The sequence below is a fragment of the Eutrigla gurnardus genome (genome assembly GCF_963514095.1).
Source record: "Eutrigla gurnardus genome assembly, chromosome: 1".
NCBI lineage: Eukaryota > Metazoa > Chordata > Actinopteri > Perciformes > Triglidae > Eutrigla > Eutrigla gurnardus.
Genome location: NC_139915.1, coordinates 26,451,589 through 26,512,536, shown reverse-complemented (window position 1 = coordinate 26,512,536; position 60,948 = coordinate 26,451,589). Strand labels below are relative to the sequence as shown.

Here is a 60,948-nt window from a genome sequence, read left to right as displayed (position 1 = left end):
GTAACATAGTTACCAACACATACCGTACCTGCTGCAGCAGAGGGTTTCTAAGCTAACATCCAGAGTCGACATGGGAGAAAAGCTTACAAGTGAATTGCTTGAGGTCACCATAGACCAGTGGTCTGGGCGAGGTCACCATAGACCAGTGGTCTGGGCGAGGTCACCATAGACTAGTGGTCTGGGTGAGGTCACCATACCAGTGCAGTGAGTGATGTCATCTTCAACATTTGCAATGATTGAGGTCTCAATAGAGCATGTGATGCTTCCCATGAAAGGCATCTCATCTTTGGAAGATGTGACAGATGCCACCACGCAGCACTAAGCGAGTGCTCCTGTGAAGCCCACCGAGATGTTTGGTCCAGCTGACAAAAGGTAAGGATTTTTTTTGACAACTGACAGCAGCAGAGAGAACAGTTTTAGACTTTGACAGCATGATGCGATCGCCTTCGGGAGCTCGTGGCAGAATCTGGTCGGTTAGAGTGAATGCCCATAGTCAGCTGATGGAGAGGAAGCCAGAAGTCAACAGGTATTTAACAAAAATGAGACATCGTTGCCTCAGAGCCATAGCATCTTTAATTCAACATGAGGTGGAGGTCAGCTGATTTGTTCATCCACCAATTATTTCCTCTGATTTAGACATCAGCACCGAACGCTCACATCACTACCAGTCCCTCTGGACCATTTTGTTTTGAAGGTTTTCTTCAGCGATTGAGGCTGCTCTATTTCGAGAGGCTGTTTTCAGTAACGGGTCTGTGCCTGCAGTAACGTCCCTGTAGCAAATATTCAGAAACGAATATCTGCCGAGTTCACAAACCATCTTTCACACACTTATGTTCACACCTAAAGTGAGTCTCCTTTTCACCTCACCCAAAAGCACGGGGAGTCCCCACAATGTTAGTGTGAGCAGCAGCCGTCCACTGACCAGCTGGGGCCACACGGGGCCCTTTAGGGTCAAAACAAGATGCGACACTGGGTTTGTCTGGGTGAGAGAGGACCAATAAGTTGCCTTCCTAAACTGGTATAACACCAGACCACATTACTTTTTTACGTGGCGTATCTTGTCCTTTCATCTCCTCTTTTATTTCAGTGAGTTCAATGTGTGTGTGTGTGTGTGTATATGCACGTCTCCTCTCCACTGTATCTTCACTGCGGTGTCACAGAGGGCTCCCTAAATCTGGCTGACCACAGCTGCTCACCACGCCACACTCTCTACATGCACACACACTTTCATCTGCAGCTTAGCAGCTTATCTCTGGTCGGGGCGAACCTCAGCGAGTCCGCCTCTTGGCAACGTGATACGCCTTCCTTGCACGAAACGTGGATCTATTTGTGTAAGCGAGGCGGTGTAACCCGCAGAAGTGGTATCATCGTTACAAAATGATTTCTATCCCCGACACAGCTTACCAGGTCATTATGAACCGCTGCTTTACACGTATGGACTGTCGAGAGCATCCACATCAGAGGTGTAAAGCAGCCTACGTTGTTACAATTATAGCAGCAGATTTACTTCTTAAGTGTGAAAGTATTATATGTTTCTTACAATAGTATTTTAAATATATGGTATGGAATGTATGGAAAAACAAATCCCTCTTCGGCTAATTGCAGATATTATTATTGACCATTAAGATACATTTAGTGTCAACCAGTTGTTTCCTTCTGGGGTTTAAATGTCTGCAGTCTACAACAGAGAAATCCGAAATGCAGGACCCCTTAAAAATATGATTATGAGAGATTTGCACACGGTCCATTTATAGGCATTAGATTCACTTTTAAGGTCACAAGATTGCTTGTGCTTATCCCAGAGATTTCATTTTTTCAAAGACATGAGAGCAAGTATAGTCCCGGCTTGAGTTTTACCATTGCATACAAATTACAAACAATAAATAAACTGCTCTCAAGCATTGAGTCTATTAAAAAGCAGGGGAAGTCCTGCAAACTTGTGCTGGATCAGATAAATAAGGCTAGTCATCTTATTCAGCTTCACAAAGTTTTACTTTTTATTTATCAGGACGTCTTTGCATAGTTAGTGTCTTACAGCTGGATATTCCTGATATAAAGCTGTTAAATCAATGTTATGGATGATTTTAAAATGAATTTATTGTCTTTATCCTGGTGCACAATTTTCATCAAAGGTTTTTTATTAAAGTTGTTCAAAGTTAAATGATTTACAGATTGCACAAGAGAGCATCGCTCTAGAAAGAAGCATTGTTTCATAAGCACTTTGCAAATATTTGCGCAGCATGAAACCGCTTTGCTATATTTGCCATAATTAACGACGTGACCATGGTGACTTTTACATCCTAGAAAACACACAAGTTGGAGCGATGGTCCTCATTTGATCTACTAAGGTGAAGGTACTTCATGAGATTCTCAAACCACAAACTTTCTTTACTTGATGTTTTCTTTCTGACTCGCAGGATTCCTGATGTTGAATTGGTGACATTGTTGTTGTGTGAAATGCAGATTTGTGTGCTGGATTCTCTTTGTCCTCTGCAGTGATCTTTGAAAAAAAAAAAAGAAACTCAAAAAACTTCTTGCCTTGCATCTTCATTGCGAGTCTCTCATGCCGTATAGCCAAAGGGGACATTTTCTACTGTATCCTCCTGCATCCTTTTTTCTCTGTAGCTTGGCATGAGACTTTTTTCTTTTTTAACATTTTCTTCATTTTTTTTTTACTTTGACTTTGATCTGCGCTCCTTTCAACTCTTCACATATGTTGGTAATAGCCTTGGTGTTCATGGAGATTTTCTTCTCCAGTGCAGAGTAACGGCTGGATAATGCATTCACGCCTTTTGAAACGACAGCGCTGGAGACACTGTCCTTCCTCTCATCTGTAAGTCCGTCTCTGCTGTTCAATCTCTTTGCTTTCGGGAGTCCTCGTAAGTGTGTGAGGTGAAAGAGTGAGGGGCTGTAGAATGTGTTTTACCAGATCGAGCTGAAGTTTGCTTTGGATTTGTGGAGAAAGATGTTCCACACTTCATTACTGTATTTTGAACACTTCAGTAGACCGTTCTCTTTGCTGGAAGTTCAGACCTTATTCTCCTTATCCTCCTCATACCTTAACATATCATGTGGTGCATGAGATTTGCAGAGGAAGATGTTAACTGTTGCTCAAGAACTGCAGTTTCATTAAAGAAAAACAGGGAACCCTAACATACTGTAGTGTAACCTTAAGTAGAGCGGGCCAAAGGGGTCGAAAACACTGAGTTTCATTTAAAGCTGCCAAATGGGATTTATGCAGTGACGGGAAAAATAATCACATACTACACTCACGCAGGATTTAGATTAATCCCATTTGCTTTGAAATCACATCTAACTAAAAAGCAATGAATGAAAATCGCTCATCTGATCTACTTCACACTTGGCAGGTGTAAAGCTGGGGAGCCGAGGAAGCAATTTCTTTTTCTGCATTTGTTGCAGTTTGTGTTCAATATTAATACACTTTGAATATAACAAGTGAGCGGTGCTCTGTGTAATCTGGTGACTGCAGTTCACTTTACAACAGCTCTTCCTTCCCTGGAGTCAACACGAGCTGAGAGCAAACCGGAAGCAGAATCGAGGTGCGAACGTGTTTAAGACACCACTTGGGTGTGTTTTCCCCCCGTGAGTCAGATGGTATTTCCCCGGTGTATGACTTGATTTAAATTTATAAATACTTTAATAACTGGAGTGGTAATATGAAAGCTGGTGACTAATATTTTACCAACCGGCAGTGGTAGAAGAAGTATGCCTATTCAAAACTTTCTGAAGTAAAACTATGACGATGTCATTACTAGATGCATGATTAATAATGCATTATATTTGATTCGTTATATGTAGTTATTCAAATCAGCATCTACCATGAAACCAGTAACATTTCTCTGTCAGTAAATGTAGTACTACAATGTGTTCCTCTGATGTAGAAGTACACAGTAAGCCGTACACAGTTTAATTGCATATTTTGGGGGGCCTTCTGTAAGTCGTTTTGGGGTACAATGAGTTAGAAGTTTTGGTTTTGGTTTAGCCCAGGTAAAGTCTAACCCTGGTGTTTATGTGAACCAGAGAGGATTATTGAAGTTTGAGAGCATCTCAGAGTTTCTCTGCAGCTCTGAGGTCGATGTGAGTCCAACGCCACAAGCTTTGAGAGGACAAAAGATCTGTAGGTGTTGAGGCATTCCTTAATTCTCCATAAAGTGAACAAAGGTCAGTAGTAACACGGGAAGTTACCGTCCGAGCACAGGGCACGTGTTCATTTATAGATCAGCACTACCCACAGCAGTTAGAGTGAGCAATTACTGTGAGAATCATCCTCCAGAGGGCTGAATGCCGTTCACTGAAGAAAATAAAGAGCAGCAGTGAGGGGAGTAATGCTCTCCTAGAGACAGCACAGAGGTATTTAATGCTACAATATGAACATTGTAATTAATTAATAACTCCACGAGCGCCTAAGAGGATATATCGTTTATATCATGGTACAAACTGTGTGGTGTAATTATACGTAACAAGTTAATCAAGGTGGAGGAGTTTAACACAGTAGGATTTTACTGTATATAGATTTGATTGTAGTTTGAAATGCGATTCCAATCCGATCGCTACAGATGTGTCTCTGTCCTGCCACTCGAATAGGATTTCAGAGTATAAGAGAACTGGATCCAGCGTTGGAGAGGGGCCCCCATTCATTCTCCTGAAAGTTGCTCAGTGGCACATGAGGCCAACAAAGGTCAACTTCCTGGGTGTAAATTTAGCCTCATCTGCAGAATCCAACTTCAACCTCCTCCTCGGCTTCGGGCGTGTTCACATGAACAGCACAAAAATAACTATTTATTAGGACATAATGAATTAAATAAGTAATGAAAGAATTATCTGCTGATTTACAGATACGCTTGTTCCTGCGAGCCACCAGAAACAGTGACAGGCTTTGAAGCCAAATATCATGTGGCCAAACCGTAAAAATGACTTCTGGATTTAACATTTTTATTTTGAAATGGTTGCGTTTCTAACTTCTACACAGCCCACCCTTGGGTCCCCGGCAATACTAGCACCCGGTGTGAAGCAGAGCAAATTCAACGATTCTTGAAATATGCAACGGACAATCACAGGCTCTGTGCTTTATGGTTACATGTCATTTTATGCAGAGAATAATAGCCACATCTATGGCTTTTCAATATTTAGAGCCAGCATCTTGGTCACTGTCGTGGAAAAAATGCAACATTATTCAGGACTATAATGGGATAAACCTTTCCTGTGCATGTGTACCGTGTTGTATTTGTGTTGTTGGGAGACGGGTTACAGGGAATGGCCTCTTTGTGCAGAAATAAACCCTATCGCTGTGTTGCCACTGGCAAAAAAAAAGAAAAAAGGAAGCAATGATATTGACTTAAATATAGGGAAATGAGAAGCTGCCATAATATGTTCTGTGTGCTTTGTTTCCAGCAGATAGGCAGAGGGCTTTGAAGTGTGGATTGGCACAGCAGGGTGCAAGCTTCTGTAAAGGCAAGATGCTAAACACTGAGGATGAGAAGGACATGAGGTAGTCTATTACCAATACAGGAGCAAAGAGAAAAAAAAAGGCAAATCCAATGATAATGTACATCTGTTCCAGTGAATTTATGAGCTTTGAACATTTTTTCATGTGGGATAAGTGGATCCTTTTTCTTACAGAATCTCAGGACTTCAAAGTAGATTTGCTTTGGATAATGCAAATGATCAGAATATGCAGGTTGCTGCCTACTCAAGAGCGTGGAAAAAAGCGAGGGGATGGGAAGAATTAAAGCTAATTGGCATGGCGGTCTTTTATGTGTGGAAAGAAGGGCAAAAATAAAACACTTCAATTATCGTCAAGTTCATTCAATTAGGAAACAAGCTGACAAAGTGCTAAAGTTCAGTGTGCCCGGCCTTCCAGCTGATTGCATTAAATGTCACTTTTCATTGTCAACATTTCCCACGTTATATCTGATGAAATTATAATTAGCAGGATTAAACCCACCCTATAATCATTATGCTGGCTTTGGCGAAAGAAGCTGCTTCTGAAGCTGTGGCGGATGAAGTTATTCATCTTTTTGGTCCTTTTTGATCTTCACGAATGGTGAGTATCTTTAATTTCATGCCCTCTAAATATGTGTAAACATTTAAAAAGAAATCACTCATAGCTGGAGTCAATTTATTAAGTGACTCAACATGCACCACAAGTAAAAGAAATAGCAAATTGTTTTGCTTAATGTTTTTGTTTTTTATGATCCCTCAGAATAATGACAGGCAACTGAACCACAAAAGCACCATTTTTTGTCCAGGAGAGATTTTTCATCTTGCTGTGTCATCAAACAGCAGGGAGAAGCAAAGCAAAAGCATTTGTTATTTGTAAAATGTCATGGTCCTTTTAAGATAAAAAGCTAAACATGCTTCAAATAAACTGAATAGAATAAAAAGACAAACATTTCCAAGTCGAGTACTTTTAGGTCGATTGAAGACAGAAGTTTCATGTGTTTGTGTGATCTTTTTACTGAAACCAGAGAAAATGTGACCACTTCCTCGTAGACTGTTTCTCCACAACTTGATTGCACTTCCTTTTTCATTCAAGGCTATTATTTCTTCTGGTCAACAAATCCCTTAAAAAGACCAAACCAGCAACAAATTGACCCCCACCCAAAAAAAAAAAAAAAAAAAAAATCCAAAAGACTCCAAAGCCTGGTGTAGCTTATTCCTCTCTGCTGTTGAGCTCCATTGTTGTTGCAGAAACTATCAATCCCACATACACAGTGACCTGCTGCTGTAAATACAAACTAGGGCATCATATATGTACTACTCTGCTGCTAAAAATAGTTGCCATCAAATGTACTTTACTCATGTTTGATTAATGTAGGCTGAAAACTACAGTTGCCTGTTGTTTTAGGGAATTACGAAGGGAATTATGAGATCGTGAGCAATTCGGTTGCCTCTCAACATGGCGATGCCTGAGCCTGTGGCCTGTTGCTAATGGCGCTAACAGTACAAACTGGGGCAAATGTGCCGAGAGAGTTAACAGTGTTAACAACTGGTCACAACGGCATTACGTAACCGCCGCATTTGAGTAGTGAGCGATGGTCGTAAGTTAGTCAGTGGGGCACGATCACACACGTAAAGCACACATGATCCTAGCTATGTCAAGAAAGCAAAGAGAAGCTAAAATCACAACACACACAGAGGGAGAGCAACTTTATTCTCTGCTCAGGTATATTGCTCCTTTAAGGATTTACCTCTTCAGTAGCAATAAATGCAGTGAGAACCACAGACAGGCGAGGGAAGTGGGAGTGTTGGGAGATGGTTTGGCCTTTTTATCGAGTTTGTTCACTATAAGAAGAAAAATGTATTGGTAATTTGCGAGCATCACGTTTTGGCATGCGTTACATAATAAAGGAACATGTTGACCCACTGTCTTATAAGCACTTTTAGAAAACATTGATGGATGTTTTTGGTTTGCTGTTTTACATTCACTTGAAACCTGAAACTTTAGGACAACACCCTTCAACTTACACTCACTGTAAGAAGGTTGTCACCAAAAACGAGCTTCTCACCACTGCAATGTAAAAGGTAGTGCACTGTCCTTTAACCAGTCGTCCATTCACGTCATTCTGCAAAGAGCGAAATTCAACTTTTCCAAAAATCAGCTCTCCAAACATCTAGAGCCCGGCTCCAGACTTCTGGAGATAGCAAAAGAATAAAACAAGGCTCCAGAAAGTTGCATTGGTTTTTAGTAGATCATTGGAGCTCTTTCTTTTTGCAACATCAAAGGCAGCCGTGGCTCTTTGATGTGGCAGCATGCTGTTTAAGGTACAGAGTGAATGGAGAGATGTCAAGCTGCAAGGTGCCTCTGTAGTTTACGTTGAGTGCTGCAGAGAGCTGCAGATGAAAGGAGCAAACAGAGTTTGATAATGAATGTCCAACAAGTAGGACCCATCTCAGACAGCGCGCGCTCAGCGGGGCGCCCGCGCTAACCTTGAGCGCAGCACCCCGAACCCCTCGCAGACGCTGGAGACCAGACTCCTTCAACTCGGCCGCCCTTGAAAAAAAGGGGGCTCTCAGAAGTGAGCTTTAATCTTCCCGTCAATTAAATACTGATTGACACCCACACACACGTGGTCATGCACGGTGTGTGATGCCATCCAACTTCCCCTGTTGGATACCTCTCCTTGTGGTTTGGGGAAGCCTTTTCTAATTAAACACTCACCCTTCCAAAGTATGAGTTGGTATGAGACTTGAACATTGGTGGACATAGCGATCTTTTCGCTGTTAGCGTATCCGTTAATGAAAAGAGGCAATCCACCTTTATTTGTCACCTCCCTGCCTCAGAGGAAGGTGAGATAATTCAGCTTTCTTATTTGGCAACATTGGAAGAGTTATCACATTTTTGTTGCATCATTTTTTTTTATCTATAACTGATTCAATAAAATGATATCTTGAAGGTGTTGCATTGCATTGCAATTACTATGTCAACTCTACCATTGTGCAATGGAGATCACTGAAATTGATATGAATATACATTTTGAAAAACAATGAATATGGAATTCATAGGTATCTTATACTGTGCCTCTTATAATTAACCATTTGAAAGGGTTGAGTAAGATTGGTTATTTAAAAACAGAAGGGGGACAGAATCCATAGTATAAAAATACTTCAGCAGTCAAATTAATGCCTTCCAAAGTGAGTCTTTTTAGCAAATTAATTTTATCATGGTTATGCATTCTTTTTTGAATATTTGCAGAAGCAAAAATAAATAATTATTTCTGAACACGAGCATACTGTATTATTTTATAACATCTTGCATGGCGATTTAGTTCACAATTCATAGACTCTGTGTCTCTGGCAAACCAATCAGTACACATTCTGTACATCAGCGCACCTGGCCCAACACTGAGCTCACCACATGTGCTTTTGATATTGGCACAGAAAGAATGCACGGCGATGAAACGACTTGAATCAAAGTATTCCATCTCAGCTATGAGAGAGAGGTGGACCTATGCCATTATTTACTGACGCACAATTTAAAACTGACCATGGTGGACGAGGTTATTTAGTGCCACAGTTTCAATGAACAAACTCCATATGCAGCAAGACTTTACTTTTCATGCCCGTTAAACTGCAAGAGGAGGAGTGCATCTTCCAGGCCAAAATGTATCAGCACGCCTTAAAATGAGCTGATCGTCTCTAAAGCTATTCAGAGGAACACAAAGACCCAGGGTCTACACGTTGAATCTGTCTTGAGAGGAAAACCCAACACAACCTTAAACAGCAGATGATTGATGCCTATTAATGAGTCGATCTTCAATCAAGGCTGAGCACAACAATTATCTGGCACTACAGCTAAACATTGCTTTGCTCCAAAAACAATGGTACCTGGATATGTGATGTATAGAAGTCTGACCCCTCTCAACCATGCTTTTTTTCCCAAGATCTCTTCATTAATCTCTCATAAATAATGCAAGAGGTTATATGTTCAAACGACTGAAGTAGAGACACGCATTTCCAATTGCACAAGGGGATAAGAATTATTTTGCAACAAGACGATAGAAATACGCAGGGATGTGTTTGGGGACGAGATCTGTTTTCTCTTTATTGACAATTTCGTACCTTCTTTCTTATACAGCCAAACTAGCCTGGACCCCCTACTGTGATTTAGATGGCAGAGCTCCACGTTCGAGCTTCACATAGGATACCTGACAGAGAGCACTCTGCGTTGCACTCCCCTTGGTGCAGTCGCCCTGTTTCTTATACGAGAGGAAGAAGAAGAAGAGGAAGATAGAAGAAACTCACTTTGGAAAGTTTTATTCCAGTCTGTCTTTCATTTCTCCTGTCTTTGTGTGTTTGAGGATTTCTCCCCCCGAGGACACAGTCAAGAAAGACAATAAATTAATCATGGCACTCAGGAGGGGGCTATAATAACGGTGATGACAAATCATCCAACTGTCCAAAAAAATTCATCCTTGCACTTATTTTATCTTGACATCAAAGAATGTGAGGGGTAAGAGGCAATCACAATATGCGTTCCAGGGTGGAGTTTTATATGCGCATCTTGAAGTTCACATCAGATACACAGCATGCTGGCTAGACTGCAGGTTCCCACTGGCTACAATATTATAACTGTTATAAAGCTGTAGAATTGTCTCCGTGCAAAGATTATCACATTGTATTTCCAACAAACCATTAGAAGCCAGTCATACCAGCTTGTAATCATCAAAGGATTTCAAATTAAACCGCTGAAATGAACACAACATGCACAAAGAGAAGCTACAGAGAGGATAATGGGAAGAAGTCGCCTCTGAGATATGAAAAAGAAATGTGACAAAAAGGGGAATAAAGAAATGTGTCAAAAGGCAAGAAGAAAAAAAAGTCCCAGCCTCTTGAGCAAAACCAGCTTGGTTTATCATTGCAATAGTTCCACCAGGTGGTTGCATGAGCACATTACAACCAGTAGGGACCAGGTGGACCTGCAGAATTCCCCTCCGGTACAGTACTGGTGGCTTTTCCTGTTAAGGTATCAAATTAACCATTTCTATTTAATAGCTTCTGCTTCTTAAAAAACGATTCCTCTTTATGGTCTCCCTACGTGCAGTACACTGCACTGGCGCTGGAAACCACTGGCAAGAGGATGTGGTAATGGTATCATATCCCAGTGAATAGGCGGCATTGGCAAACTATACTTAACCTGTGAAACACAGTTTTTCTTGTATTTTGAATAATATATATATATATATAAAAAAACAAGCAAATTAACTTTTAAGTTGCAAGCATTGTGATGGATGTATTACATGTCATATCATTTGACTGGCAAGGTTCAGTTTTCATTTCATAGGAGGGACTTGGGCAGCAGAGTTAGTTTCGTTTTCAGCTGTGGAATGAGGAAGAGGCTGGTCTATAGCATTGTAGCGCCTCTGTCTAGATGACAGATGCTCTCTGCTGCCGAGACTCTAACGTGAGTGATCATATTTTAATGGCATTATTAAGAGTTGTGTGATGATTGTGTAACATTTAAATACACAAGAATGGTCAATGTGTATGAATTAACATAAAAAAAAGTCATACTGTTACTCCATGGTATGTGTGTGAAACTAGTGATGACTGATAGTAACATGATGACATGTGGGCGTTCACTGTAACAGCACTGGAAGCAGCAGGCGTACAAGCTGGACGTCCCTGAGTATGGACGCTGAGGCGCAACCAGAATGTCTGTCCAGGACATTGTGCTGAGACGACGGACAGAGATCCTGGATGCACTCTGCAGCAGCGGGTCAGCGGAGCATCTGGAGCAGGTCCTCGACATATTGCTGTCCCAGGGTCAGCTCGTGTGGGAGGACTACCAGAACATCCAGGTGCCAGGCAGGGCATTGTATACCAACGGCAGACAGTTGCTCGACCTGGTTTACACAAAGGGCGTTGACACATGTGGGTTCTTCCTCGCTGCCCTCAAACAGGTCCTGCCTGAAGCGCAGGGAGTTGGCCTCTCGTTTTTTTCAGGATGCTGTTTGAACCTAGAGGTAAAAGAGGAATACCAGAGCACATCTACTCAGACTCTTCTAACTCACAGACCAAGCCTAGTCAGCAAGCTGCAAGGCTGCATTGACGGTGCACTAAAAGCTCTTGTCACATCTGGACACCTTACGTCTGCAGACTGTGATGACGTGCGTCTACCGATACACACCCCCTCTCAGCAGGTAGGCTACTGTAAATGTCCCAGGTTTTATTCACATTATTATACTAGCAGCTTGACAACGTCCTTTTTTATTGGCAATTTAGGATATTATACAGGAGTATTAGTGTTGCTCAATTTTTTTTGCAGTAGCACCAAATATATTTTGGTAAAATACCTTTGTTCTCATTCTAAAGAAATACATTGAAATGTGCTCATTTATACCTTCTTTTAAAGACGAAATAGCCTGTTAGCTTAGCTTAGCACAAACACTGGGGAACAGTTGGCATCTCATCAATAATGAATCCGTTGCCGCTCGTGTCAATCAGGCAAGGCGTCTGCTTGACCATGTCAGGTCAAAAGGAGTGTCAGCGGCGGAGGTTGTTCTGCAGTACATTCAGCAAAAACAGGAATCGGGATCGCCACTGGACCTGACTCCTTCCAAAGGTATGTCATTATTATAATCATGCTGTCAGCACTGTTGCCTCACAGCAAAAAGGTCCCGGGTTCGTACCCCGGTCCGTCCCAGGTCCTTTCTGTGTTAAGTTTGCATGTTCTCTCCGTGCTTGTGTGGGTTTCCTCCGGGTGCTCAGGTTTCCTCCCATTATAAAAAACATGTGTCTTAGGAATCGGGTCAGGCTGGCCCATGGGGCGCGCTCAGTCGCAGCGGCTCAGGACTACCCTCCATCTGACCATCGAAATATCGTTGTACAATTTATAATGACAATAACAGCACCTTTCTTTATATACAGTATTTATCAGTGTCATGTGCTGTAGTTTATTTGTGTATGTGCTTTCTTTCACAGAGGTCTTAAAGTATCAGAAGAAGCTCAGCAGTTCTGTGTCTGCTCAGTCCTGCTTTCTCAGCACTTATGGAGGGACCGGCCACATGTCTCTGGATGACATCTACACTGAAGGCCAGCTGGAACTAGCTCAACAGTGCAGCGATGTCTGTGGACCTTTGGGCCTGGAGGACATAGTCGGTGCAGTGGGGACGGTGAACGAGCAGGCCGACACAGTGCTAGTTTCTGGGGATGCGGGATGCGGGAAAAGCACTTTGCTGCAGAGGCTGCACCTGCTTTGGGCTCGGGGGACGGCCCTCCAGGACTTTCTCCTTCTGTTCCCGTTCAGCTGTCGCAACCTGAACTCAGAGCACAAGGAACTGTCTTTCCAAGAATTGCTGTTTCAGCACTGCTGCTGGCCGGACAGAGAGCAGGAAGAGATTTTCCAGTTCATCCTGGACCACCCGCATCTCATCCTCTTCACTTTCGATGGCCTGGACGAGCTCAAGCAAAGCTTTTCAGATGAGCACCGCCTCTGCTGCCCCACCCAGCGTGCACCTGTTCACGTACTGCTGTTCAACTTAATCCAGGGTTCTCTAATGAAGGGCGTGTGGAAGGTGGTGACTAGTCGCCCAGAGGCGGTGGGCCCTGCGTTGAAGAAGCACCTCCGCAAAGAAGTCATCCTGAAAGGCTTTTCCCCAAGTGGGATTGACTGTTTCGTGAGGAAGCATCACCGTGATCCAACTGTGGCTACTAAGGTTTTGGAGTCCCTGCAGACAAACACAGCTTTACTTGGACTGTGTCATAGTCCGGTACTCTGCTGGATTGTCTCCCAGTGCCACACGGAGCTGCTAGGCTGCGGAGAAGGCAGCCCACAAACGATCACAGACGTTTACCTCATGATCTTGCAGCACTTTTTCCAGCACCAAAGCTCCCCAAAAAGCACCACGGGGTCGGGGTGGCTTCAGGAGCACCTATGCACAGTCCTGCATCTAGGGCTGCTTGCATTTGAGAGGTTAGGAACCAGCTGCTACATCTTCTCAGATACAGACCTGGAGACGTGTGGTGTAACTGAGAAGGATATCTGCACAGGCTTTCTCATACAAAGCAAAGATATGTCCTCCACCCACAGTAAACGCTTTGAATTCCTCCATGTGATTATGCAATGTTTCTTTGCTGCTCTGTACATTGTCTTGTCAAATAACACCGATCGTTCAGTTATCGCCAAGTTGTTTGAGCCACAGAGCATGAGAGAGGCAGGTCTGAGTAGCAGCATGTGCTTCGGGGTCTGCTTGCCCTCCACTGACCAAAAAGAGCGGGCTTCAGAGGGGGACGTTACATCAGCCGAAACGCCGAATCTACAAATCACAGCCACATTTGTGTCCGGTCTACTGTCCCAGCGCCATCAAAGCCTGTGGCTCCACTGCTGCCCTAGGGCTGTGATGGAGAAGAGAGTCAGACAGGTGAGGAGATGCCTGTCTAAAGGCATGCAGAAACACTTCAAGTCCATCCCGAAACCAGTGGAGGGTGAGAAGAAGAGCATGCACGCAATGCCGGCCTTCGTCTGGCTCATCAAATGCATCTATGAGATGCAGGAGAGCCGGATTGCTAAAGACGCCGTCAGCAAGCTGGAGGTGGACCACCTGAAGCTGACCTACTGTAACATTGGTCCTGTAGAGTGCACCGCACTGGCCTATGTACTCCAGCATTTAAGGATTCCCGTAGGCATCCAGCTCGACAACAACTCTGTAGGCGATGTTGGAGTGGAGCAGCTTCTCCCCTGCATGCACATTTGTAATTCACTGTAGTAAGTATGAAAATGTTAATTTCGTCCTTACATCTCTTTATTATGCTTCCATAATAGCATTTACTATCAGGCAAAAAATACATGTTATGCTTAATTTTCCTATATCTTTCCATTATCAGCCTCAGAAATAACAACATTTCCGATGAGGGAATCCGCAAACTACTCGCCAAAGTTATTCAGTGCGACAATTTCCGGAAAATTTCGTAAGTCAGCATTGTCAAAATGATTAATAACAATATTATGAAGTAATTAATTAGCTTTAATCAATTCCCCCCTGTAATCAGTTTGTTTGTCTCTAGGCTATTCAACAACAACCTAACTGATGGTTGCACGCAGCACTTTTCCCATCTTCTGAAGACCAAGCAGGATTTCCTTTCTCTAAGGTCAGCACATACAATATTTTCAGCAGCACTCGTCAGATGCGACACTGGAATGGAACTATAATGATACTGAGTGTGTGTGTCGTGTAAAATTAAAAAGCAAATAAACTGTCTTTATTTTCTTTCAGGCTTGGCAACAATAATCTAACAGAGGAGGGAGCTAAGCAGCTGGCAGAGGGACTGAAATACAACCATTCACTGGAGTATTTAGGGTAAAAAAAAAATGTCCTGCAAAATCTTATTTGTGGTGCATTTTAACGTAATAATCTTTCTTTGTGTTCTCAGGCTTTGGGGGAACAAGATAGGCGATGCAGGAGCAGAGGCCCTTGCCAACGCCCTAGAGAGAAGCACCACTCTGGTGTGGCTTAGGTAACATTTCCTCTGAATATCGAAACCCCAGATTTAAGAAGAGTGTATTGCAAATGTAAAGCTGTCCCAATATTGTGTAGTTGTACAATAATCACAGTTGTATGCATATAGCAGTTTTACAATTTGTTTCTGTAAGTAGCCAAATGTATATTTGCACCGTTTAGCAATACACCATCCCACAGCTGTAGAGAGTTCCATCACATAATTATAATTTTCTGCAATGGCAGCCTGGTAGGCAACGGTGTGGGGAGCGTGGGAGCGTGTGCTCTCGCCAACATCATCAAGAACAGTCCTTCACTGGAAGAGCTTTGGTAAGCTGAGGCAACAAGTTATAGTTGTATTGACACACAATCTTTGTATCAACAGGATTTGACATTTGAACACCAATTGTACAGTAGTGCTTAAACTGCTCCACCTTCTCTCCGCCTTCTTATTTCCTGTAAAAGGTTGACAGAGAATTGCATAACCAGAACAGGAGTGGAATGTCTGATGCAAGCCCTAGAACACAATACTCATGTGAAATCAGTATGGTGTGTAACTGTCCTACTCTTTCTTCTGTGATTAGTACATGTGCTTGGTGGCTGTTTGCACTGTGGATTTGTGGCGTAGTATGGCAACACGTGGTGTTTCAGTATTTGCTTCCATTTCCGAACTGACATTGTGATTGCTTGATTTTATGCCCTTTTTTCATACTACAGGTTGATAAACAATGACCTCAGTTCAGAAGAGGTAGAGGAGATGACACAACGGGAATCGAGACTGATCTTCTGATTTCGTATAAAGTTGGCCAAGGACTGTGAATTGCTTTTAAGAAGAGTTTCTATTTATTGAAGGGCATATTTTATATTAAAATGTGATATGTAAAATGTGTTATTGCTCAAATGTATCTCTGTATTTCTGTTTAACGATCAAAATCCAGCTTTTCTGGGTTTATCCAAATACACAAAATATGTCCACCGTTTCCTGTGTTCCTTTTTGTAGGCGTAGGCGGTGATAGCATCAGATAAAACCACCACGGCTATTACTACTACTACTAGTACTATTACTAATCATATAAAAGTATTACAGTTTCTTTTCTATAAACAAGCAGTTTGTGTAGCTAAACTGCCTGTAGTCAGTGATGGAAACACAATTTGTATCCATTCCAGTTACTTAATAAAAGTTTTGATGTATTTCAATTGTATGTTTTTATACATCCTCTTCACTATATATAAGAGGGAAATATTGTATGTTTTATGGTTTCTAGTTTCAGATTAAAATTTTCATCCAAAACATCCCCTTAGAATATATGACATCGCAAAAGTGTATAAAACAGTGGTAAATATCTCTACTTCAACCAGCTGCAACATTGATATGCATATGAACGCTTAATTCATTATAACCCAAAAATATAGGACATTATACTGTATGTATAACATCCAAAGGTCAATTCTGCATATTGAATATGCATATATTCTGCACTTTTATTCTAAATGCATTTAGCTGATAATAATTAACCTGTCAAAGAGTCATTGTATTAATGATTCAGCTTTACTTCTTTTATTTAAGAAAATATTATACAGTGAATACTTCTTCCACCACTGCCTCACTGGAGAGCATCATCTTCCCTGAGAGCTACACTTCAACCTAACTATGTGTTCTGCCATTCATGGGAAAACCCCACAGAGTGGGACTTTGTCACAAACGTAACGAACAACCAATCAGCGCTTGAAAACGAAGCGAGTAACCAATGCCTGCCAGGGAGCACGTGACGTCACGCATTAAGTTTCGTTAGGTCGTCTCTCCTGTAAATAATATATCTCATAGCTGTAGCGATCGATACACTGTTATTTCCCATATTTCCCATGGAGAGCAGATTTATATAGATGCTGATAGCTTACTATAGAGGGTGGCAGTCCTCTGCCAGCCGGCTTGCTGTCGCTCAGCTCGCTAGGCTAACTTTAGCGTGATACTACTCTGGTTTGTACGTTAGCATTAGCTAGCCATTTAGCTAATCAGAGGTTATTACGGGAGGAATATCGCTGTGTTTTCAGAGGCCTGTGTCTAATTAAGATGGACATTTGAAATGACAGTCACCCGCAGTGTCTAGCGGAACTGACGCGTATCAAAGGTAAGGTGTCCACGTCGTTAACATTGGACGTGTATTACTATTTGGTGCTTTTTTTTTTTTAGCTGACGGCACGTTAGCTTCTTCTTCTCTCTCTAAAAGGGCCTGTGATTGACAGCTTTTGCCTGGTGATGACACTGCTGCTCCGGTTGTTAGGGAAAATGCTCACGAAAACGAGTCATCGTGATGCCGACACCGGAATAAAACAAAACTGTAATCAACCCTGTAGTTGTCACCTCAATGTACACGCGAAATAAATGTCAGATCGGCTCATCCGCTAAATCAGTGCTGAGTTTTCTACCGGTTTTTTAGCCCCTCTACGTTGCTCGCCAGAACACTAGTGCCTATTATTGTTGATATGTTGTCACGCTGGCAACATTTATTGAACATAACGATATAATAACCAAGTTAGCGTTGCTGTCAAGCTTGAAAACGGATGACGGATGTAGTGTGCTCTTTGACTGTGCCGGGTGGTTGCTCATCATATGTGAGGTGTCATCGGGGGAAAACCAGTATCTTGAGTCTTTGTCCTGGGTATTATTATAAGTCAGCAGCCTGTGCTCACCGTCTATTTTTAGAATATTGAAATCGGTAGATAAGAGTATTTTCACACGAGGTCCTTTTAAAAAACCGGTGCCAAAAAATGACAGGGAAGTGGAGAGAGGGAGAGTACACAACTTAGATCATCATACGCCATCAGGTTTCTGACAGATAAACCGCAACATGGATTCGATCTTTGTAAAGAGCAAAGTAGTAGTGGTAGTTTTTATATTTCAATATGGTTAATTTGTTAATTTACAACAGATTCAATATTCAAAGGTTTTATTATCATATAAAGGAACGTGTTTCCCTATACAATTAAATTCTTCGCTTGCTGTCCACAGAATGCCAAATAATTTAAAGTATAAAAATAGATAAATAGTACAAAAACAAGTCATTATTAAAGGCAGCATGTGAGACATAAGTAAAACAACAATAAAACAGTGCAATTGTAATTTATTTCTTCATGCCCAAGTCTGTGGAATATAGAATTTTAATTGATCAAATAAAAAAATATTAAAACTAACTTTAACTCATAATCCCACTTTTATTTGTCTTTTCCTTTCATTTTTAATTTTTTAAAAAGTGGTAATTTGTTATTTTTTCCTAAAGGTCCAGCTTGCCTTGATGTTGGACCTCCTGCCTAGAATGCAGCCATGAGCTCTGCCTTGTGGAGCCAGGAGAAGCCCAGTGGGGGCTTCAGGGAGGACTGGCGCTTCTACATGGTCATAAAGGAGTGTACGGTGGAGAAGCCTCCCCAGAAGACCCTGAGGATCCCCCGTGGCAGTCTCGGTCAGGCCTGCCAGGAGCGCAACAGCCTTGGGCGAACGCTGCCCCCATGCAAGGGTAAAAAAAGCCTCCGCATCCTGGACCAGACCAACGTGGTGCTGAGTCTGGATGAGCGGGACGTCCTGGAGCTGGATGAGAAGCTGGCCGAGCTGCTGTTCCCCATCACCAACTGTGAGGAGCGGTATGCCCTGCTGTGCAACAAGTTGCGGCTGGAGCGCGTCCGTGACATTGACTGTGGTTCGAAGGTGCGCGTCCAGCTGCGCTCAGGGGATGAGCCTCTGCCTGGTGTGGTTCGCTTCAAGGGTTCGCTGCTCCCTGACCGAGCCCTCTCTGGAATCTGGTTCGGAGTGGAGTTGCTGGTGAGAACTTGTGTGTCTTTTCTTTCTTTTCTTTTTTAGAGAGGGTGTTGTGGTTATTCTGTGTTTCCTCTGTATTTGAAGTGCCAGAGAGCTTTACTACAGTAGAAATAATACTTCCAACATTGGCGACATTGTTTAAGTTGCACAACACAAATCAGAAAATGTCCCCCTTACGGAAATGTACTGTACAGAGTCTGGTTTCTCTTGTAATAACATGGCAAAAAAAAGCAAACCCAACAGTTTTGAATCATATCAAAACTACAACTTAAAAACAATGGATAGGGATGTAGAACCAAAAGCAGAATTACAACCACGCACCGCTGCGACTACAAATTTTTATAGGAAGCTGTTTTTAATGGCAGGAGTCTTGTTGTTGTTTCACCTGTCACCTGTTCACCTTTAAATCAGTTAAGACTGATTGCATAGGTGTCTGTGTGGCTTGTGGAAATTCCTTTCAGTCTCTTATCCGATATATAAAAGAAGCAGCCATGAACTGGTTCGCTATGGTGCTCTGCAACAAGGTGGTTTTTGCAATTTCTAAATGTTAATGCTTCAAGATGCACCAGACCTAATGGTCCAGGAAATTAAAACACTACATGGACTTTAGTATCTACATACATAGGAGAAGCACATAAGTAAGTGTCTCTGCTCCGCTTTCATTTCTACCTTGTCAACTTGCAGTTCTATGATGTTTGACCCTGAAACAAATCAAAAGTTTTTTGCAGACTTTAGAGCTATTTTGGTGACAGTTTGAAGCACAAAGCAAAATTAAACGGAATTTGCACTTTTGTGACATTTGGTTTGCATCTCGTTACCTTGTGCATCATATTTGTTTTGACTTTACTTAGTTGTTCAGCCACACGATTCTTTGGTTATGGTCTTTAAATTTCATGTTTATTGTTATGTTTCAGTCACCTCCAGGGAAAGTGGGGGTCGCCAGTCTCTGGCCATTATTTAGGGGGTCGCGGGCTGAAAAGTTTGCAAAACTCTGTTCTAGAGAAGGCTGTAACAAAAGCGAGCAGATAATGACAACTTTTTGTGTGAACTATTCCTTTAATCTCAACAGTAAATCTGATTCTTCAATGTCATGCCATTCATGCTGTACTGTATGTACAGTGAGTAACACAATACAAAGGGTTTCTTATTGAAGTACAAAGTTGTTATGCTACTGAGTCCAGCTGGCGTCTTCTTGAGTGGGCCGATGGAGCGCCGTCATTGAGACTGTAGCTCAGACCTCAGCGTTTTACACATATGTTCAGATCCCATTCTGATTTAATGCCCCAACCAAATAGAGATGACTCTAATTCATCTAAAGCCTGCATGTGAGAAAAGAGGCATGAACTGTAACAGTATGCTTTGTGAGAGCATCCAGTGTGCTAGAACTTTTTGAATGCATTCATCATTGCAGTGAGTCAAGTCATATTCTTGCTGCAGTAATCGATCATATGCTCTCACGGCTCTGTGATGTTGACTTCCCTTCACTGGAGAATGCTGAGCTAGCAGCCTCCCTACCTGCCCTACTTTTTTTTTTAAATGACAATAAGTTGCTCAACCCCTCTTGCTCCTGTTCTGGCTCACTCTGTGGACTTGTCTCATCCTCCTTCCTTTACTCCCGTTCCAAGGAAGAGGGCCGGGGCCAGGGCTTCACGGAGGGCTCCTACCAGGGCCGCCAGCTTTTCCGCTGCGAGGACGAGTGTGGCGTGTTTGTGGCTTTGGACAAGCTTGAACTCTGGGAGGATGATGATGACGAAACCTTGGGCGAGCTGGAGGTGGACCACGTCAATCTGGTGGAAGAGGACCAGGACTTCCCACCGCTGGAGATCAGCTCCAGGGTCCTGGTGCAGACCAGGGACGGGCCAGAGAGAGGCACCATCATTTTTTGTGACCTACTGCCGGGCAATGAGAGCCTGGGCTACTATGTGGGAGTTGACATGGTGAGTAAGGGTCTCTCTCTACATAGAGCTGTTCATCTTAAAATCAACAGGTTAAATGAAGAAAATAATACACAAATGCACACAATCTAAAATTGTCAGAAGAATTGAAAAAGCATTAAGTTCTTTAACATTTTCTTCCTGAAAATATGACTTTCCACCAAAGGAAAAGTTCAACATTTTAGGGAATATGCTTATTCCTGCTGATAGTTAGGTTGATTGATACCACTTTAATGTTTGTATGCTAAATATAAAGCTACGTCCATCAGCCGGCTAACTAATCTTACAAAGCAGAAGAGATTTGGACTATTTCTTCATAGGAATCAGTAACCTCCTGGAGGCTGCTTGTCCTGACCAAGAATTCATTTTATTTTTATTTTTATTTTTTTTTTACAGTTGATACGTGTTAATTGGTGATGGTTGTGGGCTGTTTGGCAGTAAAGTAAAGAAGACAACTAATTGCCTCTAAATTTGACTGTGGTCATTTTTTAAATGCCAACATGGCTGAATACTCAGCAGATCCTGGACTTATGTTTATTTTTTACGACAATATTGTGGTTATAAAATCATTATTTTGTCAGTGCAGTAGCTTGGGAGTGACTGCTGGTTAAGATGTCATGTTTACGGACAGTGACTAAATAAGTAACCGATGAAGAATTACTGCAAGTCATATCAGTACCTGCTCTCTGTGCAATGATGATAAAATAGAAAAAAATCTCGAACCCATACATGGTCACAAAACATGATACATAATATCCTGATAGTCATTGTTTTCAATATTTTCTTACACCCATAATTCCATGCTTCTTGAGTGTAACATCCAAACAATATTCACAATGTTCTTACCTGGTCAGTGTTCGTATTGGAGTGAGATGATGTTTCAACTTAGGATGCTCCACCATCTTCGTTGTAGTTTCATCATTATGACTGTCCTCATCCCAGCAGAGCTGCAGGAAGTCACACACCTCTGCTTTAATGAACGGAGTCAAATTATGAGAGTGAATGTCTCCTGTTAATGACTTGCCTGTGTTTTTTGTTTTTCTCATGACTGTTCCTCTGTACGTTGAGGGAACCTGTCTCGTTTCCTGGGATCACAGTAGCCGGTATCTATGACTACTGTTGTCAGGCAGGAGAGGTATTGTAGTCATAGACAGATTGAAACACATAACTGAGGCATTTGACTGCTGATCGTTAGCAGCAGCAGCAGCAGCCGCACCAACAGCAACAGCAACAGTAACAGTAGCAGTAGCAGCAGCAGCAGCACCAACAGCAACAGTAGCAGTAGCAGCAGCAGCACCAACAGCAGCAACAGCCCACTCAGTGCATCTGAGCCACCCACACAAAGGCAAGGCAGTCACGCGGGGAGTGAGGTAAAGACTTAGTGCTGTATGACCCAACAGCATGGCAAGGGGCCAGCAGGCAGCTGAGGAGAGCCCACTGCTCTGCCTCACTCTGCGTCCAGCCTCGCCCTGCCTTCTCGAAGCTAGTGGCACTGGCCTCACGCTCATCATAGCTCATCCCGCAGGAGCTGGGTCCCGGATACCATACTACAGAAGAAGAAGTCTAGTGGGGTTGTGCTTGCAAGTAGAGCGTCCAGGTGGAATGATTTGAGGTGCAAGATCTGTTGTTTCGGTGGGGGAGGATGAGATGAGCAGCTTGGATCATAACAATACAGAGGATCAGGCTTAAGCGTCATTTTTTAGAGCGATAGGACGAAAGACCTCATTGAGAAGATAGTAGGGGGGGGGGGGGGGGGGTAGCACGTGTGGCACCTCAGGTTTACAGAGATGAAGAAAGCTCGGCAGGGTTATAAGGCTCTCATGTCTCCAACTCTTTCAGGACAATCCTATCGGGGACTGGGACGGTGTGATTGGTGGGAAGCTGCTGTGTAATTTTGCCAGTTTGGAGCACACGCGACTCGTCCCCATCTGTGACGTAATGCCAGGTGAGTCACCCAGCACTTGTGCCTGTTTTTGTACCATGCGTACGCCGTGAAAACCTCAACATTCAGCGGCCCCTCTCTCGGCTCAGCTCTGAGCTCCCTCCGAGCGTTCCGGGTTTGTGTTTTGCTTGCAGCGGTAACAGAGAGCCTTTTGTGTTGATGCCTCACTTGTTTTTGAAAGTCAAGTGAGATACTCGGGCTCTTTGTTCCCCACGTTGGCATATTGATTTGTTTATGCATGCTCCTGCCGCCTCTCTGACTATCTAGAGAAATTTTGAATATTCTTCATTTTGCAAATGTCTAATTCTGAAGCTCTTCCTTTTGCACTCTCTAGACCGGCTACATGAAGTTGTTGTCACTAAGTAGAGTTACTTTCATCAGACATAATGTCTTATTCATTTGTTCCTAATTTGTTGTGATTTTTATACTAGATGCTCCTTTGTGACTGTCAGCCTGTGTACAAAGTGAGAGGCAAGAAAACTTCTGGTCAATGTGTAGTTAATACACATCTTTTAGACTGAATCCTTTCTTAAGCAACACATCATTATAAGAATGTTTCACATAGCCAAGACAACTTAAGTAGAGTCTTTAAACTTCCTTTTTGGATATTTAAACTTGTATGCTCATCAAGCTGCAGTGACACATTGAACACCATCAAGGGGAAAGAGGGAATGTAAATGAACAGACATTGCAAGTGGGCTGTGGGAGACATTTGGTGCATGGTAGTTTCAAAGTAAGCTGGTATAGGGGTGTTGTGCCTCTAACGTGGATGTATTTCTGGGCTGTACAGAATATTCCATGCAGGACCAAAGGCTGCAAAAGCACAGTTTTGCCCCCAGAGGCACCAACAGTGACAAGTCGTCCTCTGGCCAAAGCAAACCAAAGAGCAAAGGTACTGCACTGATGTTATGATACAAAGCTAACTGACATAGCAACTACTTTGATATTATGACCATTCTTAAAGGAGCTTTCCATCAAAATTGTCTGGTTGTGTTTCTGCAAATGTAAAAAGCATTCAAACTACTTTTTGTCCTGAAGATTTCAGGTTTCACACATTTTGTCTAATGATCCCCCTGAGGCTATTCCTGACAGAGGAAGTCTTCTCTTGTTTTTCATACAACTCTAAAAATGAAACGGTGGGGTCAAACTTAAAATATTTAGGCAAACAAAGCTAAGAATAACAACAGATAAAACTTTTTTGGTGGAAAATCCCTTTAAAAAATAATGCGTCGGGAAATGCTTAACTCGCATTTTACACAAAATATCAGAAACTCCCATCGCAGCTGCAGTGATTTTATGTGAATGGAGTGCGTTACTTCCCTGGTTGCTCTTATTTTCTCTTTTTGAGTTTATTTTATGCAGAAAACTAACCTGACAGTTGCTGAGTAATTGTTTTTTCTAGGATTAGATTTTATCCCCTTTTAATTCTCACTTGTTGAAAACGGGAACAAAACATTCTCTCTCTCTCTCTCTCTCTCTCTCTCTCTCTCTCTCTCTCTCTCTCTCTCTCTCTCTCTCTCTCTCTCTCTCTCTCTCTCTCTCTCTCAAACACTCACACACACTTACATTTTGCTTATCCCTCTCTGTGTGTTTTCTTGTTCATGTACTGTGTTATTTACAGGATTAGGTCATCAGTGTGGCAGTAGAAGCAAGTCTGAATTTTACTATACTTTAAATGGCAGCTCTGTTGACCCCCCAGTCCAGTCCAAATCCAAAAGCACATGGTATATTGATGAAGGTAAAACACGGGTACTCGTGGGATGTCAACCATCTTACCGGCAAGCTCCTGTTTACAACAAGCTACATACTCATTTGCTAACATTAGCGAGATTGCGGGTTTCATTCCTGCCTTGCCAAAGACATGTATGTTACATATATCGAATGTTCTGGTGATGTGGGTTGAAAACAAGCATACAAATGTAGATAGTTTTTGCAATTTGTGTGTGCGAAACCCATTTCTACCCACCTGCTAAAAGCATGTGGCACATAATCACTTTTTAAAATAATAATCAAGTTTATTTTTTACTCGTATGACTAAAAGTTTCTCGTAAACTCAATGAAATACAAAGTAACAATTTTTTTTACCATATTTTCTCAAACTGTCACTTAATCCTGACAGATGTACATGAGATAGATACAAAAAATATGCGACGGAAAACACATGAGGTTAGAAATAAGTGAAATGCAGTAACAGAATCTTGATGCACAGTTTTTACTATTTGATCAGAATTCATGATCAGATATTGTTAGAGACTCCTCTGCTCTGATTGGTTGTTTTTCTGCAGGCTCGTGCACTACGGTCTGGATATCATGACAGTTCAAGCAAATATGATGAAAATAATATATTTATAAAAGCTGCTATCTGCAGTTTAGTACTTTCTAATCCAGCAAAAGATACAACTGTAAAACACAGTTTCTCATAATCTTAATCCTAATTTAATTTCTGCAGCAATTAAACAGAGCTGTGGTGCTGAAACAGCAGAAGTCTTTACCCGCTGGCTAATATACGAACGACCACCAACACAACTGATCTGTGAACAGAAATAGTTTTCCAGGATCTTACAGAAGATGTACAGTTTAGAGCTATTCAGGAGAAAAGCATTATTGATCGTATTTTTAATATTCTCCTATTAAAAATGTACTAATACTTCATAGTGTAACTGGGCATCTTAAACATTTGTGGATGTAGGTGCCATTAAGCTCACAACATGCTTATAAGGTCTTAATCATAAGAAATCTGAAGTCATAATAAACCAGGAAATTAAAAGTTACACAATGCTTTCTTTTTGTGTCACTTTTTTAACACATGGGAGAAATTAAGTTCCATACAAAATATATTTACTGTATGAATATGTTAGGTTACGTACCGTTTATTCTAGTATGAAACCATATACAATGAATGTCTCAAACAACAATTAGTAGTTTGTTGCAGGAGCTTGCCTTAAAGACCTTTCCATTAGTCATGTCCTTCATTACCATTTTAGTGTGATATTCCACGTGCATGGAGTAATTGGTGTGGCCCTGTGGCTTTTAATAATGCTCAGTGCTGCAAATAACTCCCTGGCTCCTTTGGCTGCAGCTGCAGTTTAAAGATGAACATTTCTGTGTAATACTATTTGCAGGCCAAAGCATTATTAAAAGTTGTCATTTATATTGTCACAACTGACTGAATCAAGTCAGCACATTGTGTCATTCTTTTTGGCATTTTCATTGTGGGTTGTGGGGGACACAAGTTTGATCACATCACTCATGTTATCACCAATGTGTGTCACTTGTGAGTGTGTTTAAAAGTACACAGTGTTCTGGATATTAAGTCATTATTCTATTTATGGTCACATTCTGGATACGATTAAAATTCTATTCGTGAATAAAGGACACATTTTTTTCTAGTGAATTTTCACCCAAACCTGGAGACATCACATATCACCAAAAAGGAGAGCAACACACACGAGAAGCTGTGTTCAGTCAGCATCGTGTTGGTTACAAGTATGTGTGAGCTCTGAAATGTAGACGACTCATCATCAGAATGAGAGCTGTGAAATGATTGTGGTGCAGAACAGATGCTTGTGTGCCTGTTTTTCAATACTAATGCAGACATTAGGAGGGGTGGGCTATAAATTGCTGACATGCTGTTTTCACAACTGCTTCATCATCTCGTGAACGTGTCATCATTTCCTTTCGGGGTTACTTTCCACATTATGTGTCTTTTCTTTGTGGTTATGGTTCTCTCATTAGTAGAAAGGTTCAAGCATCGTCGTCTGTCGTGACAGTTCAGTCAGTACTTGTGATCTTACAGGGATATGTGTAAAAATCCTGCTTTTCTTTTCTACTTCAAGTGCTTGAAATGATAAAACCGGGCCAAAAATCTGTTTTTTATTAGTGGCAGATATTGATTCCCAGTGACATCACAAAATTCTAATGTATTGACTCAACTGTCGCTGTATGTACACAAGGAATTCTTCTTTTTGTAATTCTTAGTGACAAACAAATAGATTAAAATGGAATAAAGTGAGATTTGAAAAGCTTGATTGGTGCACAACCTGCCTTTACTAAATTACACATAAATCCAGGGAAGTGCTCATAAAGATTCAGGTGTGTCGTCTCAAAAGACTCCTCTAAGGGAAGAAGAGTCTGCACACCAGACCTCATGTCTTAAACAAGGGCATTTTCACACCTAACCCAAAAACTGTAGTCTGGAATGTGACTTGTTCCGTCAGGAATTGAGGAGGTAGATAGATGAATAAAAAATATGACAAATAAGACATTTTGGACATGTCAATTAGACGTGTCATTTATTAGAAAAAGGGGGTGAGACACGAAAATGATCTAAAGAACCCAGGTCTGAAAATGCCCTGAACCGCTGGGATTGTTTTGGAAGAAATAGCATCACAGTTGTAATGTATGAGAAATATGTACATTTATTAGCACTTTATAAAGCTAAATGCCTCCCGTTGCCAGTGTGCAGGTTACTTTCTTCTTTCAGTTATTAAACCGTGACTCAACACCATCTGAAAGTTGTGTTTATACTGACCTCCAGTGGTGGAGTTCTCCTATTGCCAGTAAAACAGGGACTTTCAGTTCGGTGTTAAGTTACTGACATCTTTCCTTTCATAATATGATCTTTTTTTCCTGTGAAATGGACATTAAGTTTTGGTTTCTGGTTTCTGTCCTGCAGTTGGGGAGGACCCCGCCAAGTCACTTACTGACACGCCCCCCGACTTCAACCAGTCCTCCCCGCCCTCCAGAGCCCCGCCCCCTGCCTCGCTGGCCAGTGACAACAAGTTCCACTCTCTGCCCTTCAGCCTGAACCGGAAGACCGGGCCCATCGACAGCATGAGCCATGGGCCTCTCTCCCTCTCTGTCCAGTCTGTGATGGGGGAGCAGCCCGAGCCCACGTCACCCGCCGCCCCTCCCTCACCGCGGCCGTCGACGCCTCCCCGGGGACAGCCGGGTCTGGAGGTGGGCTCTCTGGTCGAGGTGAAGGAGAACCCCCCTCTGTGTGGTGTCATCCGCTGGGTGGGCCTTCCTCCTGGCCTGCTGGAGCCTTTGGCCGGGCTTGAGCTGGTGAGGCAACACAGCAATGCAAACTCGGATGTTTTCAGTATCATTACGGGGAAACAAACACAGAGATACTGGTAGAACGAGCATTAGCACACCGAGCTCAAATGTAATGCATCAGCATGTGAGACTCTAGTGCATCTTCAATCCTTTGTCAGATTGCTTTGTTTACATTTAAAAGATGGTGCTTATGCGATCATTTTTCCAATCTTGGTAATTTCTGCTTTTTCTATACATTTTGTGTAGAGTGATGATTATTTTCCGTTGCTGCTATTTTTTAGCTCCAGATACGTAATGACAGCTTACATAAACACGTTCAAGCAGAAACACGAAGTGGTTAGTTCCACCTAGATCAGGTGATTATCAGCTGAGCTCTGGACACTCACTGCTCTAGTCTTAATTAATATGTGTTAAAGCCTTTTCTGTTAGTAACCACTGCTGATGTTGATTGCTATTCACTCGTCAGCTATTACGAAGCATCACAACCTGACATTCATTTGAGTTTCTGCTCTTAAATGCTTGCTGTTGGTAACCGCTGTTGATACCACTAACTTTAATTGTCTGCTGAACAGGGTTGCAAAGGGTCGGAACATTTCCAAGCTGTGGACTTTTAACATTTTTGCACAATTTCAATATAAAAATCTTACCTATTTAATAGCAGCCTTATTTGGTGGGAAAATTCACATAAAAAAAGCAAGACTAGGTCTCATGGCATGTTTTGGTTAAAAGTCTGCCTGTTTAATTGAATTGTAACCATTCACTGCATTCCACAGCGCACTCTTCCATAACATGTACAGATCATTTGCGAGCATCCCATTAAATAGGAATTCGGCAAAATTACAACCCTCTGCACGCACAGTGCATTCTCCCATCACATGTGCAGCCCACACTCCTGCCAACACTTCTGCACTGAGCCCAAGGACTGCACACTTTCATGCAGGTTTTCAACTCTTGTTTGCGAAATCCGTACAAAATCCAAAGTATAAAAATAACAACAATCGGTTTTGGGGTGGTTTGTGTTGGACTATGTGTTAACCAGGCTCAGTGACTTCCTGGATTCTGTGCTGGTTGCCTGGTAACCTCACAGTGCCGACAACACTCGGGACAGTCGCAGCAAAAAAGCGAATCAACACATTTCACAAAATATTGAACTTTTCCTTGAAAAATAATTCAACGTTAAAATGTTTTTATTAATAGTGTGCATGCACATGGACCACAGTTATTAGACGGTCAGAGCATAATGCAGCATATTGGCAAACAAAGTCAGCTCCAAAATATCTGATCAGAGTCAGAGAGTCCTAAATCTAAACTAATTAGAAAAGAATATATTAAATGAAAGGCCATGCATTTTTAATGCACAAACATATAGTACCTGACCTGATCGTGACCTTCCCTTCCAGGAGGAAGAATGCCCCGGTTGCACCGACGGCACCTTCAAAGGTACGCGGTACTTCACCTGTCCACCCAAAAAAGCCTTGTTCGTGAAGCTCAAGTGCTGCCGGCCCGACTCCCGCTTCCCGTCGCTGCATCACTCCTCCAACCCCATAGAGCGCTGCAACTCCATCGGTGAGTCGGTGGAATTGGGATGATTAAGACGATCTGAATGAACTATTGCATCCAAACGGCCTCACACTTGTGTATGTGTTCATGCAGCGTTCGGAGGTTACCTGAGCGAGGTGGTACACGAGAACACGCCTCCCCGCACAGAGAACGACGGCCTTGATGTCATGGTGGGGAAAAAGAAAGGCATCCAGGGCCACTACAACTCCTGCTACCTGGATTCAACCCTCTTCTGGTCAGTTCTCTTTCACTGTTTAACAGTCAATACTTCATCCGCTACAGTGGGTGCCATGTTGTATTTACTTCTCTGGACTTTAGTTATATTGATTGGCGATATGATGCTTCCTCAGCCAGCACAGCAGTGCTGTGCTTGCCCAGAGGCAAAGGCCTGTTAGTAAGCTGCTTTGCCCACTGGCTCTAACCGGAGGGTGCATTCCTGCTGTGAGCAGGCTTGTAGATGCTGTTGTTTCTGCTCCGGTGCTTTAAAGATGGCTGGACCAGGTTGGAGTTTGAAATTTTAGCTTCAAATTTGACCAGAAATTATATTAAAATAAAATATAACATTTCCAAGGGAAGTTAGAATCGATAATAATAATAATAATAATAATATTTTAAATCAACGATACAATTAAAGCAAATGTAATCGAACAAACATCATCATGGTAAATCCTCATTTGTCTTGTAAAAGAAACATGAATATGAATCGTAACCCCTCGGTTGTGTATTCTGCGCTGCAGTCTTTTCTCCTTCAGCTCTGTACTGGACACGGTTCTGCTGAGACCGCGCTCCAAGACCGACGTGGAGTACTACAGAGAGACCCAAGAGCTGCTGCGCACAGAGATAGTCAACCCCCTGCGCATGTAAGTCTGAGCGGTTTATTGCATACCTCGCCACAACTCACATCTCATCACATAAAAGCTGTTCAGGGAAAAAGAGCTTGCACATGATTTGAATTCACATAAATAATTAAAAACACAGGCTGGAAACGTATTGGTTGTCTTATTTACTTAATTGTAAAAGTGTTCAACTGATGCAAAATTTTACTGATAATGTCTCTAAAGCAAATGTGACCACGTAGCCAGCTTGTAACTGGCTTGTTCTTTGTCCTGCAGACATGGGTACGTCTGTGCGACCAAAGTGATGAAGCTGAGGAGGATCCTGGAGAAAGTAGAAGCTGCCTCCGGGTTTACGTCTGAAGAAAAAGGTCGGAGAATGACGCAGATTCATTGGTCTCTCAACAGTTTCTCACACGTTTACCAATGTGTTCATTGTCACGAGTTTGACTGTATCACAGGGACTTCTTTGTGATGTTTTTAATCTCTGAATGTGGCTATTATTGAATGAGTTGCTGTACTGATTAAATAAAATAACCTTTTGAAGTTGAAACCAAGTCTTTAGGGAACTGTTAAATATAATACACTGCTGCAATTAACAAGGAACGAAAGGAAGAAAGCTATTTTAAGGAAGCATACATTTGTTACTGTAGTGTATTTTCTCACATCTCACATAAGCACGCCTTGCACTGCAGATCCTGAGGAGTTCCTGAATATCCTTTTCCATCACATACTGAGGGTGGACCCGTTGCTCAAGCTCAGGTAAGGGCCCGACGCCTTTTGAAAGAGTGCAAAACCTCTTTGGCTACAAAAAAAAAAAAGATACAAGCAGGATGTTTTTATAATTTCATCATGATTTTTTTTTATATAGCTCCACTGAGCTATATAAAAAAAATCATGATGAAATTATAAAGCAAAGATATGTGTGAACATATCTTTGCTTAGTGGACTCTGCAAATATAGTTCCGGACATATCATTGCTGCCAAACCACAGAACTCAACCCGGCCTTGTTTAAATCTGCAGTATGTAGATTTGCACAGTCACACGATGTTTCACTTCTGCTGCAGCACTCACACAGGAGATTGACTGGCAGACAGCGTGGGAACATGGTTTATCTACAGGAGTTCTTTGGTCACAGTATGAAAACTCCCTGTATAGTCATGTTTTAATGATTCAGATGAGCAGCATTCGGTCTTCTGTACGATCGGGTTCTGCAATAGTATTTCCCTAGTTATTCTTTCATACCAAATCTAAACAGACTTTTAAAAAGTTTTAAAGCCATGTTATACAACATGACTAACCTGAAACATGTATCTGGCTTAGAAATCAATACAACATTGATTATGTCTTTACCATTCATCAGGGATACAGAAAATGTGTTTATCATATCCTCAAGAGAAACGGCCTTTTTTGATTATCGGTCAGCTTGATGTCGACATTCAACTGCCATTAAAGAGAAAAATAAAATGTCCCTTTTATATTTACCTGTTGGCATGTGGTTAGATTTATTTATACACATTTCAGAGAAAACATTATTCAAACCTGAAAAATCTGCAAGTTAGTTCAAAATAGACGTTTATCAAAAACAGTGTACATCCATAATAAACAGTGCTATCTGTGGTACTCTTTGGTATGAAATTGATAGATGACTACAGGTTGCTTTTTACTTGTTTTAGCTTTTAGAATAGCAATAGTTTTTGTAGCAAGTGCCTTTAAATATCTGAACAGATGACAGTTTTCCTGTTGTCTTTGTCCCCTGAGAAAGAGATGATATAAATTAACTTGTCCTCCAGGTCAGCGGGACAGAAGGTCCAGGACTGTTACTTCTACCAGATCTTCATGGACAAGAAGGACAAGGTGGGAGTTCCCACCATCCAGCAGCTGCTGGAGTGGTCCTTCATCAACAGCGACCTCAAGTTTGCAGAGGTGAACTTCACTTTATTTCAACTTTAAAAAAACAAAAGAACAGATTAGCTTGAGATGAGTAGAAAGATCGTTGGTATTGTGGTTCTTTGATAGTCATTCCCATCTTCTAGATGACCACATCACACCCACGCTTATTTTTACACTTTCTTGCAGTACAAAATAACATGGTGATTTAAAAAAAAGAACCTCATGTTTTCAGTTGCATTTAAATAATAATATTGCGTTAATTCCGGTGAGTTTGAGAACATTGAAATGTCATCAGTTTGTTATTATTAGAGTAGGAAATTAAACATGTTTTGCATTAGTATACTTAAAAATCTATTCATTTACAATTCAAAGCCAGTCAACACTGTACATTCAATACTGAATAAGAATTAAAAATCCATATATAGGTGATGTTTAAAAGAATGAGAATTACATATGATGATGATGTGAATGAGAATTTTACAACTCATGGAGCTAAACATGAATATTAAAAACTAGAAGAGTTATAGCTCCTACTATTCAGTCTGTCATCTGCGTGCCGATTAATGCCTCTGCATACTCTGTTTAAAGGATGATTTATTGCTTTATTAAGGAGTAATTATTACAGTATAACTCTGTAAATGACAGTTGTTTTATTTTACGAGTTAGTCCTCGGGCAGTGAACCACAATATGGCCGCTACCAGCAAATCTGGCGTTGTGGTCGTGTGTGTTATTCCAGTAAATGATTCAGTCAAATAGAAATGTTGGCATCGTTGAGCTGATGGTGCAGCTGAACAATGTGGCCATGTTGGAGGATAAGCTTTGCTCAATGGGGAGCCACGAGAGGCTGGAATGTAAGTTAGTCCTAATACAACAGCACAGAACAAGTCTGGCAGCCCTGTTTTGTGGCGTCTTGTAGTTTTGTGAGGCTTGTTTTAGAGGATCATACCATCACAGTTTGTGTCCTGGGGGCACAAAATGTTTATGATTTAGGATGCTTCAACATCTTACCCATTTGGTTCAGATAAAAGACTGATTTCTCTTATCCTGTGTGCACTGAGCCTTGTTGATGACCTCATAAGTTTTCTCTTCCTCTATTTTCCCTGACCCCCAGGCTCCCTCCTGCCTTATCATCCAGATGCCCCGCTTTGGCAAGGACTTCAAAATGTTCAACAAGATTTTCCCCTCGCTAGAGTTAGACATCACAGACCTTCTCGAAGACAGTGAGTTGTAGCTAATACATGTTTTTCCCCCCAGTGTGTGTACGCGCGTGGTGTGTTCTTGCCGATCGATGGCGTTTCAGAGCTGTGTGGCATTTGGTAATGAAATCCCGCTGAGTTGTCACTGTTGCTCAGCTGTGATGAAGGAACCTTTTTTTTTTTTTCTGTTACAGAACTTTAGCACAGTGTGTCGAGCAGAATAAAGTATGTGTTTCTGTTATTATCCAGCTCCGAGGGAATGTCGGATCTGCGGAGGCCTGGCGCTCTACGAGTGTCGAGACTGTTATGAGGACGGGGATATCACGGCTGGCAAGATTAAACAGTTCTGTGAAAAGTGTAATACACAGGTAAACAACAGGGGGCATTATTGCAACACCAGTTCTATGAAAAACAAAGTTGTAAAGTGTGGTGGGCGGATCATCCACTTGGTGGCGCCAAATCCAAAGGAATCAACCTGCTTCATTGCATAAGTTATGTTGCAGCAGAGTGGCTTCTAGATTAGAGGAGGAACACATGGTCCGCTCATTTCACACTAGAATTTACTGAAATATTGTTTGATTTGTATCCAAACGGCTCAGTATGAATCCTGAAATGTACTTCAAAGCTTTTGTTTCATATGATCTTTAATCCTTATGTGAAGCCTGATAAACATATTTTGTTCAACATTGTTCAAGCAGTAACAATCTTTGTGATGTTGTGTATCTGCGTGCGCTCATCCAGGTTCACCTCCACCCGAGGAGGAAAGCCCACCGGCACGGCAAACTGTCCGTTCCCAAGGAGCTGCAAGACGGTACGGGGCGGCAGGGCAGCTTCCCCCGCCAGAGGATGGAGCTGTTCGCCGTGCTGTGCATCGAAACCAGTCACTACGTGGCCTTCGTCAAGTACGGCAACGCGGATTCCGCCTGGCTCTTCTTTGACAGCATGGCCGACCGTGATGGTAGGTGCCGCGGCTTCTCGATGCTGCGATGCTCCGGCATTAAACTGAATGTGGAAATGAGATCCGGGATATGTACAGGAAATAGTTTCTGTAACGCTGGTGCAGAGTAAGACAGATGGTATTATAGGGCCTCAGAAACACAGTGAAAAAGACACTAAACGAATGAATCACTATGCAGCCAACTCTGCACTCATGCATGAATGTCTTTGAGACTTACAGTCTTACTGTTTATTCTTCCTGTGATATCAGACATGATTACCAAAACACCCCTAATAATGGCAATTAAAATTAATTTTCATGAATTAAAACTATACCCCCGTGACCCTGAACACAGGATAAGCGGTAGACAATGGATGGATGGATAAAACTATATACATGAACATAAGAATAAAGGTAGGACACAGTAATTAACCATGAGCCTGCCTGGAAGAATAGGAAAGTTTGCTTTTGGATACGATCACAGTTGTAATGGCAACCGCTTGTTCTCGAGAGCAGGACCACAGAAAACCTCAACGGACCTGGATCTGATTCTGGGTACAGCTGAAAGAGCTCTGCCTGATGACCTGAGAGCCCTGATCGGGTTTAAGTCATTGAGCAAGACAGAAATGTCCTGAGGAGCCAAACCATTTAGTGATTTTTAGACGTTAGACTGTTATCCAGATTTTGAAGGTACTTCAAAAAGTTTTGCTCCAATCTACTTACTACAGATTATTTTCATTCAAAATTGATTTAAACTTTTTTTTTTTTTTGTAATTACGAACAATGGATTCATTGTTTGATCAGTGAAAGGTCAAAAATACTGAGGGATATTTGCCTGAAATAGTTTCTCATTCATTTTTTTGTGATTTGATTAATCAATTTATAGTTTTTACCTCTGATTGTTGTTTTATTTTATCTTGGCTAAAATATTAAAGTGTGTAATTGTCATATAAAGATATATAATCGTTGCTGGAAAGTTTGAATTATAAGTATTTAAAAAAGTTTTTTTATATCTGCCATTTGCTCCTTCTGGGTCACTGTGATCTGACTGGATGCACTAACTCCTAGTCATCTAGTTTTCCAAACACTAGTAATAATAAGTGAAGTTGTGAATATGATGTGACTAAGGCTTTGATCGTGCATGTGGCTTTGCAGGAGGGCAGAACGGCTTCAACATCCCCCAGGTGTCTCCCTGTCCGGAGGTGGAAGCCTACCTGAAAATGACACCAGAGGAGCTGCACACCCTGGATCCCAAGAGCATCCAGGGCCAGGCACGACGCCTGCTGTGTGACGCATACATGTGCATGTACCAGAGCCCAACCATGAGCCTGTACAAGTAGAATCCTCTCCCCAGCCCCTCCACCTTTGCCCCCCTCAGCCACTCCGCCTCCCCCCTCCCCAAGGGCAGGAGGATTCCCAGAAAGACCAAAAATGAAAAAACAAACTAAAAGAAGAAAGGCTGCCTGCCAGCAGGGGTGCTGTCCAGAGTTAACCCTCTCCACCCCACCTCTCGATGCCTGCCTATCTCCGGAGGTTGGAGAGATGGAAGAGAGGAAGGGTGGGGGGGAACCTATTTGCACTGTGCATTAGTTGAAGTGTTGTGTTCTTCATGTAGTCCTATGTAGCTTCCCCCGTGTCTCACAGCTGAGCGTTGGTGGTGGACGATGAAGCAAAGGTAGGCCTTATGAAGATTCACTCCCTGCTCAGGGAGGAAGGGGGAGAAGATGGGCGGGAGGGGGGCGTGCTCGCGTCGCCACGGCTGACAAAACATGTGCAACAAAAACAGGACGAGCTAGCGAGAGGACCTCGGCCACCTCATTTACCTTAAGAAAAGAGGAGTCCTGCTATTCTTAATCACTGTAAAAGACGGGGAGCTTTCCACGATGCCACATTAAGGAAGCAAACGCAGTGCGCAAATCCTCATCCAACCCGTGTGTACTGTTCTTAAAAAAACTTGTGTAAAATCTCTTAGTAGCATAGATTTCTCCAGGTAGTAACATCAACGATATAGATGTCAACCTACTGTGTAGTTGCATTAAGACCAGAGTATTCTGCTCTCTGTGAACGGGTTTGAATATTTCCCCCTTCACGCTGTGTAAATGTCTTTACAGTACATGTTTTGCAAAAAACAGATGTGGCCATTGTAAAAGTCTCACGTTTTACTGCATACTTGCTCAAACAATGCTGCACTTTTTTGCTCCATCCCCAAGTGGACCTATCAGGAAACATTTAGGTTTTGCTCTTTTTTTTTCTTCTTTCTTTCTCCCAGTGGAAGTCACAGTGAGTGCTAATTTGTTGGTTGGGAGACATCAGAGTTTTGTGTTGCAGAATACAAATGTGCTTCTCCTCTGTAGCTGTAAAGAGCGCTCTGCATTGCTAATGCAGAGGAGATGCCAGATAAATGCACGAAGGGAGACTTGTACAATGGCTCCTGTTGTAAAGCTGCTCGGTGGAGCACTCCATGCATTCATAGGGTCAATGAGGTGAAATACTGGAAAAGTCCGGCTGTGTTCTTTAGAGTAAGAGAGTATGATGTGAGGCATTTCACATGCGGTGTTTTTTTTTTAAAGACTCATAGTGATGATGACTAAATCTAAATTATATTTTATGTTCACAAAGCCTTTTTTCTCTGCCCGCCATGGCAAGTATTGACTCTCGCTGCCTTCCATGAAGATGTGACATGCAATGTTTCCAGCCATATATACCAGATAACAAAACAATTGTGATCAAATCCTATTTATTATATTCTAACCGTATTACAAACTCATGTCGTCCATTTTTTTTTTTTTTTTTATGAAAATGAAACAGGGTTGATGATACTGTTTGGGATTCTCCTTGTCCTCTGTCGCAGTATAATGAAGGGAGTTATTGTAGTTTACGACGTCTCATAGCAACTACTGAATGTCAATAGTGACACGCTGGGAGTTACAGTGTGGAGTTGGAAAAGGAGGGGTAACGAATGAGGCACAAGGCTGGTGACCTTGGGGCACCATATATATGTATTTAAAAACAACAAAAATGGTAAAATTCAAAAATTACTTGATTCCATTGTATTCCAATGTTAAAGAGTACCCAAAATCAGAAGCAGTCCAACCGAAGATTGAGACGTAAAGTAGTTTGTTTTTATACATCACATGAAATTGGATTAAAATCAAGATTTTCCGAAATCACAACTTAAACTAGGAGTTAGTCGTGAGTTTGAAATAGGTGTGAAAGGGTGTGTTTTTTTGTTTTTTTTAATAAATTCGGTTCCAGTTGGCAACTTCCATTCTGCTCTGTGGTCGTTTCCACTGTCCCAGGGATCCTGACAGGGACCGTCCTGTGTGAACTCTTTTTTTCTGCACTGCTGAAGCTTGTCACTGACTGGAGACTCGTTCTCTATGAGAGAAGTCTCACAACGGAGGATGGGAGTTTGAATTTTTTTTTTTTTTTTTTTTTTTTTCTGTTGCATCTGTACAGTATAGACATATGTAACGGGTGGAAAATTAATGTCAGTGATGTTCCTGTAAATGTTAACAAAATAAAGCCCATTTTGAAGGGTACATGTTGGGAGTGGTGTAATGACAGATCTCGCCCACTTCAGTGTAAGTGGAGCACCGATTATGGGAGGTATAGTCTCTTGCAGATGCTTTGTGGGTCGGGATTGGCAGGTTTTTTTTTACGAGGCTTCAGATTGCTGCCTCTTTGTCAAAAAAAATGTTTTTCTCGCAATGAAATGTTTTTTATGAAGACAAATTGAGAAACCTATTTCACATACTGAGACACCAGTGAGGGCGGAGGCTACCATGGAGAGTAGATAACTTATAGTTTTAACATTCACTTTCTGTTCCACTTCAGCAAACTGTAAGGGATCAGCAACCCATAAAAGTAACGACACACTAACATTTCCCATTTTAAATAGCAACTTTACAGCTAAATGTGACGGATTGATCTCCCATGTGTGTCGATACATCATGACATCATCTGTGGTCGGACTTCAAACATCCAACCTGAGATTTTAAGACTTTAATCAAGTTAAAAACATCCGACACCCACCCATCATCTAGCAAATTAGCTGTTCTCATGTATTAAGTCTGCCTAGGTTTTTCATTTAATTGGGCATTTTTTTAACTTTATTTTCATGGGAGTTGACTTTGTTTCATACTGGCTGTTATGACTGTAAATGCATTGTGTAGGCCTACAGTACAAGCACAGAGTTGCTGCTGAATTGCTGACAATGGTTGCTACACTTGAGGGGGGAAAAAAGAGGACCTCCCGAAGTTTCCAACTGAACATTGAGTTATTGTTTTGCCCTCCAACAACTTGATATACAGCTTTTTTCCCTTCTGGATTCTGCTATCGATGCTGCTAAAAGAGGCTGCTTTGAACTTACCTCAGAAACTGTACGGAAGCACATACAGAAACGAGTCTTTCTGTGTCGTAAAACGTTGTGTGAGGACGTATGTTTATCCATGCTACAATTTGATGTCGGTAGCTTCGTGTGGTTATTATAGCACAAACCTGCCAAGTCTCACGCCTCCCCGTGAGCGTCTTTGCTGGCATTGAAGTGAAAACCTCACATGTTATTACACTTTTGAGAGAAATCGTATAAAAATAAATGAGAACAGTATTTTGTTGTTATCTTAGCTCGGTGTTAAAATGATAAAAAACGCACAGTGGAGTTACGTATATTGCTGGCATTCCCAGTGCTTTCTACCGGGGCTGAGAGTGGCAGAGCACACGTGGCTACACATTATTCATTTAATTTATTATTATATTGTCGTTATGGTTTCTGGAGGCTGTAGCAGTAAATCCTTGTAAAAACGCGGCTTTTTGGTGTATTTTTCAATGTTTAACGTGCATGTTATCCACTCCTGCAAAGATCTGATTCTTTGCTGATAGGATTACTGTGATCAAGCCCAATTTAGGCTTCTGATACGGTGATCATCCGCTGCACTTGTAAACATACAACAACAATATGACCGCAGCATGTCATGCTTACGGCAAGATGAGTAGGATTACAGTAAGCATTGTCTGTTTTGACCACTTGGTTGGCTTTAGCCTCCTATCTTGCCTGTATGTTCAGATTAAGTATATATTCAGTGACCCAATTCTAGACAATCTCTCGACAAAACGATACCCCGAGATAAATCGGCATGTATTATACATGCATCTCCCCCACAGGACCCCCGTTCCACACCTTACCTCGTTTATTATTATTTTTTTTCCTTTTTAGTCAAACTTGAAACCAGCTTAGCAAGCTGACTTCAGAAGTGCCAGATAAGTATTTGTCAACAGAACAGCTGGCACACAATGCCCTCTTGTAGCTTTATGCCACAGCATATGCCAGCCGCTCGTAGCGTGTGGTGATTTAGCCGGGGCTGGTTCCACGGGAACAGATGGGCTCAAGTATTGTTATTCTCGCTCCAGCTCAGGGCCCCTGGGGGGAATCACTAAATAAAATCAAAGCAGATGGACCTCTCTGGGCTAGGCTGTGTTTATGATAAACAGCCAGCACAACCAGTGACCATCTAACACCTTAACCCCACCCTCCCGACAAACTAACAGGAATGAAGATTACAGTAGTTCAGCCTCACCTGCACTGCAGGCTTCAGATCTCCATTCAGCCAAACGGTAGAAGACAGGAAGTCACATTATGACTTTTCTGTGGAAAGTTTCAATCATTTCCATCCACTACAACACATCCTTTTTGTTTACCCCTTTGACCTTAAACTGTAAAATTCTCTCAAAACAGAGATGCGACCCCGTCTGCTTCCCTGTTCTTTCCCCAAAGACAAAGGACTGTTTTGTTCTTTTTATAACCTTGTCGAGATTTCATTGCTGTGGTTTCTCACATGCGCGCCCTGGACGCAGACCTGGGTGCAGCACGGTCCCAGTAAACACCGTCCCACCGGTTTAATACGGTGTCTCCCCGTTTGTTACACAGTACATGAGAATGCTGGACAGTTCTCACTTAGCACCGAACTCCCAATCTGCCTTCATTCCCATGGGAAAAGACGGCAATAAACAAAGGAATCCTATCAGTGCAGAAGGGAGGTAAATGTCTGAGGCCATTAAGACAACAGGAAAGCAGTGATTTCCGGCACTAAAGATGAAAAAGAGTGGAGGATGAGCGGTTTTAAGCCAATCAGTCCTAACTCAATATACCACTTAGGTGTTGTTTCAACTCCATCATGATAACCCGTTTTATTTACTGTCTTCAAAGGTCAGTTTCTGATGAAGTCAAAGTAGCGTAATCAACCTAAATGTTTATAGCCAAATGTATTAACTCAGCAGTTGCTCAGTCACTGTAAGCTATCTTAAAATCTTTTCTTTTTACTTTTTTCTCTTCTTCAGGCTTCATCAGACAGTTGTTTTTCATCATTACCCAGATCACTTTTCTTTCTCTGGACACATGCCCCTCCAAAATTACACTCTGCCGGACATTTAGCCTTTCTATCTGTTCCATTCATCAGTCGAGGGACACCGGGGGCCTCGGGCCTGTGTGCTGTCAGGACAGAAAATCTGAATCCTATCTCTTTTTTTAAATCACTGAGTGCAGGCATCCACATGTTCCATCAGATCTAAATACAAGTGTCTTAATACATTGATATTTAATCAATAAGAAATTTCAAATGATATTCTTTCTGTTTTTGTATACCATTGGCATGACAGGTAGACGATTCCTTACATATTATACTTAATAAGAAAATGAATCCAAATTCTGATTCTTTCAGATATTCTTTAATACTGTAAAAAAGTTGCTGACATGTTTGTTTCACCAGTAGGCGTTGATGCTACTAAACTGCATTGTGATCTCTACGTCTGTACCATCCCAGTAACACATAAGTCCTTCTCCCACACTCTCAGAAAGGACCCTGGCCGCTCGGATGAAGAATTAATTGCCTCTAAAGCAACAGCTACCAGATGTTGTTGCTGCTAAGAGCCAGGTGTGGATAAATTGCATATGCAGAATGTGTGTAAAATATTTAAAGTCGTATCTTTCACTTAAGGTGTGAAGTGTTTTTATTGCCCATCACTGCTTTGAGTGTGGCGAGAGGAAGGGCCGGCGGCCCCCCTGGGCCTGCCATGCTGGAGCTCAGCACCTGTGGTGTTAAGACTGCGGATGGTGAGGCTGACGGTGAGATTCGGCGTGGCAGCGTGTCACGGTGGCGTATGGAAAGTGTGTGTGTGTGTGTGTGTGTGTGTGTGTGTGTGTGTCTGTCTGTCTGTCTGTTCACCCTCTAATTCTCTCCTGGCTGCCACCTTTAACACTGCATTATTTACATGTGCTGCCTGGTTGGAGCTACAAGCTGCCGTGTGCTTTAAATATGGATGCTTGTGTGTGTGTGTGTGTGTGTGTGTGTGTGTGTGTGTGTGTGTGTGTGTGTGTGTGTGTGTGTGTGTGTGTGTGTGTGTGTGTGTGTGTGTGTGTGTGTGTGTGTGTGTGTGTGTGTGTGTGGATTGGCCTTCCATCCACTGTTACATTTTCCACCAACAAAAACTCACTTATCAAAAACGCACTCTAATATCCAACTTCAAACTGATGAATCATAGTTGATTTGTTTCTAAGCAACAGCAAATGAAATATCTGTCTTTTTTGTGTGTTTTTGTAATCACTTATTTAGTGATTCAGTATGACCTAACACACAGAACAGGTGTGACTGACATAAAGCATATAATAGATTTCATTACTCTATGATCTGCACGATAGAATACTTTATTTTATTGCTTTTATCATAACAATGTATCAAATGACAGGAAAGGTTTTGCTCGTCGTGATCTGAAGCTCCTCTCAGCTTTACGAAGCGTTCCAGTGAGTTTCACAAACAGCTTAAAGAGAGTGAATCCTGGACTTCACAAAATCCAAATGAATGATGAATGAATGATGCTCCGTTACTGCTGGATGTGTGAATAAGTAAGTTTGCGGTTTCAAGTTATTAGATGATATGTCGGTGATGTCCGGCCCCCGGAATTAGATCTGTGAACTTCAACCAGTGAGCAACTCTGATGTGACCCCTGAAGTAACATCCAGTACTGGACATTCTGTTATTTCAACTGCAGATAAAGAGATAAAGTCAAATTAGTTACAAGAAACTATACGTTTCATGAATTACATGCCATCGTCCACAGTAATGAGTACAAAATGACTGTTTGACTAGGTTAAGTTCATGACCTTTTACAATCTCCCCCATTTCCTCTCACAGGCTCAGAAACACTGGTCAGATTGGTCCGGGACTTGCAGTTATCAGAAGCAAATACTCATGTGAGGATCAAAGGCCAATGATAACTGATGGGTCTGATTTTTTTAAAGTTTGCTTTAAGAGGTATCCTCTCACAGAATACATTTACACATTATAAACAGGAACACAGATGGAACCTGAGTTTGCAAAAACTCACACAATAGGCTTTTAGTTTGTCAGCCTGGTGGCATTTATCATTAACATTATATTGTATTGTATCATCATTTAGTTTAATGTATCTATCATATTAACATTTTAATACATAGCTCGAAATGACTCAGGAAATGAGTTAATAAAACAAACAAAGCAAAACATTTCACCCTTTTCCCCAATGTGATCGTATCATAACGTCACTATATTTTCTAAACGGATGACGACTTGCAGAATCTCTCTCTCTCTCTCCTCAAAACTGACTCTTCACCGCCTGCTGGATGGGCGATGTGCACCCTGTACAGATAAATGCATAAACACTCCTTGTACCCGAACAAAGGCATCAAGCGAGCATTTCATTAGACCATTGTGCGATATGGCAGGCCGCTGCTGTGAATGTATTTATTAGTTTGCGATACATGCCTTTTCCTGTTGTTCCCGGGGCAGTGGATAATGCCGGTTTTGTTCACGGCCCAGTGTGAGCGGCGCCTCGGTTGCCAGCTGTCAGGGCTGATACCGTCTCATTTGGATTCCCAGCCTGTTTGCTGAATGGCTAATTAGATTTGCCATTTTCAATCCGCTGATTGCTATACATAGCAGGACAAAGGGGGCTGACAGCGTGTAGCGTTCAAATCCAACTGTAACAATTAATAACTATGGTAATTAACATGTGTTGGGCACCATTGATTATGACATTACCTGCAGAACGAATGGCCCCGGCCCCTGCCATTTCATTAAGGAGCACAGATATAGACTGTTATTAATAAACTGCCCTCTGCAGCCGAGAGGGGTTATTAATTACACAAACTAGCGGGTGCATAGGGTAATCGAGTTAGAGCGTTTTCGTTCACAATAATTGATCTCATTTTTACTGACCGGTTCTTGTTGGATCGTGTCACACGCCCCCCTCGCGTGAAGAGAAATCACCTCATTAACAAAAGTTTAATTCTAATCATAGTTCTTGGTGCGCCCGGCTTTAAGGTCATATCTGAATGTCAGAAGCATTTGAAATTGATTGGTGGTAAATTGAATCAATGTCATGTTTCGAGAAAAAACAATAACAACTAATGGATGGGGCGAGCCGGCCCCAAAGCAAATAGGTTTATTGGGGAGGTGTGGGAAGGTGTGTGTGTGTATGTAAGTAAACGTGTGTGTGTGTGTGTGTCAGGCTTGGTCCGACACTTTCATAATTCATTATGTCCATAGTAAAGAGAAATGTCAGGATCTTGGCAATTAGCAGCAGCTGCAAGGACTTGTTGGTAAGCGGTGGAGGGGGGGAGGAGGGGGCTACTGGAGAATAGACAGAGATGGAGCAGGAACAGCTCGGAGACTGACTGAACTCTGGTAATGAATGGATAACTTACAATTTAGTTTTGCAGTTTAACAACAGTTTTGCTTATATTTCCAAAAAATGGCGTAAACAGTAGCTCCACTGTGTGACGTCCCGGTGGCGTTTCATACAGAGGACGATATGTTCCGTTGTGTGTGCATTGTGATATACAAGGCACGCATTCATGCAGACGCCCGACACAGATGTCAAAAGAAAGATGTACTTATGCACGGTAGCTAAACGCCATCATACAGTAAATCTGCAGAACTACGTGACGGGCAGCAACATCCACCACAGTTTGCAGAGCAAGATTACTGGAAAAAAAACAAACACCTGTCAGAGCTATACGCATTATGACATATCACTAATTGTTTTGGACCCAAGTCAAGTAGCAGACATTTGATGTTTTGGCATCAGTTGTGGTCCACTAGGCCTCGACACAACCCAGAAGGCCCTCTTTCTTTAGTTGGCTTGTCTGTTTCAGGTGACGGGCAAGCTGCCAGCAGAAACAAATCCTCTTGATCCTTACAAAGCTGCAAAACATGAAGGGAAAGGGCCAGTCTTGGGTGTTTTCCCGATAGGCCCACGGTGTAGTTTATAATAAAAACCTGCATCTCCCCAACACCAACAACACATCGCACTCTACCTCTTTGCACATCACATGTCAGATTTTCTATTTCCCCTACACCTGACGAAAACAGCAGCCATCTTCATCATCCGGAGCGTGTGAAATTTCACACTCATTTTTCACAACACATCTTTTGGTATGCTGCCGTTCTGTCTTCCTCCCTCCCTCCCGCATATGAAATCCTTCCATCCTTGGCTGCCAACACCAAAAGATGCAGCCAATCATCTCCAAGCGATGGCAGTTACAATTTTCTGCGAACAATTTGCCCCCCTTAAGAGGAAAATTGCTTTCAATATAAGCTCCCTTTTGACAGACAACAACAATAAAAAGATATACAACTGTAATGCCGTTGCCTCTGTCAGCACTTGGCCGCGGACAGCTTCGGCCGGGAAACGTATGACTGGGGGATGAGGTGCTTACAAGTCAGCCTTGTAATATCAGCATCTGTGTGAGACAGTCCCCGGCAAATGAATCCCACTTTGAACATAACAGCTCGGGCATCACATGAAAATTACTGCCATGAGCAGCAGTTGTCAGATATGCTCTTGCCGTTGTGATGGTGAATTGTCATTTATTATATGTTGTGCCTGCCTCTGTCAGCTCCTGTTGACTGTGCGTATTGATTTGCGAGAGCAGAGGGGTGCAGAGGTCACTTTGATCAACACTCGGCGACACACGGGGAATCACAGCGAGCTGACATTCCATTACCTGAGACAAAAGGGGCTCAAAACAAAGAATATGTTAAGGAACGCTGGACTTCAATACAGCAATATGACTATAATTAACAAGAGAAGTGGATGGCGTATGTTGAAAATGGCTAGAGGCTGCTTGCTCCCGGAGGCTATTGTGCACTGGAGACAAGTGCGTTGTCTCCTTGATATTACATGCTTGACCTTTTTGGCTCTGCCACTCTCCTGGTGGCCTCGGTGCATTTCCTGAGCTTCTTCAAATTAAATATGCTCCTTTCTGGTGCTTTGAATCGCATCAAGCAAGGCAGTGATTGGAACCATATAGACACAAATGAAAAAAAAACACAATTTTCATTTCTTGAATTTCACTTTGAACAATACCACAATAAATACATCACAACAGTCATATTTACCCCGGTAGCACCACAGTATGATGAATGGAAGACATGAGGTGGAAGACAAAGGGAAATTCTTATACAAATTAAAAAGAGTTGCACAATTAGTTATAATTACGATCATTTTCTAAAGCCAAGGAAGATTTCATCTTTAGTTAAAGAAACAAAAAATCAAACAAACAAAATAATTATCTACAGAAAGGTGTAAATGTGTCATAGATCACTTATTTAATTCAAAACATGAATGCAAAACATGATCCTCCAAGATGTTAGACATTTTACTTTAAAACGATGTGTATGTTGCATAAACAATGTCTTATTTATAGAGCAAAACAGGATCCAGAATGAATCATTGTTTTTTAGCTTGATGTTCAGTTTTCGAAACATTAACAACAAAATTCATAACCTTAATGTCCTTAATGAAGCCATTCAAATGCCATTATACTATTTGGAAGTGCCTGTTTGTTAATCCGAAACCTTAAAAAAAGGTGCACGTGCTGCCGTTCTGACAGCAGCAATATGCCTTTATTTATTAACAAGCTGTTGGCAATAATTAGGAGCATGACTGGGAGCGGAGGTGTTTACTTTGACTGCATTGTTGCAGATGAAACGCGTGTCTCCGTGCTGTGCTTTGAGCGAGAGCCTCGTTGACTGGCGTTATTGCGTGGGCCAGCCCTGCTGCTGTCTGTCGTGCCTGTCAAAGTCATGAGAGGATCACTTTATCATCATTTGTCTGCTGTGTCTGACGCTATTGAGTAGGAGGGAGCCCTTAGGGAAATGGGGGCAGGCTGCTGTATTTGCTGTATGCTCCGTTTTTACTTAGTTGCAAGCTTGGCTTTATCAGGATTTGTTGTTCCAGCCTGTCAAACTGCTTGGTAAGGTTTGTTACACGTCTCCGCTAAACTAGCAGCCTGCGCCTCGTGTTGGTATTAGTCAGTATGACGGCTTGTCAAGGCCGCTCTGGAAGGCCTGGTCGCATTTACACACAGCCAGAAAAACACCATCATATACCACTTTGATGGGTCAAAGATGCAGCGCAACTGTGTGTATGGTTTTTATTGGTTTGCGGATGTTTAGCAGGTATAATGTTTACCTTTTTCACTATCTTAGATTAGTGTATTAACATGCTAACATTGGCCCAATAACACAAAACACAAAGAGTGGAGGCTGGATTGTAATTAGTGTTGCAGATATTTGGTTTGTAGCATTTTTTTTTATTAAAAAAAATGTTTCCCAGATGTTGGACCTAAATGTGAGTGGGTGTCAGTACCAAATTACATGGCAGTGTATCTAATAGTGAATAAATACACATTAAACTCATAGTAGCGCAAGAGGAAAAGTAAATTGCCACAATCTTCTGCCCAAAATGTTGTTCCAATCCATCTTGAAAAGGTTGAGATATTTCAGTGTGCACCAAAGACTAAAGATCTATTTGTTACATGTAACAGTGATGTAACAGTCAGATGATATTAGCAGTGCCCACCATATTAAAACGTGACACAACATTGGAAGCTCATTAGTGCAACGTTATGATGTCCCCGGGAACCAAATGACATGGACTATGAGGCATGAGTGCAGGAAATCAGAGTATTATTACAACGCATTACACTCCGATGTGAAACCCGCGTAGCTTCCTGTGAAAGCGAATCGCCGTGCTGCGGCCCAGCGGAGGGAGGTTAATGAGTTCTGACTGGTATTAACATTAACAGACCATGTCGGCTGAAACGGACCAGTTTTTGCATGACTCAGAAAAACTTCAGCCCGTTTGTTGAAAAGATTATCATGAGTGGCTCAGTAGGTATTATTCAAAGCAAACAGGCAGTGCCAGTCTCCGTATGACGATTAGGGATGATTCAGTGTCAGTTAACGCATGTGTCACTGCCAGTAAGCCAACGTGCCAGCTGGCCCTGCACTTTTTTTTGTTTTTAATAACCCTTTAGAAATCTACAACTTTAAATAATAAAAAAGAGTATTTCCCAGTAAATTTCCAAAGCAAGCAGGAAAAACAACTGATCCTCTAGGATTCCAGCATAATCACTGCGGTGCATCTAGGTGGGATGAAGAGAATTAGCATTAGAGCTGCTTTACCAGTAAATAAAGATATTAAAAAGCCCCTCAGTGGGTGCATTTACTATGATAAAGCTTAGTGATAGCGTCCTCAGCCTCTCCACAGTTATCATCAGAAGTTAGAGCAGAGCCACGTCTGCATCCATCCATCCCGGCAGAGACACCGCATGTATTACACACTCTGCTCCGGGGCAACTCACAATGCAAAATTGATTAATATTTGCTTTCAAAATGACACGGCTTGATGCATGGGGGGCTCTCCACATGTAAATGAACATTTTAAAGGAGATGAATAGCCTCAAAGGAGGATTGTAAAGTTCAAGCCGCAGATTTGCATATTTATATTACACGTTACTGATAATAAGCGGGGCAGCAAGGGAGTAAATGCAATCCGTTTGTCAATGTACAATTCCTACATTACAAAACTAGGTCTTATTAGCTTCTGTGAACTGATATGTTCAATTACTCGCGGTGATAGACACGCTGAAGATGCATTGTGCCGCGTTTTGACTTTATAATACAATTTAGATAAAGGCAGAGGCATGAGACAATTGATGATTCATTTAGACGAACACGGGGAAATAAATCTCATCTCAGCAAAGTTGTGTGTTTACACAAAAAGGTGTCTGCAAAAACAATTATGAATTCACCATCTGCCGATATTTAAAAAGCATAATCATAGAGTGTTTATTTTGTTATTTTTTGTGTGTGTGCTGATAGACAACTTGTGAAATCATGACAGTAGTCCAACCTGACTAGCTAAGACGGTGTTTATGTTAAAGCGGTTTTCTCTGCCGTCATCACTTTTTTTGTGTGAAGAGCCACAGCACGCTCCTCCGCATGGATTTCCTGTTCCTGAGGAGAGATACAAAGACTGGACACCACGAGAGAGAAAAAAAAAACGCTGTTATGTTTTGTGAGGGGTAAAAAACAGGAAGCTTGTCCAGTAGTGTCCAGGGTGATGTCACTTTTCTCCCTACAGCAAAGCACAATGCTGCTGTTTCCGGCGCACTGTCCCCGCTGCTGCTTCGCTGCACTGTGACAGAGAGTCGCAGGCTGCAGCCAAGAACGTTGCTGGTTTCTAAATGTCAGCTGGGTTGGTTGAGATTCATTGAAAATGAAGAGTTGTGAACTGCTACAACACAGTGAATAACAGTGATAGTAACGGTGATTGTACTATGAAGGATGACTTATGTAACTTACGGTATTCCTTGTATGTGTGCATACTTAAACATAAACTGATTCTGATTCTGATTCTGATTTTTTCATAAATTTTTCGACATACTATACTATGACATTTTTCACTTTTGTCGACATACTATACTATGACTTTTTCATCACTTTTCTGACATACTATACTATGACTTTTTCAACATACTATACTATGACTTTTTCATCACTTTTTGGACATACTATACGATGACATTTTTCACTTTTTTCGACATACTATACTATGACTTTTTAATCACTTTTTTCGACATACTATACTATGACTTTTTCATAATTTTTTTTCGTGATGAAGTGATGAAAAAGTCATAGTATAGTATGTTGTATAGTATACTATACTATGACGTTTTTCACTTTTTTCGACATACTATACTATCCCTATGTGGAAAATGTCTTTATTGTTGTGCGTATATATGTGTATATTTGTACGTTTGTATGTATGTTAATTGCCTACTGTCTGAGAGAGTGTCCACTCTACCGAAGTCAAATTCCTTGTATGTGTGCATACTTGGCCAATAAAGCGGATTCTGATTCTGATTCTGATTTTTTCATACATTTTTTGACATACTAAACTGCGACATTTTTCACTTTTTTCGACATACTATACTATGACTTTTTCATATTTTTTTCTACATACTATACTTTGACATTTTTCACTTTTTTTGACATACTATAGTGTTACTTTTCTCCTAAATTTGTCGACATACTATACTATGACTTTTTCAACATACTATAGTATGACTTTTTCATACATTTTTCGACATACTATACTATGACATTTTTCACTTTTTTCGACATAATATACTATGACTTTTTCATCACTTTTTTCGACATACTATACTATGACTTTTTCATATTTTTTTCGACGTACTATACTATGACTTTTTTCACTTTTTTCGACATACTATAGTGTTACTTTTCTCCTAAATTTGTCGACATACTATACTATGACTTTTTCAACATACTATACTATGACTTTTTCCATCACTTTTTTTGACGAACTATACTATGACTTTTTCCATCACTTTTTTTGACATACTATACTATGACTTTTTCCATCACTTTTTTTGACATACTATACTATGACTTTTTCATATTTTTTTCGACATACTATACTATGACTTTTTCATCACTTTTTCGATATACTATACTATGACATTTTTCACTTTTTTCGACATACTATAGTATGTCGAAAAAAGTGATGAAAAATCATAGTATAGTATGACTTTTTCATACATTTTTCGACATACTATACTATGACATTTTTCACTATTTTCGACATACTATACTATGCCTTTTTCATCACTTTTTTCGACATACTATACTATGACATTTTTCACTTTTTTCGACATACTATAGTGTTACTTTTCTCCTAAATTTGTCGACATACTATACTATGACTTTTTCATAATTTTTTTCAACATACTATACTATGACTTTTCATCACTTTTTGGACATACTATACTATGACATTTTTCACTTTTTTCGACATACTATACTATCCCTATGTGGAAAATGTCTTTATTGTTGTGCGTATATATGTGTATATTTGTACGTTTGTATGTATGTTAAATGCCTACTGTCTGAGAGAGTGTCCACTCTACCGAAGTCAAATTCCTTGTATGTGTGCATACTTGGCCAATAAAGCTGATTCTGATTCTGATTCTGATTTTTTTCATAAATTTTTTGACATACTAAACTGTGACATTTTTCACTTTTTTCGACATACTATACTATGACTTTTTCATCACTTTTTGGACATACTATAGTATGACTTTTTCATACATTTTTCGACATACTATACTATGACATTTTTCACTATTTTCGACATACTATATTATGCCTTTTTCATCACTTTTTTCGACATACTATACTATGATATTTTCATATTTTTTCGACATACTATACTATGACATTTTTCACTTTTTCCAACATACTATAGTGTGACTTTTCTCCTAAATTTGTCGACATACTATACTATGACTTTTTCAACATACTATACTATGACTTTTTCATCACTTTTTGGACATACTATACTATGACATTTTTCACTTTTTTCGACATACTATACTATGACTTTTTCATCACTTTTTTCGACATACTATACTATGACTTTTTCATAATTTTTTTTCGACATACTATACTATGACATTTTTCACTTTTTTCGACATACTATACTATCCCTATGTGGAAAATGTCTTTATTGTTGTGCGTATATATGTGTATATTTGTACGTTTGTATGTATGTTAATTGCCTACTCTCTGAGAGAGTGTCCACTCTACCGAAGTCAAATTCCTTGTATGTGTGCATACTTGGCCAATAAAGCTGATTCTGATTCTGATTTTTTAATACATTTTTTGACATACTAAACTGTGACATTTTTCACTTTTTTCGACATACTATGACTATGACTTTTTCATATTTTTTTCGACATACTATACTATGACTTTTTCATCACTTTTTTCGACATACTATACTTTGACTTTTTCCATTACTTTTTTCGACATACTATACTATGACTTTTTCATATTTTTTTCGACATACTATACTATGACTTTTTCATCACTTTTTCGATATACTATACTATGACATTTTTCACTTTTTTCGACATACTATACTATGATTTTTCATCACTTTTTTCGACATACTATAGTATGACTTTTTCATCACTTTTTGGACATACTATAGTATGACTTTTTCATACATTTTTCGACATACTATACTATGACATTTTTCACTATTTTCGACATACTATATTATGCCTTTTTCATCACTTTTTTCGACATACTATAGTATGACCTTTTCATCACTTTTTGGACATACTATAGTATGACTTTTTCATATTTTTTTCTACATACTATACTATGACATTTTTCACTTTTTTCGACATACTATAGTGTGACTTTTCTCCCAAATTTGTCGACATACTATACTATGACTTTTTCAACATACTATACTATGACTTTTTCATCACTTTTTGGACATACTATACGATGACATTTTTCACTTTTTACGACATACTATACTATGACTTTTTCATCACTTTTTTCGACATACTATACTATGACGTTTTTCACTTTTTTCGACATACTATACTATCCCTATGTGGAAAATTTCTTTATTGTTGTGCGTATGTATGTGTATATTTGTACGTTTGTATGTATGTTAATTGCCTACTGTCTGAGAGAGTGTCCACTCTACCGAAGTCAAATTCCTTGTATGTGTGCATACTTGGCCAATAAAGCTGATTCTGATTCTGATTCTGATTTTTTCATAAATTTTTTGACATACTAAACTGTGACATTTTTCACTTTTTTCGACATACTATACTATGACTTTTTCCATCACTTTTTTCGACATACTATACTATGACTTTTTCATATTTTTTTCGACATACTATACTATGACTTTTTCATCACTTTTTCAATATACTATACTATGACATTTTTCACTTTTTTCGACATACTATACTATGATTTTTCATCACTATCTTCGACATACTATAGTATGACTTTTTCATACATTTTTCGACATACTATACTATGCCTTTTTCATCACTTTTTTCGACATACTATACTATGACATTTTCATATTTTTTTCTACATAATATACTATGACATTTTTCACTTTTTTCGACATACTATAGTGTTACTTTTCTCCTAAATTTGTCGACATACTATACTATGACTTTTTCAACATACTATAGTATGACTTTTTCATACATTTTTCGACATACTATACTATGACATTTTTCACTTTTTCGACATAATATACTATGACTTTTTCATCACTTTTTTCGACATACTATACTATGACTTTTTCATATTTTTTTCGACATACTATACTATGACATTTTTCATTTTTTTCGACATACTATACTATGACATTTTCATATTTTTTTCGACATACTATACTATGACATTTTTCACTTTTTTCGACATACTATAGTGTGACTTTTCTCCTAAATTTGTCGATATACTATACTATGACTTTTTCAACATACTATACTATTACTTTTTCATCACTTTTTGGACATACTATACGATGACATTTTTCACTTTTTTCGACATACTATACTATGACTTTTTCATCACTTTTTTCGACATACTATACTATGACTTTTTCATAATTTTTTTTCGACATACTATACTATGACGTTTTTCACTTTTTTCGACATACTATACTATCCCTATGTGGAAAATGTCTTTATTGTTGTGCGTATATATGTGTTTATTTGTACGTTTGTATGTATGTTAATTGCCTACTGTCTGAGAGAGTGTCCACTCTACCGAAGTCAAATTCCTTGTATGTGTGCATACTTGGCCAATAAAGCTGATTCTGATTCTGATTCAGATTTTTTCATAAAATTTTTGACATACTAAACTGTGATATTTTTCACTTTTTTCGACATACTATACTATGACTTTTTCATCACTTTTTTCGACATACTATACTATGACTTTTTCATCACTTTTTTCGACATATTATACTATGACTTTTTCATATTTTTTTCGACATACTATACTATGACTTTTTCATCACTTTTTTCGACATACTATACTATGACTTTTTCATCACTTTTTCAATATACTATACTATGACATTTTTCACTTTTTTCGACATACTATACTATGATTTTTCATCACTATTTTCGACATACTATACTATGCCTTTTTCATCACTTTTTTCGACATACTATACTATGACATTTTCATATTTTTTTCTACATACTATACTATGACATTTTTCACTTTTTTCGACATACTATAGTGTAACTTTTCTCCTAAATTTGTCGACATACTATACTATGACTTTTTCAACATACTATAGTATGACTTTTTCATACATTTTTCGACATACTATACTAATACATTTTTCACTTTTTTCGACATAATATACTATGACTTTTTCATCACTTTTTTCGACATACTATACAATGACTTTTTCATATTTTTTTCGACATACTATACTATGACATTTTTCACTTTTTTTGACTTTTTCTTAGTGGGTTTGAAGATTAAGAGAAAATCAGTTAACCAATACTATTTCCTTTCTATCATACTTAAATGTGTATTAGCTCATAAGGTAGAGGTGCTTGATTCAATACTAAATGGTTAAAGGTTCAAATCCCACTCCATGTTGTCAGCGGGCGTCTTAGCCTTAGTTGTTTTGAGAATAAATCCCTTAAGTAACATTATATCATATTTTTTTCGACATACTATACTATGACATTTTTCACTTTTTTCGACATAATATACTATGACTTTTACATCACTTTTTTCGACATACTATACTATGACATTTTTCACTTTTTTCGACATACTGTACTATCCCTATATGTGGAAAATGTCTTTATTGTTGTGCGTATGTATGTGTATGTTTGTATGTATGTAAACTGCCTACTGTCTGAGAGAGTGTCCACTCTACCGGAGTCAAATTCCTTGTATGTGTGCATACTTGGCCAATAAAGTGATTCTGATTCTGATTCTGATTTTTCATACATTTTTCGACATACTATACTATGACTTTTTCATATTTTTTTCGACATACTATACTATGACTTTTTCATTACTTTCGATATACTATACTATGACATTTTTCACTTTTTTCAACATACTATACTATGATTTTTCATCACTTTTTTCGACATACTATACTATGACTTTTTCATAATTATTTTCGACATACTATAGTATGACATTCTTCACTTTTTTCGACATACTATACAATGACTTTTTCTTAGTGGGTTTGAAGATTAAGAGAAAATCAGTTAACCAATACTATTTCCTTTCTATCATACTTAAATGTGTATTAGCTCAGTAGGTATAGGTGCTTGATTCAATACCAAATGGTTACAGGTTCAAATCCCACTTCATGTTGTCAGCTGGAGTCGTAGCCTTAGTTGTTTTGAGAATAAATCCCTTAAGTAACATTATGTCATATTTTTTTCGACATACTATACTATGTAATTTTTCACTTTTTTCATTACTATTTTCAACATACTATATCATGTTTTTTTTAGGGACCCACAATACATTTAGACAGAATATGTAATTAGCTCATTAGATAGAGGTGCTTGATTCAATACCAAGTAGTTACAGGTTCAAATCCCACTTGAGCATTGTAAGTCTTACATGGTGTGACAATTAATCTAAAATCTGAATCAAAACTACTTCCTTTCTATAATACTTCACGTTGAACGTTTTATCACTTTTTTTGACAAACTTGTTTTGTATTTATTTTTTAGAAGGCAAGAGCACCCATGAAGACACAGGGGGAGAACATTCCTTACTCAGGTAGACATTATCTGTCTTTATATAGCAAATAGTTATAAGCTTCTTTATTAATGTTCTGAATGTCGTATATTGTAAACAAAGCACTGAGCCCCAGTGGTTCCAGTTCAATGGGCCTGATTGCTCAAAAAAACATAAAAATGCATTTGAAGCCTGTTCATAAAGATTTCACAATCAGCTTTGTTCGAAAACACCTGTTAGTAACTCAGAGTTTAGAGGCCCCTTATGCAGATATTCAGTACTATAATAGCTGGTATCAGATACCACATAGTCTTCAATAGATGGTGCGATATGAGGAATAGGAGAGAACATATGTTGCATGAAGCCATTGGATGAGAAAGCTGATACTGCCAAAACAAAACACATTTGAGTAATCCAATATGTGCCATATGTTGACCATACATATAAGACCTCCCCTCTTTGCAGAAGAGAAAAATGAAATCAAATATCACAAATGAGGAGAGGCCATTAAATTAAGATGATAGAGGCTAACTGTATTGTAATTCACACCATCCTTTGAATGGGACATTTTTGAGTTTGGCTGACACTCAATATCTCAAGTTGCCCCCCCCACTCCCCCTCTTTTTCATCAGGTGAATTGCCTCTATTGAGCTCCTTAACTAGTCATTATGGTGTGGTGCTTGGAGAGGGCCTCGCCAGGACTCCAGGTGTTAAAACACACTTGGCTCAGCTATCAGGCCAGAGCAGCAGCCAGCCAGACTGCTCCTCCTCACCTCCACTTCATGCTGTTAGAGGGAACTCTGGGTCCTCATAGTGGAACGGATTCACATAATCTGCACACATTAATGCACAAAAAGACACACATTTGAATGTTGTTATCTAAGTAGGTTGAGGTGGTTGGAGGAACAAATGGTTTGGGTTTGAATCCTGCTTCCTGCTGTAAGCATGTATAAGTCTTAGTTGGTGTCACAATTAATCGAAATTTAGTTCAGCAACATGATATCCTTTCTATCATACTTAACTTTGATTGTTTTATCAATGTTGACATACTATACTATTACTTGTTTCATCACTTTTTTCAACATATTATCCTGTGACTTTTTTGACATACTATATTAAACAATATTTTTCATTGTGGGTCTGTGTCATTAGATTTTACTTTCAGAAATGGGAATTAAAAGAACCAAAGAGCGACCTTATTTGATTTCATTTAAAAATTAATTTTTATTTTTTTTTAAAGATATGGCATTTTTTTGTTTTCATGGTCAAAAAAGGATGAGTGAAATTCAAAAACAAAAAAAAACAGACGTGAACAACAATAAGACATCCTATCATCAGGTGAGAATATGAATTTAGCACATTACATAACAATCATCATCATTAACCTGGATGTAAACGTAGCCATTCTCCTTGCCCCCCAAATCTAAACTAGCTCCTTTGAGTAAGTGTGGAAGTAGTCAAGTAAACATATCAAGGACACACAACCATAAGTTTATGAGTGGGAGGCCAATTGTTTGTTACAATAACAAATATGTTTCCTACTAAAACACTCAGCAGATCATTTAGTCAAATACTCCACTGTGCAACACATTCACTCTCAGTGTCTAATGAGAATGTTAGTTTTGCTAATGAATTGGACATAAAAATCATCAGGAGACAGATGCAGATTTAATTTAATTTGGTACAACTGTTGTGACGGTTTGGAGAATGAAACACTGTTGCTGTTATATTTATGAAGCTGACGTTGGTGAGGACAGGCGAACGGTTCAGACCCTGCGCTACGGCCCAAGCCATAAATCTCCATCATTTTAACAAGAAGAGACAGGAATCAATTTGGGAGATTTATGTTTTTCTTTTTCTTTTTTATCCTCTTCTCCAATATGAATGAAGAACGGACATATCTGTGAAGCAATGATGATAGCATTAAATCTAATCAGAGTGGAAAATGAATTTCAACTGGCTTGTCGTTACAATTTAAGTCTCATAAGGAGCTACCCTTTCTGTCACGTTAATTCAATTCTCGATCACGATGATCTCCACAGAAAGGAAGAAACTTCTGAACCATAAAGAGGGGCTTTAAGGGCAGGCATCGCATGTTTGTGGGAGGGAGATATGTCCCTTAATTGAATAATAAACAATGTCTAAATTGCATTATGCTCATCCGGAGTAATTGGATTAGGGGAAAAATGCAAGTAAACCGCATAATAATAATAACAACGTATAAAGAAATGGATTGAGAGCAGTATGCTGGCCATTGATGGGACAGGAAGAGTCTGTGCTGGGCACTGCTGCAGCTCTCTGAGCCTGTCATGTCAACAATAGAGGTTTCACAGCGAGGCGAATGAGCATGGTAGAAACATACACAATTAAGTGTCAACTTCAGGTCCGGCATGTAAAAGACCTCCAGTTTAAACTATTATTATCAGAATTCAATAAAGATTATTGAATTAGTTAAATACATTTCACATTTCCTAAAGAAAAGGAAAACCACAAAAACCATAAAACTAATGCATCAAGGTGGGATAAATGTGAAGTCCTAAATCAATCATTATACTTGCCAAGTTTATATAAATGAAAAATAAATCAATGAGGTAATGCAACAACTTAGATTTCAGCAAATCTATTCATTTTCCTCAAGCGGAGTCAACGGCAAGAGTATTCTTTCACACTTTCCGGATATTCTAGACCTCCATCCTTACGTTGGAAGCTGATAATGTCATATTGTGTACACAACCACATGCACCTTCACCTCTTCACCACAGACTTCACCATTTTTCCCACAGGAGGAATTAAGTGAGACAACCCCGAAAAGAATGACTACCTCAGCTCGGCCTCACCCAGCATGCCTTGTCGTGCACGGCGTAATCTGATAATATCAATCATAATTGTGTTAGATGTAATCCATCTGACTTTCAGTTTGTCGGGGTCAGGGTAGGAAGCAAGGCCCCACTTGCCATCAATTATCAGACATAAGAGAGTAGTGGATGGAGCTCTCCTCTATAAATAATATGGTGGGGCCCCGGCGCTACGATCGATGCCGTACAGTTCCACTGTCATGGCTTTAATGGCAGCTGGCTTTCTTGGCTGCGCGGATCAATAGCATGTCTCCTCAGGACTCAGTCTGGGTCCAGGTCACGCCTGGTGACAGGGACGTAAATGACACCTCTGTTGTGATCGGAAAAATGCAAGCCTTTTGGGTCATTTGGTTGCACTTCTGGGTGCTTGACTTTTCTCCTCAGCGCCTATAGGGAGGAGCACCTGTTGAGATTGGTCAGATCATCTCTGATGACCTACTGCAACTTTTTTTTTGAAGTGTTCAAACATGAAGCACCTTTCAAAATAAAATCAAAGTCATGTATACTTGTTTTCTACTACTGCTTAATTCATGCATATCTTAATCTCATATGCACAGGTACTCAGGAAAGTACAGTACAAAGTCATAAGAACAAAATAAGCATAAATCTATATTTTTCCAGGAAAAAAAAACAGAAAAGCTCACTGCAGATTTTTTTATTCCCAGTGTTGCCAGGGTATAAACAAGTAAAGTGAGCCCTTAAAATTCCAAACAGGGTGGTGTGAATTGATGTCTAATTGAAAAACATGAAGACGCACAGCTGCTCAGCCTGAATGTCAATGGAAGCAAGAATGACAGACAGCACAGCAGGCGCCCAGGCCAAGATTGCTTGGCCAAGACTTACGAGACACATAAACAAACACACACACAAATCGAGTTAGCATGGAGACGCAGACACAAAGCCAAAGTAGGTGGTATCAACTGCAGACCAATAAAACCGAGAAGATGGGGGAGATGGCTAAAGTCTTCTGCCTTCAAAGAAAGGATAGAGGTTAAAAAAAACACACAAAAAAACACGATCCTTGAAAGATGTTTATCATACAGACATAATGTCAGTTGCATGTAAAGTACTGAAACGATTAATCACGTTCCGCTGCACACACGGACTTCTAAAGTGTTTCTCCTTTGAAGAAAAAAAAACAGGAATAAATCGTCGACATCAGGGTTCAGAGAGATGCGGGGAAAATATGATATTTGGCGTGAGGAAAACATCTTCTCGGGTGTCAGTGTCACATGTAAAACACTGCAACAACATATCTGGGGCGAACAGATAGACGTGAGATACAAGTTGTTTGTGTCACAGAGAGGCCACAAGAGCAGACACAAATCTGTGCCCTTGTCCATTTTCACGGGGCCTCGCTGTAAAGACCGGGGGTGTGAGAGAGATAAACTACATTTGTAACAGAGATATGGGTCAGTAGACGACCCAGGCCTCGTTTGCCAATTGGCCCTTTTTGTTGCTCTTTTTTCCTCCCCTCTCCCTCTTAAAAGGGGATGAAATGAGAAGTGAGTCTCATCTTCCAAAATACAGACATTTCTGTTTCATTTTGGATAAAGAAACACCCGGAATGAATCAACCTCTGGTGAAGCACTCAGTGTGGGGAGGAGCTCCTGAGAGCATGTCTGACTTTGATGTTAACACAATCCTTTTTTCTATAAACGTGTGCCGAACAACGTTTGTTCTCCAGCAGTCCAAATGCTTAGAAAAAAATTATATTATAAAGCTGCTTCACATTTAATTTATACTGATACTGGATACCGGATCAGCTTCATTATGCAGGTGTTGCACTGTAGAAGACAGGACAAAGTCATCAGATACTTTGGGTTCGGCTTCCACTCACTGTTGTGTAGGCATGACATGTGGTAAGACTTCCTCGACTGATTGCTTTTTCAGTGATACAGTACTTGGAACAAAGTACAAGCGTGACACTGTTCACAGTCGGCGGCGTACATCAAAGAGGAACATGCAGTAAATAGCTTTCAGGGCCTTGGCCATAGCAGAAGCAAGACTCAGGTACAATTCCAATGCACTTTTTTTTTCTTCCAAAAAGCTTATTTCACTTTGAACAAGAAGGAACTTGTGTAAGGATAAATCAGTGCTACAGAGCCTGTGTTCATTGTCCGTAGACCCCTTTCCCAGAGAAGTAATTGAGTGTGGAGGGTCGCTGATGCTAGAAGAGAGGGAGAGTGTGTTTCTGCTCTGCTGCTGCCATCGGCCTCTCAGGGCCCGGGCCGTCCCTGGAACTAATGGAGCTTCCTCTGGGCCGCTTTTCCCCTCAGATGGGCACAGCTGGGGGAGATCCGCCACCCAGAGCTGGGGTTACACCCCTTCTCCACACCCAGCTGCCGCCCCACCCCACCCCCCCTTGCTCCTGCCTGCTGTGGCACTGCTGGGTCCGAGCCTTCAGTCTCCTGCACAGCGTTCACTCCTAGCAGAGGGGAGGTGAGCGTGGGAGTTCCAGACGTGGGCGGACCACCGTGATGAGCATACCGTAAGACTCGTATCTGCTCTCAGAGAAGGGGCGGTTTGCATTGCATTGGCCCAAACAGGACAAGAGACAGGCATGCTTAAGTAACACGGTCATCTAATGAGGGCAATGAAGCCGGCAATTTGCGCGGGACTGGGGGGGTAGCCGGCCTTTTGACGTGCCTCTGTGGAGCCTTGACATTTTACATGGCCGAGGAGAGAAGGCCCGGGTAAAAGAACCTGCATCATAAAAACGTTACAACTGTGCTGTGAAGCAGGCAAGCAGGACTGTTTGATGTTTTCACCATGCATTCTTTGTCAACCCCAAAAAAAGAAAGAAAGTCCACTGCGTTTTCTATTACCTTTCTTGGCTAATTCAGCTCTACCAATCTCTTAAATGTGTCTATTACATGCAAATGTTTCTTCCATTCAATGCAAATAATACGCATGTACATACAACTATTCTCGCCATTTAAAACCAAAGGAAAAGGTTCGTCAAGTATTATATACGTCCGCAGTGACGGTATTTTTGCTAACAGTA

General features: G+C 40.6%; 2 protein-coding genes across 5 annotated transcripts; both read left to right on the top strand.

The window, feature by feature from the left end:
* The first annotated feature begins 10,864 nt into the window (after window positions 1–10,864).
* On the top strand, window positions 10,865–16,148 carry nod2 (nucleotide-binding oligomerization domain containing 2). Of its 2 annotated transcripts, XM_084011785.1 has the most exons (11): window positions 10,865–10,924; window positions 11,112–11,663; window positions 11,968–12,085; window positions 12,445–14,227; window positions 14,347–14,430; window positions 14,527–14,610; window positions 14,736–14,819; window positions 14,893–14,976; window positions 15,204–15,287; window positions 15,423–15,506; window positions 15,675–16,148. In XM_084011785.1, exons 2-11 carry the CDS (start codon window positions 11,175–11,177, stop codon window positions 15,745–15,747), a joined length of 2,967 nt encoding a protein of 988 aa, XP_083867911.1. In that variant the 5' UTR covers window positions 10,865–10,924; window positions 11,112–11,174; the 3' UTR covers window positions 15,748–16,148. The 2 variants fall into 2 exon arrangements, with proteins under 2 accessions (XP_083867911.1, XP_083867912.1); XM_084011786.1 differs by lacking the exon at window positions 15,423–15,506.
* A 656-nt stretch (window positions 16,149–16,804) lies between these two features.
* On the top strand, window positions 16,805–37,665 carry cyld (cylindromatosis (turban tumor syndrome)). 3 transcript variants are annotated; one of them, XM_084013920.1, is made up of 17 exons: window positions 16,805–17,086; window positions 18,236–18,771; window positions 20,394–20,705; window positions 22,542–22,647; window positions 23,435–23,536; window positions 24,266–24,382; window positions 27,320–27,708; window positions 29,103–29,268; window positions 29,356–29,497; window positions 30,000–30,122; window positions 30,375–30,466; window positions 30,791–30,857; window positions 31,890–32,022; window positions 33,102–33,210; window positions 33,436–33,554; window positions 33,928–34,144; window positions 35,279–37,665. In XM_084013920.1, exons 2-17 carry the CDS (start codon window positions 18,280–18,282, stop codon window positions 35,461–35,463), a joined length of 2,871 nt encoding a protein of 956 aa, XP_083870046.1. In that variant the 5' UTR covers window positions 16,805–17,086; window positions 18,236–18,279; the 3' UTR covers window positions 35,464–37,665. The 3 variants fall into 3 exon arrangements, with proteins under 3 accessions (XP_083870046.1, XP_083870048.1, XP_083870047.1); XM_084013921.1 differs by lacking the exon at window positions 24,266–24,382 and having other exon boundaries at window positions 16,807–17,086; XM_084013922.1 differs by lacking the exons at window positions 23,435–23,536; window positions 24,266–24,382.
* Window positions 37,666–60,948: the final 23,283 nt, after the last annotated feature.

Coding starts and splice junctions, on each gene's coding strand:
- nod2 (XM_084011785.1), top strand. CDS start 11,175: ATGTCTGTCCAGGACATTGTGCTGAGACGACGGACAGAGATCCTGGAT. Junction 14,228..14,346: donor CACATTTGTAATTCACTGTA/GTAAGTATGAAA, acceptor TTCCATTATCAG/CCTCAGAAATAACAACATTT. Junction 15,507..15,674: donor ACTCATGTGAAATCAGTATG/GTGTGTAACTGT, acceptor TTCATACTACAG/GTTGATAAACAATGACCTCA.
- cyld (XM_084013920.1), top strand. CDS start 18,280: ATGAGCTCTGCCTTGTGGAGCCAGGAGAAGCCCAGTGGGGGCTTCAGG. Junction 18,772..20,393: donor GGTTCGGAGTGGAGTTGCTG/GTGAGAACTTGT, acceptor TCCCGTTCCAAG/GAAGAGGGCCGGGGCCAGGG. Junction 30,467..30,790: donor GTTTACGTCTGAAGAAAAAG/GTCGGAGAATGA, acceptor CTTGCACTGCAG/ATCCTGAGGAGTTCCTGAAT.